This window comes from Nicotiana tabacum, chromosome 23 (genome assembly GCF_000715075.1).
Source record: "Nicotiana tabacum cultivar K326 chromosome 23, ASM71507v2, whole genome shotgun sequence".
Taxonomy (NCBI): Eukaryota; Viridiplantae; Streptophyta; class Magnoliopsida; order Solanales; family Solanaceae; genus Nicotiana; species Nicotiana tabacum.
The window spans coordinates 140,991,976-141,064,064 of record NC_134102.1 but is presented as its reverse complement, the minus strand read 5'-3'; the positions used below and the strand labels follow the sequence as shown (position 1 = coordinate 141,064,064).

Genomic DNA, 72,089 nt, shown 5'->3' with positions numbered 1-72,089 from the left:
ATTCACCCCGGGCCCATGTGCCCGGCTTCCGAAAATTTTCGGAGGAAATCATTACCCATAATCTCAAAAACTCAAATCTATAACTTTCATCTCATTCCATAACCATTTGCATTGTTAGAATCTCATTTTTCTCAAAACCTAGGTTTTTCACCTAAACCCTTGATTTCCATGATTTACAGGTTATAATCTATCCATAATCTATGTATTTAGCTCAAAGTGTGTAGAATTAACTTACCTTCAAGTTGCTAGTTGAAATCCCCTCTCAAAAAGCTCCAAAATCGCTCAAGAATGGAGAGAAATGGGCCAAAATGATTGTTTTCCCGTTCTTTAAGCGTTCTGCCAAACAACCCATTCGCTTTTGCGGCTCTGCATCTACGAAAAAGACCTCACAGATGTGGCTCTCCCCCTTATCCGGATCTCCCGCTTTTGCAGTCAGCGTCTCGCACCTGCGAGACCGCTTTTACGGTCCATGTGCCGCACCTGCGCCCATCGCCCGCTCCTGCGTTGCCCTCTTCGCACATGCGCCTTCGCAGGTGCGCCCAAATGTTCCGCACCTGCGGTTGCTGGCCAGCCTCCTCTCCTTCACACCTGTGACTCGTGGCTCGCACCTGCGGCTGCCCCAGCGCAGGTGCGGTTACACCAGAAGCTGGAAGCTTCAGCTATTCTTCCCAAGTCCAAACTTGGTCCGAGCCTCGTCCGGTTAACACCCGAGGCCCCTGGTGCCCCGCCCGAACCTACCAACAAGTTTGAAATTGAAATCATAAAACGGACTCGCTCGAACCTTCGGAACGTGTAAAACAACATCAAAACTAAGAATCATACCTCAAAACAAATTGATTCAACTTAAAATTTTCAAATTCTTCAAACTTACTCCGAATGCGCTGAAACATACTTAAACTACTCGGAATGACACCAAATTTTGTGTGCAAGTCTTAAATCACCATACGCAGCTATTCCCAGGCTCGAAATTTCAAACGGATCTCGATTACTCCAAAACCTACTCCAAACCAAATTTAAAGAACCTTAAATCTTTAAATAGTTGATTTTTACTATTAAGCGCTGAAACGCTCCCACGTTGTCCAAATCCCGATTCAAACACACGCCCAAGTCCAAAATTATCATACGAACTTACTGGAACCGTCAAATTCCGATTCTGGGGTCGTTTTCTAAAAATGTTGACCAAAGTCAAACTTGCCCTTTTTAGAGCCAAACTAAGGAACTAAGTGTTTCGATTTCAACACGAACATTTTCAAATCCCGAATCAACCATCCCCGCAAGTCATAAATTAGTAAAAACACATACGGGGAGTCTTATTTAGGGGAACGAGGTTCTAAAAGTCAAAACGACCGGTCGGGTCGTTACATTTATAAACACCCCTAAGTGCTTCTTCCATCCTTTCTTTAGCCGAGTATCTCTCGGAAACGGTCTCTCTGCCCTTCCAGGGAAGGGGTAAGGCTGCGTACATCTTATCCTCCACAGACTCCACTTGTCGGATTATACTAGTTGTTATTGTTGTTATGTTACTAATTACCAAAATTGTAAACTCCAAAAAGTTTCTTGCCTCAAAGAAAAAGATGTATTGTGAATTCTTCTTTACAAAATTTAATGTTAAGTGCTTAGTTTTACAAGAAAATTATAAATAAGTAAGTTTGATATTGGGATTGTCACGACCCAAAATCTATTAAAGGTCGTGATGGCACCTAACACTGCTGTCAGGCAAGCCAACCATAATTAATTAACTTAATTAACCATTTTAGTATTTTTGAAATAAAAAATTCTTCAATTAAATAGTAAAGATAAAACTCATAGAGTAAGTGATAAATATTTTAGCAACTAAATTACTAAACAACCCATAAACACTCCCAAAATCTGGTGTCACAAGTGCATGAGTATTTACTAGGGAGTAAAATAAAATACAGCATTTGTCAGGAATATAAATTAAACAGAAAAAATATAAATAACTCTGAAGGAGACTATGTTGGTTGCGGATTGTAGTATAGGATGCAGCTCACCTAAGTCTCCGCATTTTATTTTAACCACACCTCTGCACCCACAGGGCCGCTAGACATATCTGTACCTGCACAAAATGCAGCAAGTATAGTATGAGTACGTAAACAACGTGTACCCAGTAAGTATCAAGCCTAATCTCAAAGAAGTAATGACGAGAGGTCGACTTTGACACTCACTATGGATCAATAATATTACAATAGAATATATTGAATTAAACATGATTTTAGATGAACAACAATAGTTTTCTTAAGAAGCAGAAATAATTAATTCCTTACATTTCAATAATATTCAATTTATCAATTAACTTCACAAGAAGCAATTAAAATATCAAGGTATCGTGTAATTATTATTATTAGGCACGATTTCTGCAGAGGTCGTACGACCCGATCCTGTAACGACCTAACCGGTAGTTTTGACTTTTAGAACCCCGTTCCCTTAAATAAAACTTTTTGAATGTGTTTTTATTGATTTATGACTTGCGGGGATGGTTGGTTCGGGATTTGGATGTGTTTGGGTTGAAATCGGAATACTTGGTTCCTTAAGTTAACCTTAAAAGGCCAAGTTTGACTTCGGTCAATATTTTGAGAAAATGACCTCAGAATCAGAATTTGACGGTTACAATAGATTCGTATGATGATTTCATACTTGGGCATATGTTCGAATCGGGTTTTAGATAACCCGAGAGCGATTTGGCGTTTAATAGTGAAAATCAACTATTTGAAGGTTTAAAGTTCTTTAAAATTGGTTTGGAGTAGGTTTTTGAGTAATTGAAGTCCGTTTGGAATTTCGAGTTTGGGAATAGTTCTGTATAGTGATTTAAGACTTGCACGCAAAATTTCATGTCATTCCGAGTAGTTTAAGTATATTTCGGCGCATTGGAAGTAAATTAAAGAACTTGTAAATTTTAAGTTTGAATCAATTTGGTTTGGGGTATGATTCTTAGATTTGATGTTGTTTTACACGTTTCATGAGTTCGAGCGAGTCCGTTTTATGATTTCAAACCTGTTGGTATGTTCGGGCGGGGCCCCGGGGGCCCCGAGTGTTAACCGGACGAGGCTCGGATCAACTTTGGAATTTTGAAGAAGAACTGAAGCCTTCTGTTTCTGGTACGTTCGCACCTGCGCTTGGACAGCCGCATGTGCGACTCTCGCAGATGCGAGGTTCATGCGCAGAAGCGGAAAAAGGGAAGGGGGGGCACTGCCGCAATACGGAATTTTGGCGCACCTGTGAACGTGCAGGTGCGAGGCAGTGCGCGCAGATGCGAAAAGGGGGCAGGCGATCGAAACTCGCACCTGCGAGGATTTTCCGCAGGTGCTCAAGCCGCAGGTGCGGTACCCCTTCCGCAGGTGCGAAACCACTGCTTGGCAGAATGGTTAAAAATCGAGGCTCAGACATTTTTAGCCCATTTTCCCTCCATTTTCGGGCGATTTCAGAGCTTTTGAGATGGGAGTTCAACTAGCAACTTGGAGGTAAGTTAATTCTACACCCCTTGAGTTAAATACATAGATTATAGGTAGATTATAACTAGTAAATCTTAGAAATCAAAGATTTAGATGAAAAACCTAGATTTTTATAAAAATGAGATTTTAACCACGAAAATAGTTATGGAATTGGGTAGAAATTATATATTTAAGTTTTTGAGATTATGGGTAACGTTTTCATCTGAACATTTCCAAAATCCGAGCACGTGGGCCCGGGGTGAATTTTAGAAATTTTACTATTTTGGATAATGTAATTTATTTAATTGATAAATTTCGAATCATTTAGCATATATTAATTATTTTGTATAATATTTGGATAGTTTTGGATTTTTGGCGTCGAATAGAGAATTCAACGCGACGTGGTAATCGAAAAGTGGACTTTGAGATGAGGTAAGTCTCTTGTCTAATCTTGTGAGGGGGAAATTATCCCATATGAATTAAATTGAATAATTGTTACTAATTGCGGGGGCTACGTACGCACGAGGTGACAAGAGTCCGTGCGTAGCTACTATTAATGCTAAAGTTCGAGTAGTTTAGGACTCAAAGCATGAATTATTTGTGTAAATTGTATTCTTTGTTTATTTAATATTAATTGATATATATGAATATATTGTGAATTGTTAGATAAAGATATGAAAGGATGGAAATCTCATATGCTTGATTTTCTGTTTAAATTAATTAATTATTAAAAGAAATTGTTCTTCCTCCCGAATTTATCTTATAATAAATATACTCTCCTTTCGGAGGTACATAAGAAAATGTCCTCCTTTCTTGTGGAGCGGGCCGAACGCCTCGGCAGGATAGATGCATCTATGGATCGTGTCGCACGTCCTTCGGCATTGTACACGATACTCTGGATCAGGTCGTACGTCCTCGGCAGAAATCGTGCTTAATAATAATAATTACACGATACTTTAATAGTTTATTTCAGCTTGCGAAGCTAATTGATAAATTAAAAATCTTTGAAATTTAATGAATTATTATTTCTGCTTGTTAAGGAATTATTGTTATTCCTGTAAATGAGACTGTGATAAATTGGAAGTTTTATTGAAATTGAATGATTTAATTAATATATTGAGCATTGTTGCATTTGAAGGAATTTGGTTATTTCTGCTGGTTAAATAAATTATTGTAAATTCTGTGAATCATGCTGATTTAGATATTCTAGTTTTATTTCAATTATTATTATTATTGACCCATAGTGAGTGTCAAAGTCGGCTATCTCGTCTCTACCACTTCGAGATTAGGCTTGATACTTATTGGGTACACGTTATTTTCGTACTCATACTGTACTTGCTGCACATTTTATTGTGCAGGTACATATATGTATAGTGGCCTTGTGGGCGCAGAGGTGTGGTTAATAATTGTGGGGACATAGGTGAGCTGTATTCTATATTACGATCCGTAGCTAACAGAGTCTCTTTCAGAGTTATTATATTTTCCTGTCTAATTTGTATTCTAGACAAATGCTGTATTTTATTTTTAATTCCCTAGTAAATGCTCATGAACTTGTGACACTGGGTTTTGGGAATGGTTGTGAATTGTTTAGAAATTTAGTTGCTAAAAATATTTATCATTTACTCTATGAGTTTTTTCTTTAGAATTTCATTAAAGAAATTTATATTTCAAAAATACTTCAATGGGTAATTAAGTTAATTGGATTTTGGGTCGTGACAGATCTAGAGTGTCGTGTACATAATTTTGAACAAAATTTCAACATTATGAGATTTCAATATTTTACCATTTTCTCTAACAATTGCAACATAATTCTATTGCTTTAATTAAATAAGGATACAATCATCACAAGTAATTCATGATTTGAGTCCTAAACTACCCGGACTTTAGCAATATTAGTAGCTACGCACGGACTTTCGTCACCTCGTGTGTACGTAGCACCCCACAATTAGCAATAATTATTTATTTAAATCACCTATGGAGTAAATTCTCTCTTACAAGGTTAGGCAAGAGACTTACCTTGTCTCAAAGCTCACTTCCAATCATGATGTCGTGTAAAAATCCCAATTTGATGCCGAAAAATCCGAAACTATCCAAATGTTATACAAAATAATTAATACATGCTCAATAATTCGAAATTAGACTATTAAATTAATTACCCAATCCAAAATGGTAAAATTCCTAAAATTCACCCCGGGCCCACGTGTATCAAGAACTCAAATACGATTTCATGTCATTTTCGTGGTTAAAATCCAAAAATACCAATTTCTAGGTTTTTCTTCAAAATCCCAAATTTCTATAAATTTTCATGTCTAAATCCATATATAATCTAAGTATTTAACTTGAAATAGATGGGAATCAATTACCTAGTCATAAATGATGAAAATCCCTCCTTGAAGCTCTCCAAAATCGCCCCAACCAAGTGAAAAATGAGAGAAGAAGAGCCAAATCCTGCTCTTAAATACGATTTTGCCCAGCGATTTTTCGCACCTGCGGTGGCTTGGCCGCATCTGCGGTCCCGTACCTGTGGAAAAATCCTCGCAGGTGCGCACTTCCCTTACCTAGCCAAGTTCCGCATCTGCGAACAAAAGAGACCGCTTCTGCGAGTCCATCCGCTCCTGCGACCATTGCTCTCGCACCTGCGGTCTCTCAGGTGCGCCAAAACTTCCGCACCTGCGGTGGCTGGGCTTCCCTCACTCTTTCTCTTCTGCAGCTCGTAGCTTGCACCTGCGGTTGCCCATGCGCAGGTGCGGTTGCAGCAGAAGCCTGGTGCAACAGCTGCTCTTCAAAAATCCAACCTTGGTCCGAGCCTCGTCCGGTTAACACCCGAGACCCCCGGGGCCCCGCCCGAACATACCAACAAGTTTGAAATCATAAAACGGACTCGCCCTAACCCTCGGAACGTGTAAAACAATATCAAAACTAAGAATCATACCTCAAACCAAATTGATTCAACTTAGAATTTTCAAATTCTTCAAACTTACTCCGAACGCGCCGAAACATGCTTAAACTACTCGAAATGCCACCAAATTTTGCGTGCAAGTCTTAAATCACCATACGGATCTATTTCCAGGCTCGGAAACCGTCAAATCCCGAATTCGGGGTCGTTTTCTTAAAAAGTTGACCAAAGTCAAACTTGCCCTTTTTAAAGCCAACTAAGGAACCAAGTGCTCCGATTTTAACCCGAACACTTCCAAATCCCGAACCAACCATCCCCGCAAGTCATAAATTAGTAAAAACACATACGAGGAGTCTTATTTAGGGGAATGGGGTTCTAATAGTCAAAACGGCCGATTGGGTCGTTACATTCTCTCCCACTTAAATATACGTTCATCCTCGAACGTGCTAAGAACCGCTCCGGAGTTTGCTGAAATTATTGTTTAACACCTTGAGAACCTATTTGTGCTACCACAACCTAGTTGAGCATATTAGCTCGAGAAAATCTGAAGATCCTCCCCTTTGTTTAGGCAAATAAGCCTTATAGCCAAATTCCAACATCCGAAATTTTCTACTAGGCCTGCTTCCAAACCGTTTCAATCACTACACGATGTACCATTGTATACTCTCACTGAATTCACACCATGCACTGTATTATTCTCATGACCACAATAACATCCTCTGACAACAATAGCCGAAATTCTATGAATATGATGCTCACAACACACCTCATGACACATATAAGTTCGGCTCCAACTCTTGCAGTACTGCCACGACGGAAGAGATGTGTAGAAATTCATAACCACTTGCCGAGTCGACAAAACATCGAGTCTCTCCTCCTAACAGGAACCATTACCTCATTATGAACCAAATAACGATATTTTATCTTTAATATGCCTCATAAAAATCCGATCGCACGGATCCCAGGTCCAAAAATCTCACCTCACCCAGTACAAGTCGTTTCGGTAATAAGCCACCACAATCACTACCAAAAGTCTCATATAATGCCACCATGTGACAATAAGCCACAAACTCGAATGTGATACATAAGGAAAAACGAACTCTGAAAAGAACTACTCAACCCACGTAACAAATTAGACAACCGAAAAAGTGCTATAAACCTTCCTCAGATCATGAGAAATAAGACACGCAAGAATAGATATGGGGAACCATACTCAACATCATATTGTTGCGGTGTGCACCCCAATCCACACATGATACTGTTACAGCGTGCAACCCGATCCAAACAACATACCTGTGGCGGCGTGCCACCCGATCCACACATGGCAATAAATAGGGAAGTACCCATCAAGCCAAAATGCTTATACCTACGAAGTACCCGAATGTCAACCACAAGCACGCCAAGTGTACAATACCATCAGATAACGCCATACGTTACCAAACTCAAGAATGACTAAGGTGCAATAAATGACCTGCATCTCGAGAGCCATCCTGCTCATATAACACCGCAAACTATACGTGATCTCAATATGAGTGTGAATAATCAAACCGCCTCACAACCCACATGGCATAATAGAGACCACACGGAAGGGCCGACAACAGAAATAACATCCAAGGCCCGAAGACCTCTATGAAAACAATGTTATGCTGAAATGAACACATCCAGCCTTATATAGAACCCACATTCATATTTAGATCCATCCACGGACCTCAAGCCGATTTTGATCGTACCGCACTGGGCTAATAACCTTTCAAGGATCCACAATAACCCTTTTTCCCATGACACACAAGAACAACCGTCAAATCCGAAACAAGCTTTCACATTCCAAAGCCAAATAAATCAAGCGCCCTTCAGGCATAAATTCTCATATTAGCGATAGTACCACAATCTCTATACCTGGTTTTAAATATTTGATCAATTAAGTGACTACATGTCACATTTATACAATCTCCCCGTGGGGTACGCTCCCATGACCTTCCGCACTAGGTAGCAAAGTCTGCACATCCAGACCACCAGTCATACAGTGTTGTAAAGCGAATCGAAAGTCCGCAAATCAGTACACAAAGCCTCTTACACATGACACCGATCTCAGTGACGCTAAAGACAATACCAGCTTACTCTAAACATCTGAATCCTTCCCTGCTCGTCCGAGCTCGTGACCTCCCTATCAACACTGAACTGCAACCTTGATCCTCAACTTTCAAATTTCATGCCGCTGACCGCACATATCTCACCAACATGCGAAAACTCAAGAATTTCATCATAACTCCTAAACCACTAATAGGATACATACTTCATCATATAGAAACCTTTCACTTTACTCGTTTCAGGAGAACCATTGCAATATATGACTGAATTCCCATAATCGTAGAAAAATACAAACCTCAAGTAGTGGTCTAAACCACCATAACTCTTCCGGGATCCATTTTTCACATAACAGGCCATAATAATCGAATGCCTCTATGTAAAATCAATTACGATGGCCGCCAAGCCTCGCACGTACTGCCACAAACCACATGTATAACTTAACACGCTGAAGGAACTGATCACCGCCGCCATCAGGCTAATTCAACCATTGCTAACCGATCCGACTTCTTCTAGTTTACTCCGAACTTGACTTCGAAATAATAATAGCTCCATTCAAAATATAACAAACCCAAACCGCACTCATCCTGAGTGACCCTATTTCACGAGACCATGTTGCCTCAAAACCCGCAAACTAACTCATACCCTCCTTGTGCGCACATTCGCATCTTCAACTGGTACACCCATTCCGATAATTCCTTTACAAATCTGAAGGTATTTTCTCTAATTTCTCCAATGATACACCGCAGATCAAAAATAACATAGAACACCCCAAGCCTCTTTCATAATCCACTGCAAAATCTGGATACTTAACCATACCACAGACTCGAAGTCCTTAGGCACCGCACTTTAATTTTGAATCCACTAAGACCGTTGTTGAGAGTCACCCACTCTGACTTATTCCCAAATATGATCAAACTCCAACGTTCTGCTAGCATGTGAACGCCCTCTCAAAGAAGCACCCGGCTGAATCAACTTTCTTGTACATCACATCTACACGAAGCATAAATCCTGAGTCTTCCCAAAGCCTGAACATGAATCGATAAGGCCAATTGTAGCACACGTTCCTCAAATCCTTGGCTCAAATCACCACTGATGTTCTCTTTCCTTAAGTCGTAATAACCCACCAATATGCCGATAACCAGAAACCTCACAAGTACACAATCATGTAATCCAATCGTAGACGGTGGGGCTCTTCCACTTAGCTTGAAGCTACAATTTCATAATCCTGGAACCTACCAAGATTCCTTCTTCTTTATTGACATGACCTCGCACAATCGACCCGCCAAATTCCTCGAAATCTTCCTGTTAACCATTTCATGAACACTCTGAATCACTAGCCGCATTTACATGCTCGACCTCTTACCGGATAGCCAGTAAAATTCTACGTAGAAGCTTCATTAACACCACGCAAACGCTGACCAGCTCACAGGAGATATCCCACCTGTGGAAATTCCATGCTGACATCCTCCAACCACGTTGCACCGAGTACAATTACCACGAAACCAATAAAACATCTTGAACCCGTGCTCGTTCACCAGTTGTACAAGTCTGTTCACTCCTCATGGACATCAACTAAAGGTGCGACAATACATTCCAATCCAAAGTCATGTTGTATCCTGCTTCATATTAAGCAACTCATTTCTGTCGCATCCAATCTCCCGCCGTATAACAGCCAATATTCCAAATTAAGTCCGTAGACCCAGTCACTGTCCACCATAAATCCCAAATCACTCTAAACTTTTCTCAAGGCGTATAGTCATTCTACCACAGAACCCATATGCTACTCTGCCACTATCCCACTTTGGTCAAACTCACTCCTTTAAGCAACTACTCGACTCATGTTTCTCACACTTGGCCTTCTAGAAGTTTAACCACCGCGGGACACCTCCTACATGTCCTTACTCATCATTCGCTGCCCAGTTGTTGCCTTAAATTAATATCTATCTTTGTAGCACTTGAACCAATCGATCACTACCAACTTTAAACCTTTCTGAGGATCATCTTTCTCGAGCCATCAATACTAGAAACACCGCTTCGATCCTGAACCACTGCACACCGCGATCTGTAACAGCCGTTTCCACGGCATTATTTCACAATACCCTGCCCCAAAGGCGAATTGAAGAAGACCACAACACCGGCGAGCTTAACACATTCCATCAACGACGTCGTCACCACATCACAGATGAAGATTCCACCATGCTCGAAAATACTAAGTCTCGTTACCCCCATCGACCCAAACCTGAGCATTTGTAGTCTGATTGCATATCCTCCACCAGAAATAAAATATTGAATCTCTGAATCGTGTACTGAGTAAAGCCTCCTTTCAAGTCATTCACTGCCTCGACGCATAGACAAGTATCCTACCATTACATGAACATTATGCGATAGCAACGCACGAATTGTCGTAGCAATCAATTCCAAATCTCAAACCTTAGGTAATACTGATACTGAGCTGAAACGACAGAGTGGCCTTCCGCAAGGCGACGACAATAACCCAATCAAATACGCAGGGAGAAACATCCTACACCACATCTGTAGTACCATTAAACTTCCTCGATTCCCAATTTATAATAAGCGCTTCATGTTGCATAAGATTGAATAGGAAGAAAACAAAGGCATAAGCCTCAAAGGAATCGAATCGCACGATGAGGAATCAAGAAGGGAAGTGCTCCTAACAGTCCTGTAGCCTCTCGAAGATAAGTACAGACGTCTTTGTACCGATCCGTAAGACTCTACTAGACTTGCTCATGACTCGTGAGACCTAAGTGAACCTAGTGCTCTGATACCATGTTGTCACGACCCAAAATCCATTAAAGGTCGTGATGGCGCCTAACACCGATGTCAGGCAAGACAACCATAATTAATTAACTTAATTACCCATTTTAGTATTTTTGAAATAAAAAATTCTTCAATTAAATCGTAAAGATAGAACTCATAGAGTAAGTGATAAATATTTTAGCAACTAAATTACTAAACAACCCATAACCACTCCCAAAATCCAGAGTCACAAGTGCATGAGCATTTACTAGGGAGTAAAATAAAATACAGCATCCGTCCAGAATATAAATTAGACAGGAAAAATATAAATAATTCTGAAGGAAACTATATTGGTCGCGGATCGTAATATAGGATGCAGCTCACCTAAGTCCCCGCATTTTATTTTAACCATATCTTTGCGCCCACAAGGCCGCTAGACATATTTGTACCTGCACAAAAAATGTGCAGCAAGTATAGCATGAGTATGTAAACAACGTGTACCCACTAAGTATCAAGTCTAATCTCAAAGAGGTAATGACAAGAGATCGACTTTGACACTCACTATGGATCAATAATATTACAATAGAATATATTGAATTAAACATGATTTTTAGATGAACAACAATAATTTTCTTAACAAGCAGAAATAATTAATTCCTTACATTTCAATAATTTTTAATTTATCAATTAACTTCACAAGCAGCAATTAAAATATCAAGGTATCGTGTAATTATTATTATTAGGCATAATTTCTGTCGAGGTCGTACGACCCGATCCGGAGTGTAGTGTACACTGCCGAGGGACATGCGTTGCGATCCATAGATGCATCTATACTGCCGAGGCATTCGGCCCGCTCCACAAGAAAGGATGACATTTTCTTATGAACCTCCGAAATGAGAATATATATATATACATTCTTGAGATTTAATGCAGGAGGATGTACAAATTTCTACAATAGTTAAATATTCTAAACAAAATTTCAAGTATGTGAGATTTCAATCTTTTACCATTTCCTCTAACAATTTGCAACATAATTCTATTGCTTTAATTAAATAAGGATACAATCATCACAAGTAATTCATGATTTGAGTCCTAGACTAGACTTTAGCAATATTAGTAGCTACGCACGGACTCTCGTCATCTCGTGCGTATGTAGCCCCCCACAATTAGCAGTAATTATTAATTTAAATCACCTATGGGGTAAATTTCCTCTTACAAGGTTAGGCAAGAGACTTATCTTGTCTCAAAACCTACTTCCAATCACGATGTCGTGAAAAGAAATCCCAATTTGATGCCGAAAATCCGAAATTATCCAAATGTTATACAAAATAATTAATACATGCTCAATAATTCGAAATTAGACTATTAAATTAATTACCCACGTGCCCGGATTCCGAAAATATTTGGAGAAAATCGTTATCCATAACCTCAAGAACTCAAATATACCATTTCCATCCAATTCCATAGCCATTTTCGTGGTTAAAATCCAAAAATACCAATTTCTAGATTTTTCTTCAAAATCCCAAATTTCTACAAATTTTCAAGTCTAAATCCATATATAATCCAAGTATTTAACTTGCAATAGGTGGGAATCACTTACCTTGACATAGATGATAAAAATCCCTCCTTGAAGCTCTCCAAAATCGCCCCAACCAAGTGAAAAATAAGAGAAGAAGAGCCAAATCCCGCTCTTAAAAACGATTCTGGCCAGCGATTTTTCGCACCTGCGGTGCGTTGGCCGCATCTGTGGTCCTGCACCTGCGGCAAAATCCTCACAGGTGCGCACTTCCCTTACCTGGCCAAAATTGCTACTTCTCTAAGTCCAAAAATGACTCGTTAAGCATCCGAAACACACCCGAGGCCCCCGGGACCTCAACCAAACATACCAACAAGTCCTAATACACCATACGAACTTAGTCGAATCCTCAAGTCACATCCAACAACGCTAAAACATGAATCACACATAGATTCAAGCCTAATGAACTTTGAAATTTCTAATTTCTACAAATAACTCCGGAACCTATCAAATCACGTCTGATTTACCTCGAACTTTGCGCACAAGTCATAAATGACATAACGGAGGTACTCAAATTTTCAGAATCAGATTTCGACCCTGATATCAAAAAGTCAACCCCTTGGTCAAACTTCCCAAAAATTTAACTTTCTACATTTCAAGCCTAATTCCACTACGAACTTCCAAATAAAATTTCGATCATGCTCCTAAGTCCAAAATCACCATACGGAGCTGTTGGAATCGTCAAAATTCTATTCCGGGGTCGTTTGCACATAATTCGACATCCGGTCACTATTTGAACTTAAACTTTTAATTTTTCATCAAAATTCCATATCTCGGGCTAGGGACCTCGGAATTTGATTCCGGGCATACGCCTAAGTCCCAATCCACGATACAGACCTACCGGAACTATCAAAATACTAATCCGAGTCTATTTGCTCAAAATATTCACCAAAGTCAACTCAGTTGAGTTTTAAAGCTCTAATTCATATTTTAATCTATTTTCACATAAAAACTTTTCAGAAAATTTTACGGACTGCGCACGCAAGTCGAGAAGTGAGAAATAGTGCTTTTTGAGGTCTTAGAACACATAATTAATCATTAAATTTAAAGATAACATTTTGGGTCATCACATTCTCCACCTCTAAAACAAACGTTCGTCCTCGAACGGAGTTAGAAAAAAAAATACCTGAGCTGGTGAATAAGTGTGGATAACGGCTGCGCATATCATGCTCGGCCTCCCTAGTCGCCTCCTCGACCGGATGACCCCTCCACTGAACCTTCACGGAAGCAATGCCTATGCGCAGATGCGGTTGCAGCAGAAGTCTGGTGCAATAGCTGCTCTTCAAAAATCCAACCTTGGTCCGAGCCTCGTCCGGTTAAACACCCGAGGGCCCCGGGGCCCCGCCCGAACATACCAACAAGTTTGAAATCATAAAAGGGACTCGCCCGAACCCTCAGAACGTGTAAAACAACATCAAAACTAAGAATCACACCTCAAACCAAATTGATTCAACTTAGAATTTTCAAATTCTTCAAACTTACTCCGAACGCGCCGAAATATGCTTAAACTACTCGGAATGACACCAAATTTTGCGTACAAGTCTTAAATCACCATACGGAGCTATTCCCAGGCTCGGAATTCCAAACGGACCTCAATTACTCAAAAACCTACTCCAAACCAAATTTAAAGAACCTTAAACTTTTAAATAATTAATTTTTCACTATTAAGCGCTGAAACGCTCCCGGCTTGTCCAAAATCAGATTCGAACATACGCCTACGTCCAATATCATCATACGAACCTATTGGAATCGTCAAATCCCGATTCCGGGGTTGTTTTCTAAAAATATTGATCGAAGTCAAACTTGCCCCTTTTAAAGCCAACTAAGGAACCAAGTGCTCCGATTTCAACTCGAACACTTTCAAATCCCGAACCAACCATCCCCGCAAGTCGTAAATTAGTAAAAATACATACAGTAAGTCTTATTTAGGGGAATGAGGTTCTAAAAGTTAAAACGACCAATTGGGTCGTTATAGGGATGAACGAAGCACCAAAATACGGCGTGATTAGAATGCCCACTAAAATTAGGTAATTTGTTAAAATGACGTCATGAATTGTGAGCATATCGTTTATTTCAATAAAAAAATATTTTTTATCGTTAAAGGCTAATGTAATAAAAGTAGCAACAATATTTGAACTTTAATCTTTAAATATACATGCTATCATTACTTTTATTTGTTTTGCAGTGATAATAGGCAAGAAAAAGAAAGTTATTTCCATTACTAACACAATCACGTGGTCCCTAATCCCATAGAAGCAAATGCAGAATGATTATCTGAAATGACTAGTCCTGGTTAGAGTATTTTACACCTTGATTTTTTTTAATTATTATTTAAAAAAAATAGCATCATTTTATTCTATAAAGAGAATTATTTTTTTATTATTAGCATATTACAAAAATTAAGCCCAACATTCATCTTCTTCACTCCATTTTTTAAAATCTGATGCATATGTGAATGCCACCTAAATTCAAGATGTACTGATTTATACGTCTTTTATACTTTGTATATCAAGTATCACTTTAATTCAAAATGTATTTTTATGTATATAATTTTTATATATTTATTTGTGAAGTGCCATCTTATTTTAAGATGCATTTTTAATGTATACTTTAAATATATTTTATATGTCAAGTGCCATTTTAATTCAGGATGTATTTTTTTTATATATTTTTTTGTATATTTATATGCCATCTTAATTAAATTTAAGATATATTTTTTATGTATATTTCACATATCTAAGTGTCATCTTAATTGAATATATATATTTTATGTATATTTTTTGTATATTTTATATGTGTTAATTCAATAGTTTTTTATATACGTTTTGTATACATTAACGTATATTATTATCGAAGTAAGATCTTTATGTTAAGAATGGAATAGAGAAGGAAGAGAAAAACTTAAGAAAGATAATTAAAAAGAAAACTAATGGAACAAATTTAGAAAATATATTGGCTTCGGCAGAAAATAAAATTAAGAAGATGAAGAAAAGGAAGGAAAGCTAATAGATAAAGAGAAAAAAGACATGATTTTTGTACAAAGAATTATTGACTTTCCATTCAAATTGCTTATGTTTAGATATTAATAATTAATATTTCTATTTTAATGGAACTGTGTGAAACAAATATAAATATTTTCCTGCCACAGCTATAATATTAGATTTTATGCTACGAATTTGTTATATTTCTTTTAAATTGTGACAGTTACGTAAAGTTTCCTGCTCGGGCCCAATCTCGGATGGTTCGACTTTATGTCTTTGCAAATTTAGATATGATTAACAAATCTATATTATATTAAAAGCGTGAAGGTCCTTAGCAAAATATCGTTCGCCTTTTTCACCCTTTAAAAATAGGTTTCACACTAGACAAAATAGTCATTTAAATTATTTTCCTAATATTTAGGCTTTTCGAATTAATTTAAAGTTTGACTATTAAATCTTTCCTCATTTGAGTCAGGTAAAAAATCCTAATACTAAGTAGGAATTATATATAAGATTCTTTCCTTATTTAAATTACCTTTTTAAAAAAGAATTAGTAGTTGAGTTTTTCATATCTTCTAAAACAATAGTAATTAAATGACTTTAGAAGTCTTTTTTTTTCTTGCTAATACTTTAGAAGTCGTTATCCAAGTTTTGAGATTTTTTTCTGAACGAGAAACAAAACGCGTGGGCCTGTCAAAGAAATAAAATAATATATATATATATATATATATATATATATATATATATATATATATATATATATATAAACTATAATAGTTATTCTATTTACTTAAACAACATAATAGGTAGCACTTCAAAAATATTGTGAATTTTTGAAAATAATTACGACTCTGTTATTTTGGCTGTACCTTTTTAATTAAGCAAGAAAATAATAACGCTCTAGCCGATTTTTATTGATATGACCCAAAAATAAAAATACTTTATTATTCTAGATAGTTATTTGCATCTAAAAAATAATAAATAATACACAATTGGTACTTTATTATTTTAGCTTCGGTGCAAAGTTTAGAGGATTTTCTTAACATAAGCTCCATATTTTTGGCTCATAGATTAACATGGTCCTTTTAGAATCCATTAACGGCAATTATTTCATTCCAATCTTAGACTTTTACTTCCATAAAAGAAAATATTCGGATGCATAGTTATGTGCTTGGACAAAGAAAGAAAGCTCACACCAAAATGAAGAAATAGTAGATTAATCAAAATATAGCAGTTAAAGAATACCTTTTGCAATAGTAATTTAGTCTTTTCTAATATGTTAAAAATAATTGATATGATATTTCTTATTGATCGTAGATATAGAATAATTGTCTTTTTGTCTTGAGAGTTTCTTCCTTCGTTGAAGTTAGCTAATTCGGATCAATATTTTTTAGAAACTTAAACTTTTGTTAATTTTTATTTTATGCCTCAAGCACAAATTCTAATATAATATTTATGTAATTTTCTAAAATTTTGTATTTGTTGAGATGGGGTACACGCGCAACGTGCGTATTCTAAAACTAGTTTAATCTTAATTTTGATTATGATTATAAGAGGATTCGAGTTAATCTTCATTATGTTATGTTTCTAGTTTTCCTTTTTCATAGAAGTACCTCGATGGTATTGGTTTCAAAAGTTGTCCACTCTTTACCAAGCTTAATTTACCTTCTAAATGTTAGCTTGTTGTTTGCTAATTTTATTAATTTTCCATTTGATTTCTATTTATTCATAAGTTAATATAGTCTTACACGATGTAACAAAAAATTAATTCTAAGTAGTAATAGTAATTTCATATTTTTCAAACATCGAAACTTAAAAACCTATCCATTTTGTTTTTGGAATTTACGCAATTTTTTCATTATAAAACATTAGAAAATTGTTCTCCAACACTTGACGAAGTCATGACAAAATATTTTCAGCATTTGTAGTGCAAGAAAATTCTTCCCAAATTAAAAATTACTGGGAACTTGAACAAAGATAAAAGCAAATGTCTACTTTGTTCTTCAAGTTGAAGATGTAAACCTTTAGTTGTAGCTTTGCAAATATATTTAGTGTATCCATTACGTGCACAAATATAAATAATCATGCCAAACTTCTTTGTAAAGTTTATAGTTTATATGCTTTCTGATTTTATTAACAAGCATTTATTATAGTATTAACCATAGGCAAAAGTGACAATCTTCACTTTAAGAATAATAGTTAAAACTTAGGATTAAAAAGCCCTTGCAATTTTTTTTTAGAGGAGCTATCATTTTATAACACTTTGAATAGTTTTAAAAATGCATAACTTAAGGTTTAAAATTAGTTTGAATTATAGTTTCTTAAAAAAAAAAAAAAGACACATTGGTTAGTCAAGCAAAATAAAGAAGAGCTGAGAGAGTTGTGTGAGAAATGAAAAACTCAAGAGGAGCAACATGATTACATACGTGGCAATCAAAAAAGGCTGCAGAGGACATGGAACGTGTAAAGTCCAGTCCCAGTCCTACTGGTTCAGCAAAATTTTTCACACGTCTACAACAAAATTAAAACGTAGTAATCCTGAAATATCATAATTGCCACTTGTCTGTAAGCATATTAGACAGCCTTTAAGCAAACAGCTCAAGTAGAGATGTTGACCCTAAGCTCCTCTCGTTTGTGCTAGGTATATAGGTAATATTACAATTAAAATTGTGATAAAAGAAGAAGAATCTAATATTATACAATTTTATCTAGCCACATAATTTTTTTTTAATTTTTTAATCAATGTTCTCAAGAATCAAGTAAAACCTTGTAAAATCTTTAACTGCTTAGGTGTGCTTTGCCTGTATTAGCTAATGAATAATTACTCCTTAAAATATTCTTTATGTCTCAACTTTCTCTAGATTAAACATTATATACTAATTGGGGATTGAATAATTTTAACTAAAATTTTAAATAAAGTTATTATATTTAAAATTTGAGCATAATGTTAAAGATAGTTATAAATAATAATTGTGTGTAAGATATATTTTTTGAGGGAATATCAACACAAATTAGCATCATTTCTTATTTTCGTGAATGGGCCAACTCTTACAGTGGATCAACAGATTGCACTGCTCCAACCTTACATAGCCAAAGATGTCAAGCAGGCTTTATTCAGGATTGATAGTAACAAAAGTCCAGGTCCAGATGGGTATGGAAGTGGCTTTTTTAAAGCCGCATGGAACATAGTGGGTAAGGAGGTAATAGAGGCAGTTCTTGAATTCTTCAACAATGGGAAGCTGCTCAGGCAATTGAATGCTACCAATATTGCTCTTATTCCAAAAATTAATGCACCAGAGACTGCTAGCCAATACAGGCCTATCTCATGTTGTAATGTGTTATATAAATGCATATCCAAGCTTATCTGTAGTAGATTGAAGGTGGCCATTACTTCAACTGTGGCAAACAATCAATCAGCCTTTGTTCAGGGGAGGTCAATGGCACACAATGCCTTAATTTGCCATGATCTACTTAGACACTATAATAGACAAACCTCACCAAAATGTTTGATGAAAATCGACCTACATAAGGCATATGATATGGTGAGTTGGAAGTTTATTCAACAAGCCCTGAATGGATATGGATTCCCTGCTAAGTTCACTAAATTGATTATGACTTGTGTTACTTTTCCTATGTTCTCTATCAAAGTAAATGGTGAAGGGATTGGATTCGGGGGGGGGGGGGGGGAGGGGGAGGCTTAAGGCAAAGCCTACTACTTGCACTAACCTACCCGTCTAGGGGATGGTAGTATAGTTTAGGTGCTCTTTAGGTGTATTTGTTTTGTTGTTAATGGTAATATTTATATTTGTTACCAAAAAACAAATATGCTTTATCCTTGCAATGCATCTTGGTTATGTCAATGTTACTGTCAAAGTGAAAAAAGATTAATCCTTTGTTGACCAAAAAAGTAAAAGAATGCGAAGTTAGACTTGAAGAAAATATACATCTAGCGATTAGCAACCCAAAACTAGTCCGGAAGCAATATGGTTTAAAGATATCCTTCACATACACGTCTTGTTCTACATTTGAAATAAAAAAGAGAATTTAAAAAGCACTCGATAAGAAAGTACTCTTACAATTTATTTGTTACTCGATTGTTTTGATCTGAGCTTTTTCCGTTCTTTTGTTGCATTCTCTGTCCCTTCAGTAGAAAAAGGACAAACTAAGCTTTCAATGTAGATTTCCGTAAGAGAACAATCACCAGAGTTAGTAACATTTGTGTATCTGACTGAGTGATCTTTTGAATTGTATATCATGAAAGTTGATCCAAACACCACCAATATTTCACCTTTACTTGACATGAAAAAGGGTGGATACAGAGATTGACCTTTTGGATACTCGATGGTAAACATCTTTACCCAAGATTCTTTAACCCCATACTCCTTCATAACCCAAGCACCTAAATAAGATTCTTCATAATCACAAAAGACAGAAAGATCACTTCCCAACATTCCCACACACAATTCATTCTTTCCAACTAAGGGCTTCTCCAACTTGTCCCATTTCTCATTAGCTAAATCAAAAGAAATGATGTTCTTGCCCGTACGCACAACTGGACCAGAAGTAATAGTATCCCAATGAAGCTTCCCATTCACAAACAAACCCCAACCATCTAATTTCATTTTTTGAGAAGAGCCTGAAGCATTTAATATCTCCCCACAATAATCAACACTAGTCCAAGAATCACTCTTTAGACTATACATTTTGAACTCCACGTAATCTGAACCGCCATAATTATTAAAAATACCCACTACCTTATAATCATCATGGAACTCATCATATCCAAAACCATATACGGCATAGTTATTTTTCTTCAATCTAGGTTTAAACTCAGGCAATTTCTTGCACTTTCTAATTGTTGGATTCCATAGTAACGAATATTCTGAATAGTGGGCAAGCAAAATCAATCCATTGCAAGAACCCACAATACTGATATCTTTACTGGCATTTTTAATGGGATAAACCAAGTCAAAAGCCTCGTTAACAACAGAGTCACAAAATAAAGAACTAAGAGGGCAGTCTTTAAATTTCCAACCCGATCCACTAAGACCTAATTTAAGTATATGGTGGGTGTCTTCCTTGTTTTTATTAGCTGATAAACTGAGATGGATCTTGATAAATTCAGGGCTAGAGATTATAGCAACCCAAGATTTTGAAACAGACCTGAATTGCAAGAGGGATTTGACTGGAAGCCTTGAGAGGATTTCAGTGATGAGTTCTGGTGGAAGAGCAGGGATTTTCAAGTTTGAATATTGCACTGAATTTGATGGATATTGAGCTCGTTTTGTGCGTTTTCTCCCCTTTGGGTGTTGATTGGAGGCTGAATTTGATGGCAATTGAGCACGTTTTGTGCATTTGCTCCGCTTTGAGTGTCGATTGGAAGCTTCGTCTCTCTCAGATTCCATTAGGGTTGCAGAAATTTGAGCTTTTTGTTTATGAGGAAGAAGGTTTCGACGATGTTTTGTGCAACTGACTGTGACAACCTGTTTTCGTTTCGGATAAACAGTGTTTTACAGAGCAGCTCGTCAACTACGTGTGAGGCATGTATTGTAACTTTAAATATTATATTTATCTTGATAATTTTTTAAATTTTATCGTATCATTAAATTTATCGTCCTTATTTTTAAATAATTTTATTTTTTTTTATCCTATTTTTCTTATATAATAATTATTTTTTCTTTATAATATTAAAAGTTTATTTTTTTACATTATTAGTACATGACATTATATCTAAATAATATATATGTCAAAATAACACAATAAAATAGTATACAATATTATACGGTACATTATGAAACGATATATAATAGCCGCTCAAACAAGTTGTTACTTGTTAAAGCTACAAGGATTAACAAACGGGTATATATGAGTATTTCACCCAACTTAATTAGTATTCATAATGCTCTCTAACAAAACCAACCCCATACTCAAAGCTCAAACCTGAGTAATTCTATACTCAAAACTTAAACCCGATACCTTTTGATCAACTACGAAAGAATATTTAACATTTCGACATAATCTTTGTTGATCTATATCTAATTGGCTCGTAAAGGTTAAAGAATCGAAATCGACATTTATAGCGAAAATGAAGTGCTTTGATTGTTATACTTCAAATTGTGTCAGCGTATAGTGACATGATACCATCCTTATACCTTCTTACACCTCATACCAAACGACCCCTAAGAGTACTACACATTTCTAAATGTTAGAGTAGTTCAAATTACAATATGTTATTTAAGCGTTACATAATAATATTTAAAAAAAATTAGATTAATAATATATACTATATTAAAAATACGAAGGCCCTTAGCGAAATGTCGTTCGCCTTTTTTACCCTTTGAATATTAATTTCAAACTAGACAAAATAATCATTCTATTTTCTATTTTGAAATTTGAAATTAATTAAAGTTTTGCTAATTAAGTCTTTTGTTATTCGAATTATATAGGAAGTCCTAATATTTAGTGCTATCTATTAACATTTTACTTTATAAAATTCTTCCCTTTTAAAATTTATTACTTGGAATTCAAAATAAGTTAAATAATAATTCTAAACTAACTATTTGAACAGGCTTTGACTAAATATTCTCTTACCAAATTCAAGAAAATTTTCACTCTCTTCTTTACATGCCGTTCAATTTGATAAGGACTAAAATATTATGAAAACAAATTTAAACTAAAGAATTTATTTAATAATCACTTAATCCGTAAAAGAAAGATGTAGCATTACTCTACAACAGAAAGGAGCACATTTTTCTCTATAAGAGTATGAATATTCACGTTCATTTTTTCTTAATATAATATTTTCTTTATTATATTTGTATTAAACTAAGTAACATGTTGTGTCATTTATTAAATGCTAACAATGGTTATAATATTTTCAATTTCTTAGTTGTTAAACAAAGCTAAATAAAGATATTATCACTGTTGGAAGGTGCATATACTGAAATTGGCGTTTTCAACTATTCTCTTACTTACATATTCAATTCGAACTAAGAAATATAATTTAAGAGAAAACTTTTAACACTTTGATAGGAATGTTTATTGTAAAATCTAATAATAATTACGTCTAATTAAATATAAATATTAGATTTACTATAAAAGTTGCTTCTCTAGAAAGTAAGTGCTTTTGATATTTTTAGGACTTGAATACCCATACCAAAAATTTAAGTTAGCCAAATTAGAACAATATTTATCATTTTCAAGAGCTTGTGCTTTTTAATATTTTATTTTATAACTCAATCATATAGTTTAATAATATTTGAATAATTTTTAAAATCTATCCTCACTTATTTAGAGTACACGCGCAATGCGCGTATCTTAACACTAGTATAATTGTTAAAATATCTCAAAGGTTGTATTTTCTTATATGAAGAGTTAGAATTATACTTGCCAGATCAATACAAAGCACGCCCGAAAAAGAGCAAAAAAGAATATAACCTCCAATACAATAAACAGAACAAAACCATATCGAGATCCTTCGGTATGATGTCCTTCAAGTGTTAGGAGGTAATTTTAATACAGTGCAAGATGCCAAATGATGTCTAAGACTAGGTTAGCTGACAGCATGGTAAATGTTCAGTTGGAGGTCCAAGCAAAATATGGTTTTTTAGATATCGTGTTATTGGCAATATAGTGAAAATGTTAGGCCAAAAATTAAGTGATGCGCTCTTGCCACTAGATGAAATCCTCAAGAGCCACCCCTCCTAGTAATTCCCCCCAAGAAAAACAGTATTCCAATTAGAAAATGTTGAGAAAGTAGAATCCTCCCAAGAATAAGGGAAACATGAAGAAACAAGATTAGTAAATACTAAGGCAGCTCGGTCCCCGAAGCATTCCGCGTTTATGTAGGGTCCGGAAAAGGGCCGCACCCCAAAGGATGTGATGTAAGCAACCTACCATGATGCAAGCATCAGTGACTGATTCTACGGCTCGAACCCGTGACCTACAGGTCACAGAGAAACAACTTTACCGTTGCTCCCAAAATAGTAAATATTAGTGCATCATTAAGTACAACAGTCCATGATCTCCAAAGGCAAAAGTTCTATAAATGACTTCTTTTCAGTTAAGCTTTTCACTATGAGTGAACAAGTTTCTACAAGTATAAGATCATCTAGCAAAGAGGTTAGTATATATTAGCTATATAGCAATGTGACAAGAGCAGTTAGGCTGCTGCTAACAAGAATCAACGTCCAACCTCGGCCTGTCTGAAATGCTGTTTGGAATCTCTCTGAAACTAACTTAAGAATTGCAATACATGCAAAAGATAAGCTTATTGAAAACACAGCCAACTCTTTCTTTTCCAAACTCTCTTGGTCATTCACAACCTTTTCGACGTCTAATCTGCAAAAAAGTGCAAAACAAAACAGGAAAGAAAAATCATGTCAGACTCGATAACAATCTTCTCAGTTTGAAACAAAAGCACACTACATCCACTAGGAAGTTTTATCATCCATTTCAATTTTCAATTCAGTGTTACCAACTAGAGTAGCGCATGCAAACTTATCATCAATCTCTCACATGTAAACCGAACTGGCTGCAAACCTATTTCAGAATTTAAATTTGAAAGACGAAGTTCTATTGCCACATTTGCTCAGAGACCCAAGCTGGTATCCTCAGTAGTCAGTACCCAGGTCCTTGTTTCAGCATTCTAACTCTAACTTCTCAGCATCTTCAGTATATCGCTGAATCGGCAACAAGATATTAGGGGAACCTAAAGAACCGTATTGAAGTGAGTTTTATCATTAAAATTACACTTTTTAGAGATACCTACAAGTCATTTGCCCTCATAGGGTCCAGAAAGTGTCATGAGTTTTGGTCCTTGTAAACAAGCAACATCAACAAGATTCCGACTCAAATCGGGTATGATGCAGAAACATGTAATGTTTCACAATTTCTTACTCTATCATTTATTTTCTGTTAGATTTTACAAGAGGATCTTTCCCAGTCACCTTCTTGTTCCATCACTAGTTAGGAAGAATCAAAATAAGGAGATGAACTTTTTCTACAAACAATATTTTAGCTTCTTAATCAGTTATTCTGTGCTTTACACAAAAAATTGCTCATTCCTCAATGGTTTCTCAAAATCATTTGCCAGCACATGTAGAGAAAACAGCACCAAGAATAGCAATGTAAATGAAGCTTAGTTCATATCCCCCCTAGTTAAACTCAGATGCCCTTATGATCCAATAATAAGTAATTAGCAGGGCAATGCATTGCCTGTGATACACCCAACTCAAACAGAATTATTTAGTGAAAGTAATTGACCACCAAATTTCTCATGGTATTTAAATCTTTCTTTTCTTTTTGGTGTTGTAAAAGATTTTCCATAAGAAACTACTCTAGCATCAAAAGCACCTGTCATGGATGTTTGACATGGATGTTTATCTGGTGCATATCGACACACTTTTTAATGGATCACAGATCACACTGACTTGTAGCAGAGACAAAACAACAACGACAACAAACCTAGTTTACTCCCACAAGTGGGGTCTGGGGAGGGTAGTGTGTACACAGACCTTACTCCTACGTGGTAAAGGTAAAGAGGTTGTCTCCGATAGACCCTAGGGTCAAGAGAAGGTGAATTAGCCGTAGCAGAGACAAAATGAACAGATTAAATTGTCACTTGGCCTGTTGAAATGCCACATTTTCTTATGGGTTACAAATCTCTCACTTATAGCACAGACAAAATAAAGAGACATTGAATTGTCACTTGTCCATGTAATGCAATTTGACTGATTCAGTGCATCAAAACTGAATCACTACAAAATGGCCTCATTCATAGAGACTTTTGTTAACTCAAACCAATTCTTCAAACTCCCTACGACTCAGAATAAATAAGATAGTAAAGAAGATTATTCAGTTCGATGATACATTTCAATTAGGTCCTGAATAGACATGCTATATGAATTATGTACGAGTAGAATAAGCAATAAAAAATTATCAGCCTGATGGAAAGATATATTTAACAATCTATCCAAGCACCTTTTCGGATCAACTGATTTGAAATTCATACCCTTGCAGGAATACATCATTGTGCATGCATAACTAATGCAATGTTGTGACTCACATGAAAGCTTCCCAAGGCCATAACCATTTTGAATGAATTTCAGCTTCTCACAATTTTTGTTGTCATATGAACTCGACTCAAGGAATAACTAGAATACATGAAATGCTATATGCACGAGTAGAATAAGCAAGAAAAACTATATCAGTCTGAGGAAAGAATATTCAACAATCTATCCAAGCTCCTTCTGGATTCAATGTATTGAAGTCCATTTATTCACAGAGAAATATATCATTGTGCATGCATAAACTCTAATAGTCGCTCTCATGGTTAACATCAAAGCTTTCAGTAACCATTTCAATGGATTTCAGCTTTTCTCTATTGTAGTGTCAATATGAAATCCATTTGGTTTGGTTTGTAATATGTGGCTCACTACCTTCAAGTCCATATATAAACAATGGAATTTGCTAGGTTAAAATTTTCACACCCTTGGGAGTATTTGAAATTAGCCGATCCAAATTGAAGCTTACTTCTTTTACATATGACACATAATGAAATAACACTATAACAGAACAAACATTTAGCAACTAGCCCAAAGAGGGGTATTAGGTGTTAGTTTATAGATATGTATAGTGTAATCTTGTCCCACATTGGAAGAGGAGTAATATCTCCTTGTAGTGTATAGCTATAAATAGGGACCTCTTGTATTGTATTTATCATCCAATATCAATAACATATTTTCTCCCGTGCTTTCTCACATGGTATCAGAGCATTAGTGAGAAAAGAGCATTGTGCGTCATTCCAGCGTTAACCGGGAAGAAAAAACTTAGTCATCGTGTAATTTTTCCGGTGACCTAAGGCTTGTCTAAGTGAAAGTCACTTTCTGTCGATGTTGTGCTAAAACCAACATCACCACGAGGTAGATCACCCTCCAACTACCAACCCCTGAAATTTTATCCGGCAGAAAAGCCGTCACGCTCCTCCACGCACCGGTAACAACTTTTCCGGCGAGGGTTCCGGCCATTTTTTCGCGAAGCTTCTTCAGGACAGTGTGCTCTCCTCAAAATTCCGAGCCTACCCATCTAATTCAAATCAAATTCCGGCCACTTTTATATTTTCCGGCGTGAACAGTGACCTTTCTGGCCATTTTTTGAAAATATTTCTTCAGGACAGCTTGCTCGCAAAGGAATTTCGAGTCTATCCATCCTGGTTACAACAAATTCCGACAACTTTGGAATTTTCCGGCGAGCTACAGTGTTTCCGGCACAGAACAATGTTCTGTTTTCTGCTGTAAACAGTGTTTTTCAAGCTATTTCTTCAGTTTTCTCACAGGAGTTGCTTATTTCCACTATTTCAAATTAACCCTACTACTACAAATTGTAGCGACATGGGAACCGATGCTTTGAATAGTCGGATGGTTTCTTTAGCAGAGTATATTGAGTTCCTTCAGTATAAAGCATGTAAGCAGACATCTTCTGAGATAGCTTCTGTTGTTCAAACAGGTAATAGCGTGACTTGTTTCTCCCAATCTTCATCCTCTGAGTCTTGGGTCATTGATTCAGGTGCATCAGATCATATTTCTGGTAACAAATCTCTTTTCACTACTATTTCGTATTCTCAATCTCTTCCAAAAGTCACAATGGCCAATGGGTCTCAAACCATGGCAACTGCAATAGGTCAAGCAAGCCCACTTCCTTCCTTACCTTTAGATTCAGTCCTTTATTATTCCCAATAGTCCTTTTAATCTCATAGCTGTTAGTCGCTTAGCCAAATCACTTAAATGCGTTGTTTTATTTCTTGATGACCATGTTTTTATACAGGAACGCAGTACGGGGCGGATCATTGGTACCGGGCGTGAATCAAACGGACTTTATTACCTTATCCTTGCTAAATCATATGGACTCACATCTTGTCTTCCTTCTACAACTTGTCCTGTTACTGATTCACCAGATTTATTACATAAACGGTTGGGACATCCCAGTTTGTCAAAACTTCAAAAAATTGTATCTGGTTTATCTCACTTGTCAGCTCTAGAGTGTGAGTCATGTCAGCTCGATAAGCATACCCGCTCCCATTTCCTTCGGCGTCTTGATAATCGAGCAGAGTCACCTTTTACTTTAGTCCATTCAGATGTTTGGGGTCCTAGTCGGATCAGTTCCACCTTAAGATTCCGCTACTTTGTCAGTTTCATTGATGATTATTCCAGGTGCACTTGGATATTTTGATAAAAAATCGATCTGAGCTGTTTTCTATTTTCCAGACCTTCCACGCTGAAATTCAAAATCAATTTGGGGTTTCTATTCGCACATTTCATAGTGATAATGCCCGAGAGTATTTGTCTTCCCCATTTCAGCAGTTTATGAAATCTCATGGGATTATTCATCAAACATCTTGTCCGTACACATCTCAACAAAATGGGGTAGCTGAAAGAAAGAATAGACATCTTATTGAAACTGCTCGTACCCTACTCATACAATCTCATGCTCCATTGCGTTTTTGGGGATGCCGTTCTTACATCTTGCTATCTTATTAATCGTATGCCATCTTCAGCTATCCAGAACCAAGTTCCATTCTCTGTCATGTTTCCCCACTTATCTTTGTTCTCTCTTCCACCCCGTATCTTTGGAAGCACTTATTTTGTCCATAACCTTACTCCAGGAACAGATAAGTTAGCTCCTCGTGCTCTTAAGTGCGTATTTCTGGGTTTCTCGAGAACACAAAAGGGGTATCGATGCTACTCTCCTAACCTCCAGCGGTACCTTATGTCCGCTGATGTTACCTTCTTTGAAACCCAATCATACTTCACAGGTTCAGGTCATCACTTAGATATTTCTGAGGTACTACCAGTTTCATCTTTTGGAGATTCAGTCACTCCAGCTCCACTACCTACAACTCCAGTTGTAGCTCCACCACCTATAGCTCCAGTTGTAGCTCTACCACCTATAGCTCCAGTTCCACCACCTACAGCTCCGGTTGTAGCTCCACCACCTATAGCTCCAGTTCCACCACCTACAGCTCCGGTTGTAGCTCCACCACCTATAGCTCCAGTTCCTCCACATAATCCAGTTCAACCTTCTGCAGCTCCACCACTCTTGATTTATCATCGTCATCCACATCCAGCATCAGGCCCAGGTGATTCACGCCCCGCATCAGATTCTGCACCTACTGCGGACTTGTCTCCTATTAGTCAATCAATTGCACTCCGCAAAGGTGTACGATCCACACTTAATCCTAATCCCCACTATGTCGGTTTAAGTTATCATCGCCTGTCGTCACCACATTATGCTTTTATATCTTCTTTGTCCACTGTTTCTATCCCTAAGTCTACAGGTGAGGCACTATCTCATCCAGGATGGCGACATGCTATAATTGACGAGATGTCTGCTTTACATGCGAGTGACACTTGGGAGCTTGTTCCTCTTCCTGCAGGTAAGTCTACTGTTGGTTGTCGTTAGGTTTATGCAGTCAATGTCGGCCCGGATGGCCAGGTTGATCGGCTTAAGGCTCGTCTTGTTGCAAAAGGATATACTCAGATTTTTGGGCTTGATTATAGTGATACTTTCTCTCCCGTGGCTAAAGTAGCATCTGTTCGTCTCTTTTTGTCCATGGTTGTTGTACGTCATTGGCCTCTTTATCAGTTAGACATTAAGAATGCTTTTCTCCACGGCGATCTTGAGGAAGAAGTTTATATGGAGCGACCACCTGGTTTTGTTGCTCAGGGGGAGTTTAATGGTTGTGTGTGCAGATTGCGCAGGTCACTATATGGTTTGAAACAGTCCCCTCGAGCTTGGTTTGGTAAGTTCAGCACAATTATTCAGGAGTTCGGCATGACTCGTAGTGAGGCTGATCACTCTGTGTTTTATCGGCATTCTGCTCCTAATCTGTGTATTTATCTAGTGGTTTATGTTGATATTGTTATTACTGGTAATGATCAGGATGGTATTACTAATCTGAAGCAACATCTCTTTCAGCACTTCCAGACTAAGGATCTGGGCAGATTGAAGTATTTTCTAGGTATTGAGGTCGCTCAGTCTAGCTCAGGTATTGTTATTTCACAGCGGAAGTATGCCTTAGACATTCTTGAGAAGACTGGAATGATGGGTTGCAGACCTATTGACTCTCCTATGGATCCGACTGCTAAGCTTCTGCCTGGACAGGGGGAGCCTCTTAGAGACCCTACAAGATATAGGAGGTTGGTTGGCAAATTGAATTACCTCACAGTGACTAGACCTGACATTTCTTTTCCGGTGAGTGTTGTAAGTCAGTTTATGGATTCTCCCTGTGATAGTCACTGGGATGCAGTTGTTCGCATTCTTCGGTATATAAAGTCAGCTCCAGGCAAAGGATTACTATTCGAGGATCGAGGCCACAAGCAGATTGTTGGATACACAGATGCTGATTGGGCAGGATCACCTTTTGATAGACATTCTACGTTTGGATATTGTGTTCTAGTAGGAGGTAATTTGGTCTCGTGGAAGAGCAAGAAACAGAATGTAGTTGCTCGATCTAGCGCTGAAGCCGAATATCGGGCCATGGCTATGGCGACGTGTGAGTTAGTTTGGGTCAAGCAGTTGCTCAGGAAGTTAAAGTTCGGAGAAATCAGCAAAATGGAACTAGTGTGTGATAACCAAGCTGCTTTTCATATTGCGTCAAATCCGGTATTCCATGAGAGGACTAAACACATTGAGATCGACTGTCACTTTGTCAGAGAAAAAATACTTTCAGGAGATATTGTTACAAAGTTTGTAAAGTCGAATGATCAACTAGCAGATATTTTCACTAAGTCTCTTACTAGTTCTCGTATTAGTTACATGTGTAACAAGCTCGGTACATATGATGTGTATGCACCGGCTTGAGGGGAAGTGTTAGTTTATAGATATGTATAGTGTAATCTTGTCCCACATTGGAAGAGCAGTAATATCTCCTTGTAGTGTATAGCTATAAATAGGGACCTCTTGTATTGTATTTATCATCCAATATCAATAACATATTTTTTCCTGTGCTTTCTCACATTCACTTTCATTCTGATGCCATCAAAACGATTAAACCCAGGTAGTCAAAATGGAAAGCATACAACGCTTATAACTAGTTCAAAGTTCAAACAACCCGTTTCATTTCTAAGATAGGAGGCATATCCATAACCAAGCCCTCTCTCTTAGGCTGAAGCCTAAAACCCTCTTCAAGCACAATCCAAAATTACAGAGCTAAGATTTTCGAGGTCTAATGTGGTTTCAACTTTCAAGTATGTGTGGCACTTTGTCCTACATGACTTCCTTATTTCCCGTTGGTTCTCCCCCCCCCCCCCCCCCAAAAAAAAAAATCACCACCCGCCAATCAAACTAAATATTCTAAAGAGCTTGTCCAACAAGTACTGAAACAAGCAGCATGGTTTTCCTTCTCTCGGCTAGAGCTTTATATTCTAGTTATCAACCTTACATGTTTGTACTCATGTAAGATACAGTGTACGAGGAAGGGTGTAACAGACTACTATATTGCCTGTTGATTCATGATGAGTCACGACGCATATAATTTCTCGAAAAGTTTTACCTATCTTGAAATAAGGAATTGAAATCAACAAAAGTCGACGTATTTTCTAGAAAGTAGAATACTCTGGATCAACAAAGGCCAACGTCCTGGGTTGTCCTACATGAATTATTTTGAAATGAGAAAAGCCAAATACACCAATAGATCAACCTTTTTCTCCAAATGCATAATGTTGCGATGCATGAAAAAACAAATTAAACCCTCTGGTTGTATTTTGCTAGAAAAATATTAAAATACTCTTCAGAGAATAATTTTTTCCTATCTGTCACCCTCATTTTTTATTGGGAACAGGGTATAAATTATGCTCAGAAAGCTGCTTTCAGCTTTGTATTTTACAAAATTAAAAAAAGCTTTGGTTTTTCTTTTTTAAGGCCAGGAAACATAATCTAAAGCCGACCATTTACTCGGTGCAACATCAAGCTCCTACCTATCTTCTTAAACTTTTGAAATTCCTATAGCTCAGGGTTTCAAGTTCTTTTAGAACTTCTATATTCAGGTTGAAATACAGTGAATCTGCAGCTTCCGGTAACACAAACTTTAAGAAGAACGAAAAATGATAAACAGACGCACTTCACTCGGATAACAACAACAACAACAAATCCAATGTAATCCCAAAAGTGGGGTCTGGGGAGGGTAGTTTGTACGCGGACCTTACCCCTACCCTGTTGTAAGGCCCCGTAAAATTTTTCCTAAAAACCCGGATTCCGTGATGCCGAAGTAGGCATAGAGGTTAATAATAGTAGAAATTCTTCGCGGCGAGCTTGCTCGTCGCGGTTCGGACTTTTGGGATTGAACAGTGCGTTGGGGAGTTGAAGAAAATGTTGGGCAGAAGTAGGCATTTCTACGGCCTATTCTGCGACCGCAGAACCACTATGCGGACCGCAGAATGGTCGCAGAGTGGGTCAGTTTTCTGGGTCATTTTGATGTCAAATTTCGCGGCCATTATGCGACCGCATAACCACTTCGCGGGCCGCACTCTTGTCGCATATCCCGCTTTGGGATTTTTCAGAGGGAGGTTCTGCGGTGCATTATGCGACCGCAGAACAGGTCTGCGGGCCGCATAGTGACCGCAGACCTGGTCAGTTCCTTTCCAGTTTTGGCACCCAAATTTCGCGGTCATTTCGCTGACCGCATAATTATTATGCGGTCGCATATGCGACCGCAGAACCTATTCCGAAGCTTCATTTTTGGGGTTTTTAAACCCGACCCTATTCCGTTAAAACACCTACCTTGGTCCATTTTGAACTTATTTTCTGATATTTTTAGAGTGAGAGAGAGGGTCCTAGAGGGAGAAAGTGATCTTCATCAAATTTCTCTTCAATTCTCACTTAAAACCTTGAAGATTATCAAGAGAGGCACCTAGATCTTCTTCCTAAGAGGTAAGATTCTATCACCCCAAACTCTTAATTTCAAAATGTAACTAGAATGGACCATTAGTAAGGTAATTCACGGGGATGGGAGTGCTTACCTTGTATGCATGTGTTCCTAAGGTATGTGGGGAGGTTGTGAGTTAAAGATAGAAAAGAATGGGGTGTGGGTTGGTGGAGTCTTTCATAAAAAGGGCCATGAAACCTTAATACACACATAGTGTTTGATAGAATGCTCAAGTGAGCTAGAATTATGATCGTTTTCCTAATTTTGGGTTCAATTTTGCTATATTGCTAAAATAGATTGAAGTTGCTAATATTCCGGAACATCTTAGAGTTTTAAGAGGCTCAATTGAGGTATGTTGGCTAAACCCCTTCTTCTTAGAATTGAATCTCACGGTATTCATGCAATCGACGTAAGTCCCAAATTGAACGTCTTAGAAATTGCTATCCCGAATGTGCTTGCTTTGCAAATATATGTGTAATAAGTATTCCCATGCTTTCATCATGTTATCTCGTCATCTGAGGAAATGTTCAAGACTTAGAATATGTACTAATATGCCTAGACTTCAAGTCAAATTCGATTAAAGACGGTTATGCCAAATTGTGTGAAAAGCCTCTATGTGCCTTGAATTCTAAATTGCTCACATGTGAAATCAAGAGTCTTGAATGAAAACCATGTTGTTACTGATGATAATAATGATGTGGAATTGTGGAAAAGAACTCGAATTATGAAATAAGGCCAAGTGCCAAGAACGACTTTATAATTTAAAGCCACTTGTGCCAATGTGCTGAAAAGATGGGAAAGAAATATGAAGTAAGATGATCGATTGAAATGGTTGATGTCTCGAATGAGATGGCTTAGCCGATCGGGCCGAGATCGGACTCCTAACACGGTGGTATTGTGAGTGAAATTATGAACATGGTTGATGTCTCGAATGAGATGGCTTAGCCGATCGGGCCAAGATTGGACTCCGTGTAATAACACGGTAGTATTGTGAATGAAATAGTGAATATGGTTGATGTCTCAAATGAGATGGCTTAGCCGGTCGGGCCGAGATCGGACTCCGTGTAAGAACACGGTGGTATTGTGGACTGTGGTATACTGGCATAAAACCATCCAACCTAATAACGTGGCAATTGACTTGAAAATCTAAGTGATCTTTCACTTGACGTTTTAGTGTTACTTACAGTTCATATTGCTTCTTGACTGTTTCCCTTGTGTTACTATTCATTTTATTGAAATGGTGTTTAGTTTTCATACTAGTACTATTCGACAGTACTAACGTCCCTTTTGCCGGGGCGCTGCATCTTTAAATGGATGCGGGTGGTTCCATAGCAGACAGTGTTGATCACAGATAGGTGCTGCATCATCTTCTCAGCGGACTCGGTGAGCCCCATTTCATTCTGGGGTCATGTAATATATCTTTTGTTTATATTGTTGTACTTTTTGAGGTATAGCCGAGGCCTTGTTGCCGACACCTTTTTTACACTCTTTTATATCTTTAGAGGCTCCGTAGACACCATGTGGGTTGTATATGGGTGCTAGAAAGGTCAAACGGATTATGTTGTATTTTGGATTTTTGTTCCACTAAATCACAAAATGTATGTATTCTGAAACTTAACAGGGAAGTAGCAAAATGAAATGGTTTAGTAATGTCTATATATATGGTCCTTCTACTGTTTAGCTAATAAAAAACATGCCTTTTCTTATCATAAGTGAGTTGGGTAGAAAGTGTCTAACAGGCTTGCTCGACCGGGCCCACTCGGTTGAGCGCCGGTCGCGCTCCCCGAGGTTGGGGCGTGACACTTGTGAAGGTAGAGAGGTTGTTTCCGCAATTCACTCGGATAATAAAACAAAATCAACTTACAGTACAAGGGTACAAGTTAGTTTAGGCAGTTAAATGGAATCCACTACCTTAGCATGCGATTTCCGTTGACCAATAAATCCAATTGAGCTGAGACAGAGGCTTTCCAAGATTCAAGATCACTATTTTCTTTCTCCTGCAATGAAAAAAGAGCTTGTTTTTTATGACAAAAATGTGTGCTTTAGTCTGCTCATTAGCAAACAACAAAGATAGTCATACAGACCATATTATCTTTCCATATCAGGAGATCTTTGATCTCCAATTTGCTTTTTTCTAAAAGTTCTGAAACTTGAGAAAGTTCTTTGTCTAGCTCAGGCAAAATGTCACCTTGCCTCTTGCTCAGCTCTTTAATGTACTGCTCCAGGACAGATAAATTCAACTCAAGCGCTCTCACCTTCTGCAACAGTATTTTTAGGACTGCATCCCCGTGAGTTCTTCCATTTGATTGCTTCCTACGTTTTGTTGTAAAATCAGGGGTAGTGGTTTCTTTCTTTGCTTCATCCAATTTAAAACTTTGCTCTACATCAAAACTTTCTACCCCTTTATTTGTCGGTTCAACCACATTTTGAACGACACCCTTTGTCTCATGGTAGTTAGAACCTGAATCTGGTATCATAGGCAGCATAGCAGTTTTATTAAAATTTTCCGTTTTATCAGCAGAAGGTTCGGGGGAACTTACAATAAGATCCTCAAGCATTTGCTCTATTGCATCAATACCATACACCTCGACAAAACTTATAGTGCAATAAAATTCAGAACCATAATGAGTGAGTAAATTCAGCTTCAAGTATCTAAGCCATTTTGGTTCGGGCAGCTTAAAACACTGAGCATGCTTGACATTTTCGGCAACAAAAGTCCCCAGCGGATTCCACGTCTCAGTTGGATATACCAAACTCCCAGATAACTCAAATTCTTTAAGCATAGATGAATAATGCTCGAAATTTGCAATTTTGACTGCATCAACTAGAGTTTCATCAGCAAGCTCAATAACAAAGAATTTCCCACCCACTGAACAAGGATTCCTGAGATACTTATCATGATCCTTGTTCAGCACGTTGTTTGCTCCTTTCGCTTCTTTATTGTGGGCCACCACTTTAGCACCCTTGGATGATGAGGCATAATTATAAGGCGTACCGTCAGGCTCAAGCCTATGGGTTATATTTACTAACTGACTTGTTGTGCTACCTCTCTTTCCTTGCTTTGTAATGTTTCTGAATTCTTCAAGATTCGGATAGGTCAAGTGAGTTCTTCCATTTAGTAGCCGATCTTCATTATGCCTGTTATGCTTTATTGGTGGCTGCATTTGGCATATTAACATATTGTAACCTAAAATAGTTGATACTACATCCTCCAATGCACTTGTTCTCTGAAGTGAATTCTCAGGGGTTGCATTGCTATCCTTAGGACTACAAGAATCATTAATCTTCACTGATATGTTGAGTTCCAATAGTACTTCAGATTTGCAGCTCTTCTCTCCACTTTCTAGAAGTGGTTGAGTGGAGTTGTGAAACTCTCTATCGTTAACAGAATTGGTTACAGTCTCAGCATAGGCGAGAGAATTCCCTGCATCAATTCCGTCGGAAAAATGTATAACTCGGAGAACTAATATATGAGCTATGAGAGACCCTTGCTCGCCTATTTCTCTTTATAACTACATTACTCTCCACATGCTAAACTAGTGAAATTGATTTTTGGGTGAGAGTTAAAGGACCAACAAACATGAAAAGCAAAAGAATTTTGAACGAACAACACCATAATCAGAGGAAAACAAAAGAATATTAGAAGCTACCAAAAGCTTCACAGGAAAATCTGAGTCTAAAAGGCAAAAAGCTTACTCATTCCAGGTGTCCACGCCAAATCAATAAATATGTAGCATGTGTCGTCTTTTTCTCTTTAACTTAAACCATGGTTAATAATATGTGTTTTCCAGCTGATTTTAAGGAAAAATCTAAGAAAAGATCAAAATTTTCAAACTTATTCACTCACCTTTTATACTCCATAAAAAATAGCAGCATCACCATATGTAAAAATGTGAAACAACAATAAACTTCAAATATTAGAAGAAATCACTTTAAAAATCATAGCTCTGTCTCATAATCAACAAAAAAAATTTAACAACCAAACCTAAGTCGATTCAGTTGTATCTAAGCTCCACCTAGAGTTAAATTAACTAAATTTGGTACAAACACTGTGTCCAAGTAATTGTAACATTTAATAGCACTGAGTTACAGTAAATGTAAATTTAAGAGTATTTAGTAACCATTAACCAAGAAACTAAAAACGGGGTCATTAGCAAATTAGCATACACATAAAAACCTATATATGGTTTTCTAATTAGCAATTTAGAATACAATTAAACAATCATTACAATAAACTATCATGTAAAAAACCCAAATGGGTAAACGAATTTTACCTGCATTTCCGTGAACAAACTCAGAATAAAAAGGGAGAAGAGCACAGAAAAATGAAAAGAAGAGCGGCAAAGACAGCTGACGGAAGCTATTTTTATTGGGTCTATAATGATCTTGTCTTGAAACTACATCGTTGTTTTCGACATTACGAAGTTTCTTCATTTCTCAATACTAAATTTCATCATTGTCCTAATTCTGTACAATTTTTTTTTTTTTTTTTACTTTTTTTTTGTGGGGGAATATGATGATTAGGAAAAAGGAGGAGGAAGATGAAAAAAAGGAATCTTGTCTTTGTGGAGATCAACCGCTTAACTTCCCCAACTAGCGGAAACTACTTTTTTCCTTTTTCTTTTGTTTTAATTAATGACATTGAGAATCTAATATAACCAGCGTGGCATCATTTGAATTTTGGACCCAATAAATAAATTGCGAGCCTAATCTGTCAAATGCTACTGAAATTAACCAATTTCTTCATTTTTCTATTTAAACTATTATCTAACTAATCTCATCGTATATATATTGTATGTATATTTTGTTTGGATTAGTATTTTTCTGAATCATAGAAATACTATATTAAAAATTGTGTTTGAGTACTAAAAGAAGAGTTTAAACACCTAAAATTGACGAATAAAATAATTGAGCACGTTAAAAAAATTGATTAAAATAATTTGTCCGTATCAATAATTTAATAATAACAACAAAAGCTTAAAAAATTATTTACACAATTGAGATGAAAGAGAATAAAAGCTCTAAAGGATATATTTCATGCATGTAATACAAAGAAATAATTTTTTAAAATAAAGGTATAATTACAATATACAGTATATATAGTTAAAAAAATGTGGTCAATTATTTTATTCAATCATTAGAAATGCCTGAAAACTATTTTTACCTTTTAATTTTATAAATTAGATTTGTTTATTCTATAGGTAAGTCCATAATATAAAGTTAAAAAAGAAAAAATTATAATTTTAAAAAATAAAGATTGATAACTTAGAAGGTAAAATAATATATGGTCATCGAAAGTTTAAGAAATCTCGTTGAGTGTTACTCCCTCTGGCTCACTTTAACTGATTTTTTTTTATGATCCATAATATTTGATTTTTTCAAATATCAAGAAATAATTAACTTCTTTTTTTCCAAAATTGCCTTTGGAGTAAAGAGTCTATGAGTGTTGTTATATTTTCAATGCACAAATTAAGGTTAATATGGTCAATTTTATTGTTAATTAATGTTAAAAGGTGAATTCTTTAATACGTGTGAAAATAGCTAAAAATCAAATAAAGTGGATCGGAAGAAGTATAGGAATAGTTAAGATAATTGAGTAGTAACGTACTCCTTTTCTGAACCATCCAAAAGGAATTTTTTTCAATGGTCACGAACTTCAAATTCCAAGTATATTAATTAACTCTTTAGTAAATGTATGAATTGCTTTATCACAAACAAAACTAATTACCATAACTTTTTAGCACTGGATTCGACATGCAGCAATTAATTGGATGAAGCTGATATGCAAAAATCTTCAAAAAACCATAGGTGAGATACTTGTTCAAACGCCTACTTCATAATTTACCAAAATTTCAAGTTACAATCTTACTTATTTTATGTACTTATTCTGCCTCTTCAGCAGTAAGAACAAGCAATGAGTACAAGAATCACAGAAGGAAAAAAGTTATAAACCAAATCAACAATTTTGACTAACTTCCTATTGCTATGGGGATACATACAGCAAACAAAACTGCATTTCTAAGCATTTCTCACTATTTGCTTTTCTTCTGAATATTCTCAACTCTGATATTTCTTGTTCTAAATGCACCTCAAAAATGAAGCAAAAACTAGCTTCAACTAGTGTAGAAAGCTCTTCCTTGCACTGGATTAAGTGAATCCGTTCTTTTTCATGAATTAAACAGACTGTACTCAACGGTATTATGCTGTTCTTGTTTTTCGTTCAAAAATGGAAGACTCCCCGGATCTCTCTCCTCCAGCAGTAGACTTGTGGGTGTATTTTGCGGATAGTGGCTCAGGATTAAGTCGATTTCATCTCCATTGATTTCTTTGTGATTCAGAAGAACCTATAGGATAAACATGCACATGAATCAATTATCTCAGCACCTTGTTTAACTAAACTATACAAAATAATTTGGACCTAAGTAACTTTTAATCAATACACTTGGTGGCACCTTTTTCTATAAGAAGCATTTTTAAACATAAAGTTTTTATTTAATTTCTTTTGACTTGGAAGTTTTTTTTTAAAGGTCTGCAAACTTCAATGATGGACCTACAGAGATACTCGTTCGACATGTCAAGAAGTACCTTCACTGTTTTGAGCAAAGCAGCATCGTGCTGCCTAAGCAGAGAGACGGTCTTCCCGTACATATCACGTATGAGCTCTTCTGTCTTCTTAGCAACATCATCATCCAAATCAAAGTTGGTAGGAGGCTCAATTAAGTCATAATCATCATATAGCGATCCTTCAAAGTCAAGCCGTGGGCCCACAAACCTCACTTTCTTTCTCCAGGGGGGTGGTTCTCCGTGTATGGCCATTGGATTTTCCATATTCCATCTGTTAAAAGGACGAAAGTCACAGCTCTAGCAAATACTGCAATACAAATATAATTACAACTAATGAAAAACGTACATTGTGATTATCTTACGAGCAAGCCAAGACGCATCAGCAAGGTAGTTTACAGATGCTCTTGAAGTATCACGTCCGTAAATGACTTCTTCAGCAGCTCTCCCTCCAAGAAATACCTTTCCGAAGATGTGCATAAGGCAACCATCAGTTTTGCATATTGGAATAAAGAGCAAGCACGAATCAGCATAATAACTTTAAAATTAGTACCTGAAGGCGGTGAAGCAACTGTGGTAGCCGCTCAAACATGTACGACTCATCATCAAGACGGTTGAACACAACTTGGGACAGGGTCTGCATTGCATCACTTCTAAATTTCAGTTATCAGAGGAAAGAACGAACATTTTTTAGATGAATTCTCTAGTAAAAATGTACACGAGACACTCAATACAAATTCAAGTTTGTTAACAAAATGGACCTCGGGTTTTACTCAATCACAAAAGCTAACCCAAGCAGTGAGCATCATCCAAGACCATAGAAGGAGACTTAGACCATATAAAGAGACTGAACTACAAACCATACACTTAACCGATGTGTGATCTAACACCCTCCAACACGCCCAGGACTGGACATCTGGAGTGTGATATAAAATATGGGTAGCCCAACACTGGTAAGGCCAAAATAGAGGAAGGACTGGCTCTAATACCATGTTAAGACGATAACCATGGACCTAAGTCTACCCCCAAAAACTAGCTCAAGTGGTGAGGATTGTCCATTACAGTCCATGCACTTAAATCGATACAGGATTCTAACAAAGCCGTATCCTAGGAATATAGAACTCAATGAGCTAATATAGAATGCAGGCAAGATATACATGAAATATCATTTTGGTTACAGTGTCAGGAACAAGAAAGAGAAAAGGTATAATACAAGAAAAGGCAAGGTGAAAAAAAGTTGATATTCAAAGACGGAGCAACTAGAGAATAAACCAAACCTGGCCACGTGGATTGATAGATATTCTGTCACAGCGCTCAACGTTTGCATTCTCATAATGCCTTAAAAGGTGAGAAGTCAATGCAGTCCCCACTTCAGTAACAGCTCGACGACACTGTCCCTGATGACCCAACTCAACCCCAACCCGCTTAGGTCCTACCGTAAGTCGGTCAACTGCATCATCCATATCTGAATGAAGAATTGAATTATGCCCTCTCCTGACTGCTACCAGAGCAGCCTCCTGGAGAAGCTGAGCTAGCTTTGCACCTGACCATCCTGAAATGCAAGACCACCATTTAAGAAAGACTATGGCTTGAAGATGATCTCTTACGAACTAAAAGGAATAAAAGTTGAATACCAGGTAAATTTTGGGCATAACTAGCCAAATCAACAGTATCTGATAATTTAACTTTGCGTGCATGTACTTTCAAAATGTCCAATCTTCCTTTTGCATTGGGAGGCCGAATTCTTATCTGAAAGAAAGATATGTAAAATAAAGAAGTGAGGAATAAAGACCAAATAGAGAGTGTAAAGAAAATGGACGATTTTTAACTGACTCATAATCTCTTATAAGCTGTTGTAACTTGTGATGCTAATATTTTGTTCAGGGTGCTTATCCCTTATAGAATCTACAGAGTATAATTGGTGTCCAACATAATAACAGCATTTGACAAGTTGCCTGAAACGAAGAATGATTCCTACTTTGCAAGTCAAACAATATTTCGCCCTTAAACGACTATTAAGATTCAAAAGCCCAAACATGGTGGCCCCCTCCAAGGACTTTGTAAGGAAATTTGCAGTACGCTAGGCATCACATAGAAGAAAATAATCACATTCTGTATTCCAGTTTGATATGGCATCATAACACTTCAATCTTCTTTTTTTTTTTTGGTTTGATTAGTTTTTATCATACTCCTTCTTATCCAGCATATGGAAACATCTATAAAGGAAGTCGAGAAATTATGAATAGAAGCCTACTATAAATATGGAAAAAGTTGTCTGCCTCCCCACAACCAATATAAGTGCACACACAGAGAACCACATATAGAGTGATTCAAGACATGAGGAGCTGAGACCATAAAGAATCTAATTCAATAGGAGATACAAACCTTGCGATCAAATCTACCAGGACGAAGAAGAGCGGGATCTAATAAATCCCTTCGATTTGTGGCTCCCAAGAATATAACGCCTTTACCAGTATCAAATCCATCAAGTTCGATCAATAACTGGTTCAGAGTAGTTTCCCTTTCTTGAGTTGCCGCATTATAGAGGTGGTCAGTTGATTCACTAAATATTCCTTGACGCCTGTTTATTAGAATACTATTTTCAGAAACTATAACCGCTGCACATGTATACAGGTCTTTTAAGAACAACAATGACTATCTCTTCAAAAAAAGAATATCTAGACAGCCACAGAACAGATTAGCATTGTCCATAACATGAAATTAATATATTCAGGTTCAAAAGTCCAATTTTAATAGTTCTACCACTAGCTAAAAAGGGGCTACGATAGGAGAAACACCCAGATGCTCAGCTCCAGAATATCCATGGGATGAGCATACCATGGTTTATAATATGCAAAATCAGTAAAAGCTACACACATGCACCATTATTCATTTAGACAAACATCCATACCTTGTTGCGAGTGCATCGATTTCGTCGATGAAGATAACTGACGGTCTATTCACCTGTGACAAGAATCAGGGCTTTCTTCAAAACATAAAAAGGGAAAATCACATGGTTCATTGACTACGTATTATGCTCACCTTGGCTCTCTTGAACAAATCTCTAATACGAGCAGAACCAACACCAACTAGAACTTCCACAAATTCAGAACCAGCCATTTGATAAAATGGAACACCAGCTTCACCTGCTATTGCTTTGGCAACCAGGGTCTGCGAAAAGCATCATATAGGATTTTAGTAAAGACTCTTTGTTTCTGAATGTCCGTCTAAGTTTTGAATTGGAACAACGAACCTTGCCACATCCGGGAGGTCCCTCCAGAAGTACTCCATGGGGCGGCTTGATCCCCATTTTATCAAATAGTTCAGGATTCTTCAAGTATCTTACCAACTAGCCAGCACAAATTGGCAGGAATTAGAAGCATTTTAATCTAAAGACTGGCTGAACGGAAAAGAATAATAGAACAAGGAAGCATTATCCGCGGTGTAAAACGATGTTACCTCTTGAAGTTCTTCAACTGCTTCCTCAATCCCAGCTACATCACTAAATGTGACTCCAGTTGAACCCTGAACAGAAACTTCTTACTTAGAGACACAATATTGGTCATAATCTACAAAGAGAAGTTGTGAGTGTCCGTGATCAGAGCGAGTTAGAAATTGGAAACTCACATCAACACGTGCTTGTGGCTTAGACTGAGAGAATTCTATGCCTTGCCATATATCCTGAATGAAGCACATAACATCTTTAATTTTGCAAGAAGCAAGTATTAATGAACTGCTAATTCTAGGATAGGGAGTATTACTCACCCACTTTCTGAAGTTCTTAGGTCTTCGTGAAAGAGTGAACCGGACAAGAAGAACCATAGTTAAAAAAACAAGCATGATTGGTTTCAGCATCTCAATACTGGCAGAGACACCACCAAAAGTGTACACTTCATACAACTTTGAGAAAATTCCTCCATCAGTAAAAGCATCAACAACCTTATCCCAAACTCTTTCTAAGATACCAAAGATGAGACCAAAGAACAGCTTAAGAAATGGTTTGGCCACAGGCCACATGACATACACGGCCACAGCAAAGACAAAGCTTGTCACAGCAAACACAGCCGAAGCCAGGAATGTACCCACAATCACCGCAGCAGCAATCATTACAGCAGTCAGCATTCCAAGTTCTACCACTACTCTGCTTGATATCTTCGATGCAGCTGGATTAGGATACTCTGGTAATTTTCCCACCCAAGACTGCAATAGGATAACTCTGTAAGAGGCAAAGGAGAAAGAAAGAAAGGTTTTTCCAACGTTCTTGAAAAGTCAAAGAGTTTCCACCATGTTCTCGGGTAAGACACATCTTTATCCTACCAAACTTAGGTTCTACGGTCTTGTCAATAGATTGGATTAAAAGCACCTACTCCTTCAAGCTACTATAAGGTCAATCTTAAGGGAAAAAAAGAAGAGATGAAACACCCTTACGCTAAGGGATTTGAGAATTTTTTCAGATATTTTAGTTACTATTTTCCCTTGTGATATAGACAGTCACCAACAAAAAAAGATGTTGATTTGTCTGACAATTTTGGAAATATGATCTTAAAGAAATGGGGGATTTGCTATACTGCAATTGTATTCCTCTTTCCAAGCATCATATATATGTAATTTTTTATAAGGTCTTTCCAAGCATCATATAATTAAATTCAAAGACTATTTTGTATATAGGCTGTCACTTGGCGTTTAGATGCTGCTATCACTTCCGCAAAAAATCTCACCCCAACTATATCCTATTGCAAAAGAAAAAGAAAAGAAGCTCATCCAAATGGACTGCACGTAAATGAATCAACTGTCTAAGTTACACTCATTTGTTGCTCACTTTTTTTAAAACTAAAAGTCGTGATTTCTTCAAATTTTAGCATCTTCCCCTAATCCTACAAGTTTTCAAGTGCATTATACGGTCTCTGCCATATGGGTCCAAAGAGTTACTTAAATATATAATGAATTTATTCTACCCACAACGGCTAAGAGTTAAAGATAAATATAATCCTCCAAACTATCAATATTAACCACAATGTGCAGTAACAAATATTAGCAGCCAATATGCTTTTGTCTATAACAACAACAATAACATACACAATGTAATCCTACAAGTGGGGTCTGGGGAGGTAATGTGTACGCAAACCATACCCCTAACTAGGGGTGTTCATAAAAAACCGAACCAAACTGAAAACCAAACCAAACTAATACTTTTTAGGTTTGGTTTGGTTTTGGTTTTGAATTTTAAAAACCGATCAAATTTGGTTTGGTTTTGGTTTTAATCAAAAAATAACCGAAAAAACCGAACCAAACCGACTATAAAAGTAGCTATTTAAATTTATTATTACACCTATATATATGTATATTTTTATATAAAATATATATTTTTATATAAAGTTTCTAACCTTTTATGGTACATACTAGTCATTTATATTTTAGTCTAGTTCTTTGCTATTATAATAATCTAATTCTTTGCCTTTACATTCTAGTTTGATTGGTAGTTTTCTTTTGCTAAGTACAAGAATTTATTCGATTTTTAATTGACTACTTTAATTATTCATCACTATTTGATTCAATTATCATCAATATATCTTGGTAAATGATAGATTTCTCAAAGAGCAATTGATTTGATAGTGTTACGTTGAAAATATAGTCGTCGGAATATGCGTTTGGTAGTGTATGTCTCATATTTAAGAAAAAAACCGATGAATAACCGACAAAATCGAAAAACCGACAAAAACCAAATCAAACCGAATCGATAAAAAACCGACTTAATTGGTTTGGTTTGGTTTGGTTCCAATATTTAAAAAACCGACTTACTTGGTTTGGTTTCTTTTTCGGGAAAAACCGACCCAAACCGAACCATGAACACCCATAACCCTAACCTTGTGAAGGTGGAGAGGATCTTTCCTATAGACCTAGTCAATAGCTACATCTGTATTTGAGTTTTAAATACACTTATACTTCAATTATATTGTTATTTTCTCATCGCAGCTTCTACTTGTCTGCTTATATGTCTTTTTGTCGAATTCAAATATTGCTTAATGTGTTTCTTAGAACTCTGCACAACAAGGCATTTTTTTTTTTGCAAGTAAATGGCACAACAATGTATATAAGCTTGAGTATAGACCCATAAGCCACTTGCACAAAACAGATAATCTGAATTTAGTAAACATTTAATCGAAGAAAGTAAAGGCAAATTCCATAAAACTTTCACAGGAATTTCCTGTCAGGAGATGGTAACTCCAGTGAATCAAGACATAATGTGAAACAATAATTAAGTTTTCATCTACAACAACAATTATGTATTTGGTTGACGACGACAGAAACCTCTACGTTGTTGCAAAGAGGCATGCCAATCAAATAACAATGACTGTCTGCTTAAGCTGTATGTTTAAGTTCTTTTAAATTCTCTTTCCACCAGACAATGAAGCTTGAAGCTATAGTCACTATGCATTCTTAAAAAATGCCGAAATAAGTGAATTACCATCATTTGCTTCTCGACTTCATATCTTGGCCCCGTGTACTCCTCTAGTAAACCCTGAGCTTGATTTTGATCCAGCTTCATTGCCCTGATTGATATCAGTAACACTAGAGAATGACCAACACACAAAAATAAAAATCTACGATACAAAGTAAAAGAAATTAACCAGTTTATTACACTAACCATTTAGTTCTCTGCAAGCTCTTTTCTCCTGGTATATCCTTCAACTCAACAACAAAATCTCTAAATCCAAATCCCAAAGAAGCTCCAGTATCTTCTTTAAAAGTCAACAGCTTTATCTTATCAAATTTCATGTACTTTTGAAAATCCTCCAACTTCATCTTAGGCAAATCCTCAACATTGTTTTCGAACTCCTCTTCTTCAGATAAATTAGCACCAAAAATTTGCTCAGGGACATATAACTTCCCCTTATACTCCCTCAAAATGTCCTTCAAATACACATTCTCTGAATTTACTAAACTACCCTCGTCACTTCCATTCTTCACTAATCCTTTAAAATTCAACCTTTTTAGTATCTCCATAATGCCACCATTCAAACCCTTCTTACCCAAATCCTCTTTTTCCTTGAGGGTATAAAGTTTATTCCCAATTTTGTATTTGGGTTCCACTTGGCTAGGGTTTTCTTTCAAAACCCTAGTCACAAAATCCTCATTATTGCTTCCTTCCCCCTCATTCTTGGACTTCCATTTTCCAAGAACTGCACATGGGCAATGATAAAAATGTGATCTTCTTCTGAAATTCCTATGAAAAGTGGAATTTTTGAAACTTTTTTGATGTGGGAATTTGATTATGAATGAACTCTGCAGTTGAATGTTGGGGTTTGGATGAGTGAAACTTGCTGATATACAATTGTTAGCTGTAGAAAAAGACATTCTTACTGAACTAAGACTCATTTAGCTGTTGAGAAGCATTTTACTGAACAAAAATTTGGAGATTTGTTAGCTCTGTAAATTTGTTCTTGGAGTGTACGAGGAGCTACACAAGGGAGAACTAGAAGATGGAGTTTTTCTATCTGAATCCGAATTATCAAAACGGGTGCTCTGATGACCCGTATCTGCATTTAGTCGTTTATGGGTTTAAACACTTTATACCCTATGTTACATGGAAGGAGTGTTTTTCGCTAAATTCATCGAGGAATGTTTTGGTTGCTTTTGGCGGATTACTTACTTCTAGGTTGGATCGACGGATGAGACTTATCACACATGAATAGTGATAAATTCTAACATCAATCGTTTACGAGTGAGTAATTTTTTAGCGTATCTCACATGCAATGATGCATCTCTACTAAGGACTCGTAAATTTAAGATTGTAATTATAAAAAAATAAAAATTAACTTGAGAGGATGTTGATGTGTCACTTTTTCATTCTTGTTGACAATATTAGATTGTTATATCAAAAATAGTATTTTAACATCAGTAACAAATTAAACCATATATGGATCGATATAAGAAATTTTCTTTTAAGTATTGTACAATGGATCTTGCTTGTATTAAACATAATACATTTTGGATATATTTAAAGGTCAAAAAATCTTCTATCCTTTATATTGCAGTTTACACAGATAAGTTCAAGGGTATACCCTGTTCTTTTTGTGTTATTGTCAAGAATCAAGATATATTTAAAGCTATCACATGTTTTTTGTGTCCTTACTTTTATTGAGTAAAAAGTTGCACGTTTACTCCTGAAAAGTGAAAAATATTAGTAGTACTAACATTGGTAATTTCATTGGTGGCAGGTTTGAAAAAAGTTTCAGTTTTTTCATCTAACAATGGGAAATGAGTTTCCATTATTTTCAACAGCAAATGGTCCTCAAGAAGGTTCCAACTATGATGAAATTATCATGCAGCATAGTTTGCAGTTCTCTGATAGTTTAAAGGTAGAGACTTTAATTTCTCCATTGCTATTTCTATGCTTTCATCCGATAAGATATGAATTTTGACATCTCCCATATACGCGCTGACAATACATAAATTTTACATTATCTGTGCAATTTTACTGATTATAGTAAGTTCTCATTCTATTGTGGATCTAGGTTACTTATATTAGTCTATACGAAGAATTACCTATTATTGTAGGTCAATTTTAGGTGATCTTGTATAATGTCAATGTATAAAACTTAAACTCTTTGTTTTTTGGCGATTAGGACTTGAAGAATTTAAGGAAGCAGTTGTACTCAGGGCATCTCCAACCTTAACCCCCATTTTGGTCCCCAACAACTTACTCCAACTATTCCCCCATTTTCCCCCCAAAGAGAATATTTTTTTTATATTCTTCTTTCTCTTCTATATTATATTATTATCTTTCATTTTAATTTTATTTTTTAATTTCCATTGAACAAATTCCATCTTTTATTTTCATTAATTTGTAATTTCCATTAAAACAATTCCATAAAATTTTAAATAATATAATTTATAAGCAATTATAATAATTTTGGTGTACCTGAAAACGACATGTCTCGCTACTAAATTATTATGTTATTTAACATATTTTCAATTTTAATGTATTTTCAATTTTAATTTATTTCTAATTTTAATGTATTCTAATTTAATGTATTTTTAGTTTTAATGTATTTTCATTTTTAATGCAGTTTCAATTTTAGCAACATCAAATATTTTATATTTGCATCTTTCATTTTTTGTGATGGTTATATCTTTTTCATACAATTATAACTCATAATAAAATTAACTACCAATTTTACATAAAAAAAATAGATGCACGATAATTAATTTTTTAAAATTATACGTCAAAGTTAAGATGAAAAATTAATTAGGTAAATATATTATATAAACATAATTAAGTATATATAAAAAGATAAATTAAAAGATTAAATAATAAAAATAATAATATTTTAATGAAAAATAGTAAATGGGGAGATGAATAGTGTGTCCCCAAATTTGGGGAGACACTATTCACTCCCCATTTTGGAGACAAAAATGGAGGAAGTTTGGAGTGAAATTTCCCTATTTTGGAGACAAGGTTGGAGTTGCTCTCAGCTGCAAAGTACTTTGAGTATTCTTATGGGGAAAATGAGCACAAAACATTGTATGCCTAAAGTCATTCCCTTTCTTATTGAATTGTTTTGGTGGAAATTTTTTTCCTAATTCTTTGTTAAAACAATATGTGGTATAGAGACTTTAAAAGATTATGTGAATAATGCTGTACTTAGTAGTGTGGATCATTTGGGGTCTGTGGCATGTAAATAAAATAGCTTCTTGGATGAAAAAGTTGATGAATTTTGAATTTTCTACAACCAGGCTTCGTTTCTCATGCATGGAACACGTAACATTTACCAATATTCCCCTCCGCACCCCCTTTCTCTCTCGAGAGAGAGACCGGGGCGGTCCGATGGTAAGGCAACTCAAGTAATCGCTTGAGGCCTCATATCTACGGGGACTCAAAATTTTTTAATATTAAATAGCTGCATATGATAATTTTTTTTAAAAAATATCTAATATATAAAAAAAATACATTTTTCATGAAAAAAGAAATAAGAGATAATTTGGTAATATGAATAGTTACTTTTGGGATTCAGCCCTAAACTTTAGGTGTGAATATATTTCTTGACTCCTTTATACACTATCAGCATTATCATGAGACCCATATTACTTTGATTACTTTGTCTTTCTTTACAAGTTCACTATCTCATAAAATATTCCGTCAAGTAAGATAGCAAAAGGCAATTGCAACCCTTTTTTGTCAAGTTTTTCCGGCATTGCACCAAAAATATTAAAGCAACAAAAGTAATATCAAGTTATCTATAACTGTTTGTTAAACCAGGTTCAATTGTTCTGTACTTTTCTTATTACTTTGCATCTAGAATTTGTTATTTTTTGATATCTTTTGTTTGTAAGTATATGTATCATCTTTTTATTTATTTATTATGAATTTTAATATGTCAACAAGAAAATATGAATCCGCGTATTAAAAATGCCAAAAAATGAAAGAAGTGGAACTTTAATACAATCCAAAAAAGAAGCGCTTGATAAATTTTTAGCGAACAATAAAAATTTTAAATAAAAAATTAGGGAAAATATTGTGGTAGATGAACAAATTACTAATATATTTGAGTTAGACGACAATGGAATCCAAGAAGAAGAAGAAGAAATTGGTGGGTCACAAATTTTTTAGAAAATCGGGAAATCCTAAAAGAATTGAATAATAATCCTAGAAAGTGGAAACATATATAATCCTAGTCAAGAAATCGATTATAAATAAATTATTAATAATTTTACATCTCAAAAAACTAGAAAAATAAACGTTAAATAAAATTGTACTAAATGAGTTTTTTAATACCGAAAAACTTAGGGTCCCTCCTTGAAATTTGACTTTAGGCCCCAAATATCGTTGAGCCGCCCCTGCTCTAGACACACACACTAGAAAGCATAGCTGGTTTATATTATAACATGTTAAATATTGTCTCAAACTAGTTCATTTATGTTAGAGTATCCTAGGTTGATTGAGAAATGTCTAGAAAGCATAGCTGGTTTATATTATAACATGTTAAATATTGTCTCAAACTAGTTCATTTATGTTAGAGTATCCTAGGTTGATTGAGAAATGAGTTATTATCTCCTTACACAAATCTGAGCAGTCATAACCTCATAAGCTAATTATTGAGGTTTACTTAGGCCCGAGGTCTATTTTCTTGACATGTTAATAGGTCAGACTCACTTCTATTTTCGGTTTACCCAATTTTGGGTCCCATGTTATGTTGTACACGCCCGAATGTTCAGCTCTGATCAGGGGCGGAGCTAGAGTGCGTGGACGGGTTCGGCCGAACCCACTAGCTTTGGTTCAAACCATATATTTGTCTTTAAAAAAAGAATCCAATAACTTAAAAGGATTAGAATCCTGGCTCCGCTCCTGGCTCTGAATGTAGCTTTGGGTGATTACCTCATGTAGTAACTTTTGGAGTTAGGTCCGTGTTCCATCTTTTTACTGCTTTAGACAATATACAAGATTGACTTATTTTTCACCTCATAACTTATGGCTTTAATTAATGATATGAATATTTGTAGAGTAAGAATCATGAGTCTCATGTCTTACCAACTTTTTTTTTGTGTTACTCCTATTTAGAAATTGCAAGCATGCCAAGAGTTTGTTAGACCGGAGTGGCCTCTTGCAACAATCCTTTGTAATTTTGACTCCAAAGCAACATAAGCGATGACATAATTTTGTTATGTTGCCTAGCATCTTTGAATTCTGTTGAATTGTATAACCCTCTCATCTAAAAGTTTAAGCCGTTTGAATGAGCACACCTTTTATTTACTTAACTATATTTTTAACAGTTTAAATTTTTACGATGAGATGGACATACAATTTAATGAGGGCATGCTAAAACATAATATAATTAACAAATTAAAGTATAATCTCTATAACAACTTAAGCTTTTAGACGTGATTGTCACGTAATTTACCATTCCCTTTTGTGTTCTTTTTCTTTTTAACTTTCTTTGGTTCTTCTCTGTGCCATTAGGTGATTGTTTCCCTCATCCTTTTCAAGCTCTACCTGCAAAGCCCCATCCATCTAAAGCAAACTGCATGTAAGTTTTCAATAAATGAGATACTCCTGAAAAGCTTTTCTTTGTTAAATTGCCTTTAAAACCAGTAATCGTGTTAAACATTGACACAGTAAAAGGCATTCCAAGATTTCATGGACAGATGCTGCTCCAAATCTCCTTAACTTCTTATTTACAAGGGTTGCATCCACTAAAGAAGCTGGTAAGTACCGACTGAAATTCTAGTTATACACAGCACAAATTCAAAAGGCTTAGTAAATTATCACAGATTTATAGTGTAAGAAAAAATTTACTCTGTCAGCCGTGGCGGATGTAGCACTCGAACACCGGGTTCTTCTTAACCCAGTACTTTCGACACAAAGTATAAATTTATGTATAAAACTTCAATAAAATTGCAATAAATAATAGGTCTGAACCCATAATTTTAAGGTTCAAGATCAAGCTCAAAGGCCCTTGAATTTATATTAGAAAAATAGAATTAGAGGAACCATAGAGATTGTAGCACTCAAATACTTGAAATCAAATACTACAAATGTTGCAATATTTTTCGGTCTCAATTTTTTTCTTGACGCAAGTTTATTGTCTACAATTGGCATGCATATAATTTTCAAAATAGCTTCCATCAAAAAATAAAATTCTAACTTCAATGTTCCTCTTTACTTCCCCTAGTTTTCATCCCCTATTCCCTCTTGGCTTTTCTTTTTTCTTTTTTCTCCTTTGTTACATTGGAGAAGGAAACGACGTTTTCTTCATCATATTTGACTCAATACATTCCCTATGTGTATAATAATGTCTGAAAGCTCAAAAAAGAAAGAAAGATAACATGTCATATCTTATTATACTTATATATTACTACTTAGTTTAATGAGGGATATCAGCTTTGTTGTTTCATTTTGACGAAACCCAATCACAATATCACATTCTGTTCTTGTTTCTCTGTTTGTTGACTTGTTCTGTCTCTCTTCCTTATCCAAAGCCTTTTGCTCCCCTTTGTCATATGCGGTTAACTTTCCATTCCATTTTTCTTCACTTAGAGGACTTATTTTAGAGATTATTCGTAATGATTTTCTTGTGACCTACACATGTACCTTTCTGAATTCAAAAGATATTTCTAAAGTTATGCGCACAATTAGCCAGTTCCCCACGTGTAGTATTAGATTTTCAGGAATTAATCTAAGGTAAGGAAGCTGATCAGGTTTAAAACAAAGTCTATGTCCACAAACTCAAGAGTACAGGCGCTTGTCGACAGATATTTATTTCACTTCAAACAAGAATAGGGAGGTAAATAAACGTCCGTAAAGTTGCAGTGTGCAATCCTGTTTTCTGGACAAGTTTATGAAGAACTTATGTATTTTGCCTTTTTTATCCTACAACTCATTGTAACTTCAACAGTATAGCTTGCAGTCTTTGAATCCACATGTTCCAGTGAAAAAACTCCATTTTGAGGTTCCCCTGTTAAGAAATAGCAATTGGAAGCAAGAAAATCATATAGTAAAAGGTTCTGGATATGGTTAGTAAGATCATGAGTTCTCTTAGCCTGTAATACTCCTTTCTGGTGCTGTAGTCATGCATGATGCTATATTACAACAGGCTACAAAAATTAGAGGGGGAAACTCAGGGGCGGAGCCACAGTGTTGGTTGCGGGTTCGGCCAAACCCAGTAGCTTTTGTTCAAGCTTTGTATAAGTACTAAGAAATCCAATAAATATGTATAAATTACTCCCTCCGGTCCACAATAAATGACAATTTTATCATTGACACGTCCATTAAGGAAATACGAATTCCTAGAGAAAAAAAAGATATATTTACTAAATTAACTTTAATTAATTGTTACCTTGGCACATTGGAATATGTAAATAGGGGCAAAATTTTGAAAAAATAAAATTAATTCCTTCTTGATTATGTAAATTGACACTTATTTTGGACCAAAATAAAAAGGTAAAATGGTCACTTATTGTGGACCGGAGGGAGTATTAATTTAGAACTCAATAACTTTAAAAAGTTTATAATCCCGAACCCATAAGGTTCAAATCCTAATTTCACCTCCGGGGAAACTTATAGTAGTCTAATTATCTAGATACTTGTCAATTGTAGGAAATAGAAGTGCACATAAAGATAAACTAAGGAAAGGAAAGGCAAGTTGGTTTGTTTATAGAGATCAACGTTATTCTATACACTCAAATTGCGAACAGACTTGCTATTATGAATTGGCCTGTGAGAGGAGATTCTCCTACTTAATTTGATATTGTCTAGTCCAGATCTTTTAATCTTTTAATGTTAAAAGCGATCAACCTTGGTTTACTGATTGAAAAAAGCAAGAACATTAGCCATATAGCATAAAAAATTACCTTCCGGACTTGTCCCCATATCACCAACTTCAGCCAAATAATTTGGCAGATTCAATGTAGTTCCAGTTGTGACATGTTCCCATAACTTGAGGAACCTTCGGCATAAGATGATCCCTTCTATAAGTAGAGTAACCTGACTTGTGCATGGAGTGAGTTTTGTTGCGGAAGCCGAATATATAGAAAGTGATTAAATCACAATTACCATATCTAAAGGTAGCTAATAAATAGTAAGCGATACAATAATAAAAAGAACACCAGAAGTTTACAAGGTTCGACAAAATTTAATTTTTGCCTAGTCCTCGGACATAATCAACTCAAACATTATTTCACTCCAAAAATACAAGTGAAATACTACAAGAGAGAAAGAAGATTCAAATGCCTTAGGAGATAAGAAGGCAAGTGAGAAATGTTTTCAAATGAACAAAAACCTTGCTATTTATAGAAGGAAAGTGGCCTTAATAATATCATACATGACATCACATTAAGTGTGATCATGCAATGTAAATGCATGAAAAAATGCATCTACCAATTTTCTCCTAAAAGGAGGCTTCCAAATGCTCACACTAGTTCACATTAATCTTGTCAAATTTAACAAATTTCCACCTTGGCAAGATTCCACTCTTTCAATTTTCTCTCACTCATAAATTTTGATTGTGTCTTCAACTTCAATCTTCAAAGTTCAACAATGTTGATCAAGTTCAAACAATGTAAAAACTTGATCGCAGTCACTACTTTTGTTAGCATATCGGCAGGATTGTCTGTAGTTCGAATTTTCTGCACCATGACTCTACCTTCTTCTATAATATCTCGTACAAAGTGATATCGAACATCAATGTGCTTCGTCCTTGCATGATAAACTTGGTTCTTTGCTAATTGGATAACACTTTGACTATCACAAAAAAGTGTGATGCTTTCTTGACCAATACCAAGTTCTCTAAGCAACCCTTGAAGCCAAATTGCCTCATTTACAGCCTTTGTAATTGCCATGTACTCTGCCTCAGTAGTAGACAAAGCAATCGTTGACTGTAAAGTAGACTTCCAACTAACTGGTGCATTTGCAAAAGTGAAAACATAACCAGTAGTTGATCAACGCTTGTCCAAATCACCCGCACAATTTGAGTCATAATATCCAACCAGATATTGATTATCTTCCTACAAACAAATCAATCCGACATCTACAGTATTACGAATATACCGTAAAATTCATTTCACAACTTGCCAATACTCCTTTCCTGGATCATACATATACCCCCTTACAACTCCGATAGCATGTGATATATCAGGTATTATGCAAACTATTGCATACATCAAGCTACCAACGGCATTCGCATATGGTACTCTTGACATATATTCCCGTTCAGCTTCATTCTTCGGCGACATAGCAGCACTAAGCTTAAAATGAGGAGCAAGCGGAGTGCTAACCAACTTCGTGTTCTCATTCATGCCAAATCAATCTATTACTCTTTTCAAGTATTCTTTCTGAGATAGATAGAGTTTCTTTGAATGTATATCTCTTTTTATCCCCATGCCAAGAATTTTCTTCGCCTCACCCAAATCCTTCATCTCAAACTCCTTTCTTACTTGAATCTTCAACTTCTCAATTTCCTCTTGACTTTTGAAAACTATCAGCATATCATCAACATATAGGAGAAGATATATGAATGACCCGTCTTCAAGCTTAAACAAATTCACACAATGATCGTATTTGCTTCTTCTATATTCCTGCCACAACATAAACTTGTCAAATCATTTGTACCATTGTCTAGAAAATTGTTTTAATCCGTACAATAATTTTTCAAGTTTGCACACCATATTTTCCTTTTCAATAACTTTGAATTCTTCTGGTTGAGTCATATATATTTCTTCTTCCAAGTCTCTATGTAAAAATATAGTTTTTACATCTAACTGAACTAGTTCCAAATTCAAATGTGCTACCAATGCCAATAAAACTCTAAATGAAGGAGTATTTCACTACTGGAGAAAACCTCATTATAATCAATTCCCTCCTTTTGAGCGTACCCTTTGGCCACCAATCTCGCTTTGTAGCGAATATCTTCTTGGTTAGGAAATCCTTCTTTCTTTGCAAATACCCATTTGCACCAATTGCTTTCTTTCCCTTCGGGAGATTGGCCAATTTTCATGTACGATTCTGATGAAGGGACTGCATTTCTTCATTCATTGCAATCCCCCACTCATCTTATTCTGAACTTTGGACTGCGTATTTATAAGTGGTAGGAACACCATCAGCTACAATTAAGGCTGTACAAGCCACCGTCTCTATGAGACGAACAAGTTTCTTTATTGTTCTTTTTGGCTTACTGGTTGCTATTGATTCAAGTTGTTGTTGAGGTTCCTGAGTTAGAATCTCCCTCTCTACTAGCTCTTCTTCCAGAGAAAAATCTTCTGTTATTTCCTCGTTTTCTCCTTGTGTTGGAAAAATTAATTTTCCCTCGAACTCCACCTGATTTGAAGCACCATCAGTTTGTTTGACATCTTTAACTGTCACCTTATCTATAGATTCATCAAAGGAACATATCTGTTAAATATAATTTTTCTTATCTCTGACACCATAAGCGGTATCCTTTGACTCCAGAAGTAATTCCCATAAATATAACTTTCTTTGCTCTCGAATCCAATTTTGACTCTTTCACATGATAGTATATAATTGAGCCAAATACATGCAAAAAACGATAATCTTCAGCAAATTTTCCATACCATTTTTCAAATTGTGTCTTGCCACCAATAGCAATAGATGATAGACGATTAATGAGGTGGCATGCATATGTTATTGCCTCAGCCCAACTTTCTTTGCCCAAGCCAGAATTGGACAACATACACCAAACCTTCTCCAGAAAAGTCTGGTTCATACGCTCTGCCACTCCATTCTGTTGTGGTGTATTTCTGATGGTGAAATGTCTCAAAATACCATCATCTTCACAAATCTTATTGAAAAGATCATTTTTGTATTCTCCACCGTTGTTCTGTGCGAAGGCACTTTATCTTTCTGCTTGTTTGAGTCTCTATCATCGCCTTCTATTTGAGAAAAAATCCCAACACCTCATCTTTGGGTTTTATCGTATACACCCATACTCTCCGAGAAAAGTCAACAATAAAGGTTACAAAATAGTATTTCTCACCTAATGAAAGTGTTTTGGAAGCACCCCAAATGACAGAGTGAACATAATCCAAAACACCTTTAGTATTATAGATAGGTATTCCAAATTTAACCCTTGTTTGTTTCCCCTTGATACAATGCATATAAAATTCCAAATTACAAGTCTTTTACTCCTTTTAATAATCCTTGATCTCATAAAATTTTTAAGGATTTTCCTCTAGCATGTCCCAAGCGCATGTGTCATAGCTTGGTTGCTTTTGCCTCCTTGTCATCACTGGATATCATTGTTATTGTCCAAATAACTGTACTACCGTGATAGTGGTACATGTTTTTATTTCTCCGACTTTCCTTCATTACCACTAGTGCACCAGAGTATATTCTCATTACCCCATTTTCTGCAACGACTTTAAACCCCTTTGACTCTAGGGCTCCTACAGAAATGAGATTTTTCTTCAATTCTGGTACGTATCGAACATTTGTTAATGTTCTAATCAATCCATCATGGTTCCATAATCGGATTGAACCAATACCATACACGGTAAGAGAATTGTTATTTGTGGTGTGAATAACTCCACATTCTCCTTCTTGAAAATCAACAAACCAATCCCAATTGGGACACATATGATAGCCACAAGCTGAATCTATCAGCCATATGTCAGATGGTTTGAATGGCTCAGTTGTAACTAGTGAGAAATCAGAGTCGTCACAATCAACTACATTTGAATCCATGATAGCCCTCCCATTGCTAGGTTTAGCCTTGTTTTTCAACTTTGGACAGTCTTTCTTCCAGTGCCCCTTTTCTCGGCAAAAGGCGCATTCATCTTTGCTTGGTCTGGATCTTTACTTGGATCTTCCTTTCTTCATTCTCATATGATTTGAGAATGACCTCTCACGACCAATGCTTCTCCATCTCTACTATTATATTTTTCTCTCTTTCTTTGTTCATAGTTGTACAAGGCAGAACACACTTCTTTGATAGATACTTCATCATTCTCATGAAATAGAGTAGTTTCGAAGTGCTCGTACTCATCTGGAGGTGAACTTAATAACATTAAGGACATATCTCCATCACTAAAAGTCACGTCCATATTCTGCAAATCTATCGCCAACTTATTAAAGCTGGCAATGTGATCATTCATTGTAGTACCAAGAACATATGTGAAGCGTAACAATCTTTTTTTGATGTAAAGTTTATTTTGACTGTTTTTCTTCAAGAATTTATCCTCCGATGCATTCCACAATTTACTTGCAGAATTATTTTTTGTGTATGGATACTTTTATTCTCTTGCGAGGTAAGATCGAATGGTACCACAAGCAATGCGGTTGATAATCTTCCAATCTTCTTCTTCGATATTGTATGGTTTCTTTTCTTCTATGACAATATCTAGCCCTTGTTGAAAAAGGACATCAAGAGCCTCAGCTTGCCACATTCCAAAATGTCCTGACCCGTCAAAAATTTTAACTACAAATTTCGCATTTGACATAATTCTTGTTATACGCGAAGATGCCAATGACATATTACTAACACTCGACGTTGACTCTTCATTTTTCTTGTCTCCCATTTTTGCTACAGATACTATTTATTTGCTGACACTACAGAACACCAAAGTAATTTTTTTCTGATGTGGAAGTTTAGACTATGATGCAATCACAAAGCATACCCAGATAGAACCTTGGCTCTGATATTAATTGTTGTGGAAGCCGAATATATAGAGAGTGATTAAATTACAACTACTTTATCTAAAGGTAGCTAATAAATAGCAAGTGAGACAATAATAAAACGAACACCAGAAATTTACGATGTTCGGCAAAATTTAATTTTTGCCTTGCCCTCGGACACAATCAACTCAAACTTTATTTTACTCCAAAAATACAAGTGAAATACTACAAGAGAGAAAGAAGATTCAAATGCCTTAGGAGATAAGAAGGCAAGTGAGAGATGTTTTCAAATGAACAATTTTTTTGCTATTTATAGAAGGGAAATGACCTTGATAATGTTTAAGTGTGATCATGCAATATAAATGCATGAAAAAATACATCTACCAATTTCCTCCTAAAAGAAGACTTCCAAATATTCACATTAATCTTGTCAAATTTAACAAGTTTATGTTAGCACCAGCTAATAAGATTGAGATATGTAATATAATTAGCTAAGCAATTCGAGCATTCGGGAATAATTCAAATTGGGAAGTCAAAACAAAGTAGTCAGTTAATGTTGGAAGCCTGAATCAATTCTTTGATGCAAGGATCTAGAATACCTGACTGATTAGCCTGGCAGCTGGAGACTTTTTGACTTTCACTCGGTCTCCGATCTCAACTAAGTGACCATCGAAGGTTACCGATTCAGCAGATGAGATAATTTCACTCTGTTTCAGAAACATGCTATCTAATAGTCAAGGGGAGGCTAATTTTGGGTCCCCAAAATAGTTTTAGTTATGAATTTTTTATCTACAATAAAAATATTTTAGAAATTTGAATAAGATACTTAAATCTTCTTATTAGTAAATAATACTTTTTACAGTAAGATCTAAGGTACGCATTGTAAATACGTTCTAACATCTTATTAAGATAAAATAGAATAGTAAAAATACAAAACACACACAAAAAAAATCATCAAATAGCATCAAGACTTAGATACTCAAAATTTCATAGTAAAAAACTCATGGTCAACAACAAAAAAAACTAACAGAACAGAGACTTCAAAAACTCAAACTCAACAACTTAAAAACACTAAAATATTCACAGTAAAAAACAAGTGAAAAACTCAGTCAAAAATATAAAAACTCACAGTCAAAAACTCACGGTCATCAACCCAAAAACTCAAATCGAATTGAGACTTCAAATTCTCAAACCGAAAAAACACTCTAAAACTCATTGTCAAAAACTTGAATAGAATCGAAATTTAGACACTCAAAATTTCATGGTCAAAAACTCAAGGTCAACAATAAAAAAACTAACTAGATTAGAGACTTCAAAAACTCAAACTCAAAAACACTCAAAAATACTGTCAAAAACTCAAACTCATCGAGAGTTCAAAATCTCAAACTCAAAAACGCGCATAATTCAAAAACTCAAAACTCAAAGAGAATAGAGAGTTTTAGTAACTCACAGTTTTAGGAGCTGTTTTTGGAGACATGATTGGAAAAGTTACCGTGTGCGACCAACTCGCCCTTTGTCTTGAATCTATTGTTGCAAGTTCTGCAAAATTGTTTCTCCTTAAGGTGAATGTTAGCATTGTGGCTATTAAAAGCTTCACAATTATCGAACTGCCTGTTGTTGCAAGCGATGCAATAGGGGTTCTGTTTGGTTGGAGAATTGAGCAGATGCTATCGTTATTGTTTTTCTGAGAGTTCATCCATATTTCCATCTAAGGGGAGAGTAGAGTACAAGAGAAGAAATTGAGAATGTGAAATGTTTGAGCAAAATCTGAGAGTAGAGCACACTCTGATTTACAAATTGTGATTTGTGAGAGGCGTGTGCTATTTATAATGAGTGGAAGCATTCTTTGCAATAACTATTTGTTCTAACGGTGTATTTATTTGAAAGCCAAATCTATAAAATTAAAAAATAAAATACTTGCATGGAACTCCTTTAAAATTCCTAATAATGTAAGTATAAAACAACCGTTTAAGAAAATTGATTTTATTTAAAGAACGAATTGAATTATATAAAATAACGTAGATCATTCACCTTTTTCCCATTTTAGAGGGTAGCTACGTTATAGCTGAAACTAGAAAGAGTAAAAAAAAAAAAAAAAGACGTCGTTTTGGGGGTCTCTGTATAAATAATAAGTTGGAAGTTCTGTGTCGTTTAGAAATTTAATTTTTAATTGAAATGGTTTCGTTTTGTTAGAAGGAAACGGGTTGTTAGTCCGTTGTACTTAAAAATTTATACAAATCCAACAGAACTAATTTTTATATGCAAAAACAAACATTGAAATTTGTGCTCCATTCCTAAAAAGAAAATATTCTTTTTTGGTTGAAAAAAAATATACTTTTTATAACATGAAAATAAAATATTCATTTTGTTGAAATGAAAGAGAACACTTTTTCTACATCATGAAAAGAAAATACTCATTTTTTAAAATTGAAAGAAAATACTTTTTCTACATCATGAAAAGAAAATACTCTTTTTGTTAAAATGAAAGAAAATACTTTTTATTACATCATTTTTTTGAAATGAAAGAAAATACTTTTTCTACATCATGAAAAGAAAGTATTTTTTTTATTGAAATGAAAGAAAATTATTGTTTTACATCATGAAAAGATAATACTCATTTTGTTGAAATGAAAAAGAAAGTACTTTATTTACAACATGAAAAGAAAATAATCTTCATAATAGAATTTTAAAAAATATTTATTTTTCTCCTGAGTTCACGAAAAAAATATTTTTCAAAAGATTTAATCCAACCAAACATAGAAAAATTTAAAAATATTTTTTTGTCCTTTCGTACCAAACACACTCATAGTAGATGGTTTTGTCAAATAGTAATTATGTTCTATGTAGATGAGCAGATAAAGTTGCATTATTTCCAAGATCATTAGCGGAACAAGAAAGTTGATAGTTATCTTATAATGAAACATTGAAAAGAATTCTCAATTCTTTAAAGTAATGCCCCGGACAGAGGGCGGGTCAAGCAGGACTTGCAAACTTCTTAGGCTGGCAAAGCTTCTAAAGAAGGAGTGCACATGTCACCTTCGGCAAATCCCACATCGGAATGGGAGAGGAAAGTGAAGAGCTATATAAAAGCTTGAGTTAAGTTCACATGGTACGCGTACTTTTGGGGCTCGAGGTTGCGTAGCTCACAAAGATAAATTCGTACGAATTTTATTCCATTTTCAACATTACCAGAGAGTGAACCCGCATTGAATATGATTCAAGTTACGCTGTTCCTAAGAAAGAATCAGATCTGCATGTGTAATGGAACAGCAAAGATGGAAAATGCAAAACACTAAGGGTGTGTTTGGTATGATGGAAAATATTTTCCTAGAAAATGTTTTTTTTGAAAAATGAGTGGTTTTATCACTTATTTTTCCTTGTTTGGTTGGTGAGTGAAATTTTTTTTCCGGATAATATTTTCTAGTGTTTGTTTAGAGAGTAGAAAATATTTTTTAGGAAAATAATTTTTTATGCTATTTTTTTTACCTCCCCCTTCCCCCAAATCCCCATGTTTCCTACATCATCATGAAAAGAAAATACTTTTTTTGTTGAAATAAAAGAAAATACTTTTTCTACAACATAAAAAGAAAGTACTCTTAATAATATTTCTATTTAGAGTGGGGGTAGAGCATGGTCGGGGGAGGGTGGGTGGGTATGGTGGGGTGGGGTGGGGTAGGGTAGGGTAGGGGTGGGGGTTGGTGGGGATGGATAATAGGATGGGGAAGGTTGAAGAAGAGTTTTAGAAAATGTTATCCCTTTTTTTTTTATAGGAAAAATATTTTCCTTCAATTGGAGAAAAATAAGTTCACGAGGAAAATATTTTTTAAAATATTTAAGCCAACCAAACATGTGAAAATTGAAAAACATTTTCCTTTCGTACCAAACACACCCTAAATTCCATCGAAAAGGCAAAACACTAAATAGAAGGAATCAAATGAGAGAATTAAAATTTGCATACTAAAATATTCCTTTTTTATTGTTATTTTGCAAACTAAATAACATAAGCCTCGATCATCTATTAAACACAACAACAATCCACCAGCCAAGATTAAAATGAAGGAGAATAAATAGATCAACTTAGCTTTAAACTGATAATACTGGTAAAAATAATAATTCAAAACAAAACAATAAGTTGCAATCACATTATTAGTGATGGCATAACCCAAGTTGGTGGGCAAATAAGACTTATTGACAATCCAGGATAAAATGATTCGATTTTTCCATCTTCTAGATTGTGTAAACATAGAAGAGTCAATGCAACTTGCTCCATTGCATCCCAAAAAAATTGATGATTTTCCCAAGGTTTTAATATCCTCCTCTTTGAATTTAATTTATGCAGGCGTGTAAGTGTATTCCTATATTAACAAGGATTTGGATTTTTACTAATATACTTATACAACCATACACTCTCCACTGTGATTTAAAAGGTATAGTCACTGCTGCTTAACTTTTTTATTCTCTTGTTAATTAATAAGTAATGAGCAAAAAGGTATTACTGTTATTTCTTGTAGGAAAATAAATTTCTCATTTTGTTTTTAAAGGACAGACAATTCCATCTCAAACGGCACTTTCAATAATGAAAACACTAGCATATGATCAATAAGGAAATAAAATAAATAAAATACGAATAATATTCGGCAAAATAGAGGAAACCATAATTTTTTAAGGATGTCTAATTATTTAAGCATATAAATTGATTTTACAAATGCTGAACTATTCGATTTTTTTTCAACTTCCTGTGACTTTTATCAAAATTTATGCCACAATACAATGGTGGCTAATGAATAGCCATTCAAGACTGAGACAAAGAAAAGTTCAAGAGTACTTTGCACATTAGATTTTAGAGTAAATTTCACCTTATGGTCATTCAACTTTGAGCTTATAACCAGTGACATACGCAAGATTTTACACAAGCGGTATCATAATTTGAAGAAATAGACAAATGAATAAATCACAATAATGATAAGCGGCGTCATTTTCTATACGTATTCCTAATATTTTTATTTTTCTTATAAATATCTAGTGAACAATTTCAACGAAGCGATGTCCCGTGACACCGCATAGTATAAGATGCATATGCCCCTGCTTTAGAGACAAGAATAAAAACCTAATTTCCCTAAGGATCGATTGATTTAGAGACAAGTTATGAAAAAATTTGTAATGCATGAATTGTATCTTGAATATCTAGTTTGATATATTAAATATTAGTGTACATTGTATAATTTAATTTAAAACATTCACTTACATTAAAACAAAATAAATATTGTCTTACTATTATGAGGGTTACTTTGATCATCTTAGCAATTAAATCCATGTATTTGAATACTCGCATTTTTATTCCATATTCTATCTCGTATAAACTAATACATAGATTTTCTCGTAACTTAATGCAATACTATTTATGAGAAAATAAAAGGGAGTAACCGAACATTATATTAATTAATAGAATGGTTAACCCAAATAGTTGCCCATCTAATTTTTAAATTAAAAATATGTGACAAATGTATAATATATATCTGATTCATGTATAATACGTGTATAATTGCGTATAATCAATGTATAATCTGCCACAACCCAATTTTACCTATAGGTCGTGATGGCGCCCAACACTACAGCTAGGCAAGCCAACTTAATAAATTAAGCATATATTGACAAAATTTAAAATCAAAAAAATAATAAAACACCAAATTCTACCAATGTGTGTGCCAAGACCTGGTGTCACAAGTGTATGAGCATCTAGTAGCATATACAAAATCTCAAATACTGTCTGAAATAAAAATAGACAGAATAAAAAATACAAGGAGAGCCACTAGTAGTTGCAGAACGGCTCAGAAAGGCAGCTCACCACTATGCCCCTGGATAACGTGGGTGTAAGACGATAGGTCCCCCACTAGTACTTGCCTCAGGTCCTGCACAAAAAGTGCAGCAAGTGTAGTATGAGTACGTAAACAACGTGTACCCAGTAAGTATCAAGCCTAATCTCGAAGTGGTAGAGACGAGATGGCCGACTTTGACACTCACTATGGGTCAATAAAAATAATTGAAATACAATTAGGATATTTAAATCAGCATGATTTACAAAATTTATAATAATTTATTTAAGCAGCGGAAATAATCAAATTCCTTCAAATGCAACAATTCTTAATATATTAATTAAATTCTTTAAATTCAAATAATTTCCAATTTATCAATTAATCTCATTTACAGGAATAACAATTAATTCCTTAACAAGCAGGAATAATAATTCATTAAATTTCAAGGATTTTCCAATTTATCAGTTAGCTTCGCAAGCTGAAATAACTATTAAAGTATCGTATAATTATTATTATTAAGCACGATTTCTGCCGAGGACGTACGAACCGATCCAGAGTGTCATGTACACTGCCGAGGGACGTGCGACATGATCCATAGATGCATCTATCCTGCCGAGGCGTTCGGCCCGCTCCACAAGAAAGGAGGACATTTTCTTATGTACCTCCGGAAGGAAAGTTTATTTATTATAAGATAAATTCGGAAGGAGAACAATTGCTTTTAACAATTAATTAATTTAAATAGAAAATCAAGAACATTAATTAATTTAAACAGAAAATCAAGTATATGAGATTTTCATCCTTTAATATTTTTATCTAACAATTCAAAATATATATATTTATATCAAATAATATTAATTAAACAAAGAATATAATTTACACAAGTAATTCATGCTTTGAGTCCTAAACTACCCGGACTTTATCATTAATAGTAGCTACGCACGGACTCTCGTCACCTCGTGCGTACGTAACCCCCCACAATTAGCAATAATTATTACTTTAATCCCTATGGGGTAATTTTCCCCTCACAAGATTAGACAAGAGACTTATCTCGTCTCAAAATCCACTTTTCGATTGTCGCGTCGCGTAAAATTCTCGATTCGATGCCGAAAAATCCGAAACTATCCAAAAGTTATATAAAATAATTAATATATGTTCAATAATTCGAAATTCATCTATTAAATAAATTACCCTATCCAAAATGGTAAAATTTCTAAAATTCACCTCGGGCCCACGTGCCCGGATTCCGGAAATTTTCTGATGGAAACGTTACCCATAATCTTAGGAACATAAATATATGATTTTTACTAAGTTCCATAACAAATTTCGTGGTTAAATCTCATTTTTGTCAAACACCTAAGTTTTTACCTAAATCTATGGTTTTCACTAATTTACATGTTATAATCTACCAATAATCTATGTATGTAACTCATGTTATGTAGGAATTACTTATCTCAAAGTGCTAGGTGAAAACCCTCGCCTAAGTCGCGCGTTAAATGAGCTGGGCACATGCCTCTAATGTCACATTTGCGACATCAGGTTCGCAAATGCGAGGGTCGCAAATACGACACAACTCTCGCAAATGCGAAGCTTGGCCTTCAGCTGCTGGGGTCAAAAATGCGACCAAAGAGTCGCAAATGTGAACTCTGCTGGGATCGCAAATGCATCAAATGTGTCGCAAATGCGAACACTGCCTAGGTCGGGCTTCTTCGCAATTGCAAAGCCCTTCTCGCAAATGCGAGGTTTGCATTTGCGAACAATTTCTCGCATTTGCGAGACCTACAACTGCTGCCAAGAAACACCAGAAAACTGATGTATTTTCATTCCTTCCGAACGTCCGAAATTCATCCAAGCCCTCGGGGCTCCACACCAACTATCCACACAAGTCTAATAACCTCATACAAACTCGCTCGAGCGATCAAAATCCGGAAATAACATCAAAAACCAAGAATCAGATGCCAAAACGCATGAATTGACTTATGAATTCAAAAACTTCTAAAAAGACTTCCGCTCGTCCGATTCCTATCAAATAAACTCAGAATGACATCAAATTTTGCGTGCAAGTCTTAAATGGCCTTACGGAACTATTCCCGATCTCATAATTCCATTCGGACCTTGGTATCACCAAAATCTACTCCAAACCAAATTTAAAGAACTTCAAAAACCTTCAAGAACTAACTTTCACTATTAGGCGCCAAAACGCTCCTGGGTCCCCCAAAACCCGATCCGAATATAGCCCAAGTCCAAAATCATCATGCGAACCAATTGGAATCGTCAAATCCCGATTCCGGGGTTATTTTCTCAAAATGTTGACCGAAGTCAAACTTGTCCATTTAAAGCTAACTTAAGGAACCAAGTGTTCCGATTTCAACTCACACACTTTCAAATCTCGAACCAACCATCCCAGCGAGTCATAAATTAATAAAAGCATGTTCGGGGAGTTTTATTTTAAGGAATGGGTTTCTAAAAGTTAAAATGACCGGTTGGGTCATTACATTCTCCACCTCTTAAACAAACGTTCGCCCTCGAACGGGTTTAGAATAATACCTGGAGTGCTAAATAAGTGTGGATATTTGCTCCGCATGTACTCCTCGGCCTCCCAAGTCGCTTCCTCGACTGGTTGGCCCCTACACTAGACCTTTACTACAGAAATCCTCTTGGACCTCAACTGGCAAACTTGTTTATCAACAATGGCAAATGGCTCTTCTTCATAACGCAAACTCTTATCTAGCTGAACTGTGCTGAAGTCCTACACATGTGATAGGTTAGCATGATATTTTCGGAGCATAGATACATGGAAAACCAGATGAACTCCCGATAGACTAGGAGGCAATGCAAGCTCATAAGCAACCTCCCCAACTCATCTCAACACCTCAAATGGGCCTATAAACCTTGGGCTCAACTTGCCCTTCTTCCCGAATCTCATAATTCCCTTCATCGCCGAAACCTTCAAGAGAATTTTTTCACCCACCATAAATGATATATCACTCGCTTTCTGATCCGCGTAACTCTTCTATCTGGACTGTGCTGTACGAAGTCGCTCCTGAATCAACTTTACTTTTTCCAAGGCATCCCTTACCAAATCTGTACCATATAACTTAGCCTCACTGGGCTCACACCATCCGATAAGTGAACGATATCGACGATCATATAAAGCCTCAAATGGAGCCATCTCGATGTTGGATTGGTAACTGTTATTATAAGCAAACTCGGCCAAAGGTAGGAAACGATCCCACTGACCTCCAAAGTCAATCACACATGTCCTGAGCATATCCTCCAACATCTGAATTATCCGCTCTGACTGCCCGTCGGTCTGCGAATGAAAGGCTGTGCTGAGCTCTACACGGGTCCCTAATTCACTCTGATTGCTCTCCAGAAATGTGAAGTAAACTGAGGGCCTCTATCTGATATGATGGAAATTGGCACACTGTGCAACCGAACTATATCCTAAATATAAATCTGGGCCAACCTCTCTGAAGTATACGTAGTTACAATAGGAATAAAATGTGTCGACTTGGTCAACTTGTCAACAATCATCCAAACTACATCAAACTTCCTTAAGGTCTGCGGCAACCCAACTACAAAGTTCATAGTAATTCGTTCCCATTTCCACTCTGGTATGGTCATCTGCTGAAGTAAACCACCTGGCCTCTGGTGCTCATATTTAACTTGCTGGCAATTTAGATACTTAGCTACATACTCAACTATGTTCTTTTTCATTCGTTGCCACCAATAATCCTGCCTCAAATCACGATACATCTTCGTAGCACCTGGATGAATAGAGTACCGAGAACTGTGTGCCTCCTCCAGGATCCTTTTCCTCAGTTCATCCACATTAGGAACACACAAACGATCCTGGAGTCGCAAAACATCATCCGCCCCAATAGTAACTTCATTGGCACCACCTCGTAGTACCGTTTCTCGAAGAACCATTAAGTGTGGGTCGTCATACTGGCGAGCCTTGATCTGTTAAAATAGTGAAGACTGAGCTACAACCCATGCAAGAACTCGGCTAGGCTCTGAAATGTCCAGCCGCACAAGTCTGTTGGCCAAGGACTGAATATCCAAAGCTAATGGCCTCTCCTCTGCTGAAATTAAAGCCAAACTACCCATACTCTCCGCCTTTCTACTCAAGGCATTTGGAACCATATTTACTTTGCCCGGATGATACATGATAGTAATATCATAATCTTTTAGTAACTCAAGCCATCTGCGCTGTCTCATATCTAGGTCCCTCTGCTTGAACAAATGCTGCAAACTGCGATGATCAGTGTAAACTTCACAAGATACCCCATAGAGATAATGCCTCCAAATCTTTAGAGCGTGAACAATCGCAGCTAACTCCAAATCATGTACTGGATAATTCTTCTCGTGAGGCTTCAATTGACGTGAAACATATGCAATAACTCGCCCTTCCTGCATCAATACACAACCCAAGCCAACGCGTGAAGCGTCGCAATACACTATATACATTCCCGAACCAGAAAGTAACACTAACACTGGTGTTGTAGTCAATGCTGTCTTGAGCTTCTGGAAGCTTGACTCACAATTATCAGACCATTGGAACTGAACACCCTTCTGGGTTAATTTGGTCAAATGTGTTGCAATAGATGAAAATCCTTCGACGAATCGACGATAATAACCTGCTAAACCCAGAAAACTCCTGATCTCAGTCGCCGAAGTGGGACGATGCTAATTCTGAACTGCCTCAATCTTTTTGGGATCAACTTTAATACCTTCGCCTGATACAATATGTCCCAAAAATGCTACAGACTCTAGCCAAAACTCACATTTAGAGAACTTAACATATAGCTTTTGTTCCCGCATGTCTGAAGCACTACTCTCATATGCTACTCATGTTCCTCCTTACTGCGCGAGTAGATCAAAATGTCATCAATGAAGACAATGACAAACGAATCAATATATGGCTTGGATAACCTATTCATCAGATCCATAAACGTTGCTGGGGTATTAGTTAAACCGAAAGACATTACCAGAAACTCATAATGACCATATCTAGTACGGAAAGCAATTTTTGGAACATCCGAATCTCGAATCTTCAACTTATGATACCCCGACCTCAAGTCGATTTTAGAGAACACCCTAGCACCTTGCAACTGGTCAAATAGATCATCAATACGCGACAACGGGTACTTGTTCTTAATAGTGACTTTGTTCAATTGGCGATAATCAATACATATGCGCATTGTTCCATCCTTCTTTTTCACAAATAATACCTGTGCACCCCAAGGCGATACACTTGGTCTGACGAACCCTTTGGCTAGTAACTCTTCAAGTTGTTCTTTCAATTCTTTCGGAGCCATGCGATACGGTGGGATAGATATAGGCTGGGTATCTGGAGCCAAGTCAATACAAAAATCAATATCACGATCAGGTGGCATACTTGGAAGATATGAAGGAAATACATTAGAGAACTCCCGAACTACTAGCACTGAATCAATAGTCGGAGTCTCTGCAGTAGTATCCCGAACATAGGCTAGATAAACTAAATAACCATTCTCAACCATGTGTTGAGCCTTTATAAAAGAAATAACTCGATTAAATGAACTAACCGACGAACCCTTCCACTCCAGCCTAGGCAAAGATGGAATAGCCAAGGTAAAAGTTTTGGCATGACAATCTAGAATAGCATGATATTGAGATAACCAGTCCATACCCAGAATAATTTCAAAATCGATCATCTCGAGCAATAAGAGATCTGCTCTAGTTTCATAACCACAAAATGTAATAATACAAGACCGGTAGATCCGGTTCACAATAACATAATCGCCTACAGGAGTGGACACATAAACATGAGTACTCAAGGACTCACGAGAAACACCCAGGAATGGAGCAAATAGAGATGACATATATGAATACGTGGATCCTGGATCAAATAATTCTGAGGCATCTTTTCCGCAAATAGAAATAATATCTGTAATCACAACATCTGAGGCCTCTGCATCTGGTCTAGCCGAAAAAGTATAGAACCGAGCTGGAGTGCCAACTGGCTGGCCTCCGCCTGACTGACCTCCACCTCTAGGACGACACCTACCCACCTGTCCTCCACTTCTTGGTGGTCGAACTACTGGTGAAGCAACTGGTCCGGTAAGCATAGGCTGCTGACCCTGCTGTACTGGTCTACCCCGAAGCCTGTGGCAAAACCTCTGCATATGACTGGGATCCCCGCACTCGTAACAACTCTTTGGTGCGATGGGCTGCTGACTAAGAGTCTGGCCCTGGGGACCTGAATACCCACTGGGAGGACCCTGAATAGCTGGTGGGCGGTAAGAACTCTCTGGTATAGCACTGAGATAAGGTCGCACTAGAGTACCCCGAGGAGGTGGTGGTGCTGGAAATGGGGGTCTGCTAGACTGCCCCCTCACGAACTGGCCTCTGCCCCCAGACGGAGCACCTTTGAACTCTCCAGAGTACCTGAACCGCTTATCTCTCATAATCTGCTCTCGACTCTGCTGACGCACACCCTCAGTCCTCTGGGCTATCTCCACAACTAGCTCATAAGAAGCACCCATCTCAACCTCTCGAGCCATAGTGGCCTGAATGCCAGTATGTAAACCGGCTACAAACCTCCGCACTCTCTCCGCCTCAGTAGAGAGTATCATAAGTGCATGGTGAGATAATTCAGAAAACCTCGCCTCATAATCGGTCACTGACATCTAACCCTGCTGGAGCTGCTCAAACTGAAACCGCAACTCTTCCCCCTGGGAGGGTGGAATATACCTGTCCAGGAAGATACGGGTGAACCTGTACCAAGTTATGGGAGGAGAATCTGCTGGTCTGCCAAGAACATAAGACTGCCACCATCTACGGGCTCTGCCCTCTAGTTGAAAAGTAGCGAAGTCAACAACATGAGATTCTAATATCCTCATGTTGTGCAGTATGTCCATGCAACGATCAATGAAGTCCTGTGGATCCTCATGTCGCTCACCCCCGAAGACAGGAGGATGTAGTCTAGTCCATCGGTCCAATAATTTCTAAGGATCGGTGGCTACAGCTGGCCTGGGCTCAGGTGTAGCTGCTGCCACTGGCTAGGCTCCACCCATGGGTAGTGCATCCTGGGTCTAATATATAGCAGCTGCCTGTCCATGAGCCTGCACGGTAGGGGTCTAGGCTCCCCCGCCCGCCTGAGATGTGGCTGGGTCTGCCAGAAATAAACCGGCCTGAGTCATATTGTCCATGAACCGTAGCATACGACCCATAACATCCTGAAATCCCGGTGCAGATATGAAATCCACCGGAGCTGGCTCTGCCACAAGCACCTCATCCTGTTCCTCAACAATGGGGTTCTCTGGTGGACTCATTGGCGACATAACTGGAACAGTCCTGGGACGTCCTCGCCCTCTACCACGGGATGGAGCCCTCCCTCAGCCTCTGCCTCGGCCTCTAGCAACTGGGGGAGTAGCTCTTCCCTGGCCTGGAACCTCATCCGAGTGCGTTCTCACCATCTGAGAGAGAATAAGAGAAGGATATTTAGAACTACATCAATTTCACGATGGAATATGAAGAAAGGTAATTTCCTAACACCCTATATCCTCTCGAAGATAAGTACAGACGTCTCTGTACCGATCCGCAAGACTCTATTAGGCCTGCTCATAACTTGTGCGACCTACGTTAACCTAGTACTCTGATACCATGTTGTCACTACCCAATTTCACCTATAGGTTGTGATGGCGTCCAACACTACAGCTAGGTAAGCCAACTTAGTAAATTAAGCATATATTGACAAAATTTAAAATCAAGAAAATAATAAAATACCAAATTCTATCAATGTGTGTGCCAAGACTTGGTGTCACAAGTGTATGAGCATCTAGTAGATTATACAAAATCTCAAATACTGTCTGAAATAAAAATAGACAGAATAAAAAATACAAGGAGAGACACTAGTAGTTGCAGAACGGCTCAGAAA

General features: G+C 36.4%; 3 protein-coding genes across 3 annotated transcripts; all 3 read right to left on the bottom strand.

Annotated features, from left to right (window-relative positions):
• Positions 1 to 19,700: 19,700 nt before the first annotated feature.
• Positions 19,701 to 21,342, bottom strand: LOC107818159 (F-box/kelch-repeat protein At3g23880-like). Its single transcript, XM_016644099.2, has one exon. The coding sequence runs from the start codon at positions 21,150 to 21,152 to the stop codon at positions 19,827 to 19,829; it is 1,326 nt and encodes a 441-aa protein (XP_016499585.1). The 5' UTR covers positions 21,153 to 21,342; the 3' UTR covers positions 19,701 to 19,826.
• Positions 21,343 to 23,718: 2,376 nt separating this feature from the next.
• Positions 23,719 to 37,276, bottom strand: LOC107817500 (SUN domain-containing protein 5). The gene is made up of 4 exons (XM_075246241.1): positions 36,943 to 37,276; positions 34,753 to 36,092; positions 34,580 to 34,665; positions 23,719 to 24,087 (listed from the first exon to the last, which is right to left on the bottom strand). The coding sequence occupies exons 1-4, from the start codon at positions 37,100 to 37,102 to the stop codon at positions 23,880 to 23,882; spliced, it is 1,794 nt and encodes a 597-aa protein (XP_075102342.1). The 5' UTR covers positions 37,103 to 37,276; the 3' UTR covers positions 23,719 to 23,879.
• Positions 37,277 to 38,482: 1,206 nt separating this feature from the next.
• Positions 38,483 to 46,782, bottom strand: LOC107817499 (putative inactive ATP-dependent zinc metalloprotease FTSHI 1, chloroplastic). The gene is made up of 15 exons (XM_016643345.2): positions 45,876 to 46,782; positions 45,696 to 45,780; positions 42,995 to 43,429; positions 42,857 to 42,910; positions 42,689 to 42,754; positions 42,483 to 42,578; positions 42,272 to 42,400; positions 42,141 to 42,193; positions 41,615 to 41,810; positions 40,864 to 40,978; positions 40,507 to 40,781; positions 39,783 to 39,866; positions 39,579 to 39,691; positions 39,254 to 39,503; positions 38,483 to 39,012 (listed from the first exon to the last, which is right to left on the bottom strand). The coding sequence occupies exons 1-15, from the start codon at positions 46,604 to 46,606 to the stop codon at positions 38,836 to 38,838; spliced, it is 2,859 nt and encodes a 952-aa protein (XP_016498831.1). The 5' UTR covers positions 46,607 to 46,782; the 3' UTR covers positions 38,483 to 38,835.
• Between the last annotated feature and the right edge of the window lie 25,307 nt (positions 46,783 to 72,089).

Bases quoted from the DNA above. Each gene is read 5' to 3' on its own strand.
- LOC107818159 (XM_016644099.2), bottom strand. From the start codon at position 21,152: ATGGAATCTGAGAGAGACGAAGCTTCCAATCGACACTCAAAGCGGAGC.
- LOC107817499 (XM_016643345.2), bottom strand. From the start codon at position 46,606: ATGAGTCTTAGTTCAGTAAGAATGTCTTTTTCTACAGCTAACAATTGT. The intron at 43,430-45,695 runs GTAATTCACTTA...ATCCTATTGCAG, and splicing joins AAGTCGAGAAGCAAATGATG to TCTTGGGTGGGAAAATTACC. The intron at 42,194-42,271 runs GTGAGCATAATA...TTCTTGTCACAG, and splicing joins ATTTGTTCAAGAGAGCCAAG to GTGAATAGACCGTCAGTTAT.
- LOC107817500 (XM_075246241.1), bottom strand. From the start codon at position 37,102: ATGAAGAAACTTCGTAATGTCGAAAACAACGATGTAGTTTCAAGACAA. The intron at 36,093-36,942 runs GTAAAATTCGTT...GAATTGATGCAG, and splicing joins GTTTGTTCACGGAAATGCAG to GGAATTCTCTCGCCTATGCT. The intron at 34,666-34,752 runs GTCTGTATGACT...TTTTCATTGCAG, and splicing joins TGATATGGAAAGATAATATG to GAGAAAGAAAATAGTGATCT.